The following is a 72,089-nucleotide window of genomic DNA, read 5'->3' as shown; positions in this document are numbered from 1 at the left end:
TTAATCCTCCGCCGTGGCGGAGGGATTATAAGAATGGTCTGCGTCCGTCCTTCCTTCCGTCCGTCCGACCTTCCATCCGTAACAAAATCGTGTGGGGGTTATAGGAATAGTCTCCGTCCGACCGTCCTTCCGCCCTTCAGTCCGTCCTTCCACCTGTCTGTAACACTTTCGTGTCCGCTCCATATTTCCTAAACCCCTTAAAGGATTTTCATCAAACTTGGGTCAAACGATCACCTCATCAAGGCGATGTGCAGAACTTATGAGTCAGCCATGTCGGCTCAAGGTCAAGGTCACAACTGAAGGTCAAAGGTTTCAGCCTTCCATTTCGTGTCCGCTCTATATCTCCTAAACCCCTTGAAGGAATTTCATAAAACTTGGGTCAGACGATTACCCCATCAGAACAATGTGCAGAAAATATGAGTCAACCATGTCAGCTCAAGGTCAAGGTCACAACTAAGGGTCGAAGGTTTGAGCCTTCCATTTGGTGTCCACTCTGTATCTCCTAAACCCCTTAAAGGATTTTCATCAAATTTGGGTATGTCAACTCAAGGTCAAGGTCACAACTGAAGGTCAGAGGTTTCAGCTCTGTATCTCCTAATACCCTTGAAGGATTTTCATGAAACTTGGGTCAAATGATCACCTCATCAAGACGTTGTGCAGAATTAATGAGTCAGCCATGTCAGTTCAAGGTCAAGGTCACAGCTAAAATCAGAGGTTTACCCTTTCACTATCCATAGCAGTGGCGGGGGATTTAGCTGTCTTTCAGACTGCCTTGTCTAAAAATAAACCAGAAGGCCTAGATCTTAGATATTTGACATGTAGCATTGCCTAGTAGACTTTTACAAAATTTATTCAAATCATGACCCCTGGGGTCAAATTGACCCCGCCCCATGGGGTTACTTGATTATACATAGAAAAATCTTCAAATGTTTCTAAAAATAAACCAGAAGGCCTAGAGTTTAGATATTTGACATGTAGCATTGCCTAGTGGACCTCTGCAAAAGTTGTTCAAATCTTGACCCTCCAGGGTCAGATTGACCCAGCCCCAGGGGTTACTTGATTGTACATAAGGAAATCTTCATAAATTTGCTAAAAATAAACCAGAAGGCCGAGATCTTAGATATTTGATATGAAACATTGCCTAGTAGACTTCTACAAAGTTTGTTCAAATCATTAACCCCGGGGTAAAATTGGTCCTGCCCAGGGGATTACTTGATTATACATCGGAAAATCTTCCAAACAATTTCTAAAAATCATCAGTTTCACATTTGAAACATGTAGCTCATATTACTCAGGTGAGCGATCCAGGGTCATCATGACTCTTGTTTAGAGTTATGGCCACTGAAATAGTCAAATGTACATTTTCACCTTGTGACGTACCTAGCTCAAAAAGTATTTTATATGAATTGATTAAACATTGTATTAGTCTTTGTCATGATATGAACCTGCGCACCTTTTTTTTTGTCTGCCTCCACCCCCTATTTTCAGAGTTATGGCCCTGAAATAATCAAAAATGCACATTTTTACCTTTTGGCGCACCTAGCTCAAAAAGTATTTAATATAAATGGTTGAAAACTTGCATAAGTCTTTATCATGATATAAACTTGCACACCTTCTATTTTTTTTGGCCGAGTCCACCCCTGTTTTTAACGTTATGATCCTTGAAATTGTAAATATATGGCTTGCACATTTTCACCTAATTATGTGCCTAGCTCAAAAAGTATTTAATGTAAATTCATGAAACCTTGCTAGAGTCTTTATCATGATGTGACCATACACATTTGGCATTCTTCTTGAGAATCTTTATGCTTATTACATAGTTATGGCCCTTGAAATAGCCAAAATAGTTGACTTTTCGTTTGTGATGCTCATAGCTCAAAACCATATGGCCTAGAATAATGAATCCTTTTCATAAAATGTTTGTTTAGGCTAAACTCCATTAACACCGCAAACATTTGAATTATTGTCCCTTATTTGTGACAGATGTACCAATGGGGGCACACCCTGTGTCCTACAGACACATTCTTGTTGTATATAAACACTCAAAAGGGTTACCATGGAAATGTACGCCTACATCTAAGTAGTGGTATCAATGGATGACACATGTCCAGATGTACAGTTATACAGCAGATGCTGGGGCATATAGGGTGTGTATATTTACTTTTCTGTTCTTTAGGCTACACTGTGATATGTTTGTTTATGTTTATACACGTACATTTCTGTATCTATACACTCAGTAGGGCTACCATGAAAACGAACCTCTACATCTAGGCAGTGGTGCAAATGGAAAACAGACATTCAGATCTACAAAGTTGTACGGCAGATTCTGGAGTACAAAACGTGAGTATATTTACTTTTTAGCTGGACTATACGAAGTATAAGGAGAGCTATCCTACTCGCCCCGGCGTCGGCGTCGGCGTCGGTGTCTTTCCGCGTCCCCACCTTGGTTAAAGTTTTGGTGCACTTTCTCTTTTTTCAACTTATCTCTGTAATTACTTGATGGATTTGATTCAAACTTGAAATACTTATTCCTCATCATCATCCACATCATCTGACATAAGGGCCATAACTTTGGCACCAATATTTCATGAATTATCCTCCCTTTTCACTTAGATTTTCAGGTTAATGTTTTGATGCACTTTCACTCTATCTCTGTAATTACTGAATGGATTTGATTCAAACTTAAAATAGTTGTTCAGCATCATCACCCACATCATATGACACAAGGTGCATAACTCTGGCACCATTTTTTTCATGAATTATTCCACCTTTTTACTTAGAATTTCAGGTTAAAGTTTTGGTGCGCTTTCATTCTACCTCTGTTATTACTGAATGGATTTGATTCAAACTTAAAATAGTTGTTCATCATCATCACCCACATCATAGGACACAAGATGCAGAACTCTGGCACAATTCTTTCATGATTTATTCCCCTTTTTACTTAGAATTTCAGGTTAAAGTTTTATGCACTTTCACTCTATCTCTGTTATTACTGAATGGATCTGCTTCAAACTTAAACAATTGTTCAACATCATTACCCTTATCAGATGACACAAGGTGCATAACTCTGGGACCAATTTTTCATGAATTATTTTCCCCTTTTTACTTAGAATTTTAGGTTAAAGTTTTGATGCACTTTCACTCTGTTATTACTGAATGGATTTGTTTCAAACTTAAACTAGTTGTTCAGCATCATCATCCACACCATATGACGCAAGGTGCATAACTCTGACACCAATTTTCATTAATTATTCCCCCTTTTTACTTAGAATTTTAGGTTAAAGTTTTGATGCACTTTCACTCCTCTGTATCTGTTTTTACTGAATGGATTTGATTCAAACTTAAAATAGTTGTTCAACATCATCACCCACACTATATGACTTAAGCTGCATAACTCTGGCACCAGTATTTAATGAAGTATGCCCCTTTTTGCTTAGGATATGCTTATATAATGTTTTGATACATTTTATCTTTACCTCTCTCATTACTTTAAAATGATATTTTTACATAGACTCGGGCTATTGTGCAATATCTTCATCCACAATTGGAGTCATTAAACACTCCAGTGACAGCTCTAGTTTCCTCAGATGTGCCCAGTTTCACTATCCAGCATCGAAATAGTCGAGCGCGCTGTCTCCTGTGACAGCTCTTGTTCTTTCTTGTTGCCACACTATAGATATATTTATTTCTATTCCTACACATGCATTTTTGCATTATACACTCAACATGGTTACCATGGAAACATACATCTAGGCAGTGGTATAGATGGATGACCGACGTCTAGATCTGCAAAGTTATGAGAATACATGGTATGAAGTTTACTTTTAATTTCTTGTAACACTATAATACATTTGTTTCTGTCTTTACACATGCCTTTCTGTATCTTATGCATTCAACAGGGTTACCACGGAAACGTATATATACCTAAAGGCAATGATATAAACTGAATGCAGACGTTCAGATACACAAAGTTTTACAGCAGATGAAGCATGTAAGGTGTGTATGCTTACTTTTTCTTCGTTTTGGCAACATTGTTATGTTTGTTTTTGTTTTTACACATGCCTGTCTGTATCTTATACACACAACAGGTTTAGCATGGAAACGCATGTCCACATCAATGCAATGGTATAAATGGATAACCAACGTTCAGATGTACTAAGTTATACAGCAAACTTTGGAACATAAAGGGTTTGTATATTTACTTTTCTTTTGATGCGTAATTTGTATAAAGGTAATACTAAGATTATATATGTTTGTTTCTGTTCTTACACATGCATTTCTCTATCTATACACTAAACAGGGTTACCATGGAAACGTACATCTTCATCTGGGCAATGGTATAAACTGATGACCGGCGTTCAAGTCCCTGGCAAAGAGAGAAATCCAGCTGTCGATCAAGCGCTACAGGTTTAGCTTTAAATAATCTAAGCCTTGCTAAGACCTGAAAATAAATGTCAGGCAAAACTGAAACAAAAGCAAAAAAACTGGATGCACTTTAAGAGCACCTAATCTATCTTGTATAGTTTCGCTTCGTAATACTGTATGTTTAGTGTATGCTGTTTTGTCAGGGATCTGTTTACAATTGCTACTTGGTTGTTTTTGTGGTGGTGTTTGTTGTGGTGTTTGTTGTGGTGTTTTTGTGTATATGGAAGTGTCTGTGGTGGTTTCAATGTGGTTCTCGGTTTTATTCTTGATGGTTGTATTGTTTTGTTGAAAACGGGCATTTGGTGCGTTTTGTTTGTTGTATTGGGCAGTTCGTCATGGTGTTTTTTTTCTTTCTGCCATTACCAATGTATTATTACTCGCTTTGTATACTGTAGAAAATTATTAGAATAAGTTCAATATTACATTGTGTTATATTTTACTTGTCCAGCAAATTTTAGATACCCGGAAACACATATGAAGATATATGCGGACGAATAGGCATCATGTGCAGACGAAGGCTTGGACTGGGAAGCGTGCGCCGTTGTTTTATTTCTGCTTTTTATTCCTTTTGTTTTGCATTGCTTTTCCACTAGACTATTGGTGAAGAACCAAGACGCAGACGGATATTGAAGATGCATACCAGACAAAATTTGGATTACTGTTTCACACGAACAGGTGAGTATGTTGCTTTTTATATTATTCTATTTTGTATGCATCTCTTCACAGAATTTCCAAGTTGAATACAAGCAGGTGTAAAGATGTCGCATTGTAGATGACACAATGGTCTAGTGGATGGTGAAGATAGCGCGGCTGATGTTGACTGTACAGACACGCGTTAAGATGTCATGCTGTAGATGTGATAATGGTTTTGTGGACGACACAGCTTGGTTCTTCTTTTTGGACGCACTGAGGTATATAATTTGTCTGTACAAGTAGTGTTTTTCTTTTGCTAGCTTTATATTAGTTGTGTAGTTTTCAGCCAAATTACACACATTCATTTTCATTTCAATATATCTTCTATAAATTGGATATTTTCTGGTTATTATATAGGTCTACATTGTTTTAATTTACATAGTTTTAATTCATCTTTTATGCCCCTGGCATCTACTGATGCCGGATGCATATAGTGATCGTCCTGTCCGTCCGTCCGTCCATTCGTTCGTCCGCCCGCCCGCCCGTCCGTCCGTACGAGGTTAACCGAATGGGACCCTTTCGTCTAGCATCAATACCACTTACAAAAATGAATTGATACTAATACAGATGTAACCTGTGACCATTCCTCATCTTCAGACATCATCTGACCACAGTTTGACCTTGACCTTGTTTTGGACTTAGGTTGCTTTGTATCGACAAGGATGCCACCGGGGGCATCAAGCGTTTATTGAATGCAGCTTCTTGTTTTTATTTTAAACCCGATTATTGTTAATTGTATGATGATTGCCTACCAGTATTCAGTCAGCAGAGTATAACTTTTCAACATTTAGGAAGCAGAGGTCAAGTTTCCACTTGGAGTAATTCAGTAGCATGGCAATGTGGACACAGATCCTGGTTTTGGTAAAAGAAGTACTCGAAATATCCGACGAAAAGCAATTTCTTGGATTATACACGTAAGGACTTACTATATCTGTTACGCATTTTGGAAACAAGTCTGTTTAGGGAATGACAGAATTCAATGTGGTTACACTACATTAACTGGTAGATGTATAAATTCGAAGATTTTCATGATTATTGTAATTTTATGTCCACACAACTTTATTTGACTCACTGAAGTGATGTGGTTTACATCAGGCAAAGGTTTGCGACAATATTAGCTTGAGACGGGGTTCGAATTCGTGATCATCGCTATGTGAATTTCAGACGCGGTTTTACAAATTGTAACATATTTATACGAACTTTAAATTTATTCAGTAAAGAGTAAACAGGATAAAAGTGTCTTTTCGTTTTTAAGAAAGTTGAAATAGTGCCCCAGCTTCCCATACGTGGCTTTGATATGATTAAGTATTGGTGAGAAACCCAAGAAAAAAAAACAATGTGGCTATTTACTTTATTGTATCAATAGGAAGAAAATGTTAGTTAATAGGACAATAGCAGCAGTAGAACTACCTTGCTGGTACCCAAACGAAGCCGGTCATCAGATGTGCATTGAAACCCTATCAAACCCTTGCGTTACCATGGTAATCAGCCGTTATCAACAAGGTAAGCTACTGAATTACTCAAGAATTATCATTTATGCGATGCGAGTTGTAGTCGCAGTGTGTATAAATGGGTGACAAATACACATTTTAGCTCGACTTTTCGAAGAAAAAGTAGAGCTATTGTACTCGCCCCGGCGTCGGCGTCGGCGTCGCCGTTGGTTAAAGTTTTTGATAAAGTCAAATATCTCTGTTACTATCAAAGCTATTGACTTGAAACTCTGGTTTGAATTTTGACAGAATTATGCCCCTTTTTAACTTAGAATTTTTGGTTAAAGTTTTTGATTAAGTCAAATATCTCTGTTACTATCAAAGCTTTTTACTTGAAACTTAAAATAGTTATTTTACTATCAAAGTCTACACCAGGAGAAACAATCCCCATAACTCTGGTTGAATTTTGACAGAATTATGCCCCTTTTTAACTTAGAATTTTTGGACACATGCTCTTTATATTAGAAGACTCAAGTAGCGAAAGACTTAAGACTAGAGTAACCTTTAATACTTTTTTTCTTTTTTGGATTTAACAACGCACCGACACATGATAGGTCATATGGCAACTTTCCAGCTTTAATGGTGGAGGAAGACCCCAGGTGCCCCTCCGTGCATTATTTCATCACGAGCGGGCACCTGGGTAGAACCACCGACCTTCCGTAAGCCAGCTGGATGGCTTCCTTACATGAAGAATTCAACGCCCCGAGTGAGGCTCGAACCCACATCGATGAGGGGCAAGTGATTTAAAGTCAGCGACCTTAACCACTCGGCCACGGAGGCCCCTGTAACCTTTAATAAGATTTATATTGAAACTTAGTTGTCAACTTATATACAGTGATATTGGATTGTTTAACGTACAATCAAAGGCGATTTAAATTTATAAGCCGTTTGTAGCGGAAATAACAAAAACAACTGAAGAGCGTGTTCTGTGTGTGCAACTTTTTGGCAATTTATGAACTGCTTCGTTCAGGTAAAGAGAAATATTAGATCATGTTTATGCTCTGTTAGAACTGCGCTGTCTGCAGCTGTTTAAAAATAGTTTCAAAAACATTGTATTGTGGCAAATAATTCTTCTCGCAAATACATATTGTATATGTTTGCCACATATATTCGTCAACTACATGTCCTTACACAAATGGCAAACGTGGTTATCATGGTTGAACATTTGACCTGTTGTCTGGAGTCGCCGATTCGAATCTTGATGAGAGAGAAAATTTACTTCGGTCTCATATGCTGATGAGATGCGAGTACTGGTTGGGATCAGTTTCATCTACGGCGTCAAAGACCCGCGAGACATACATAGTGTTTAAACTTTCCGTCCGTCATTCCGTATGTCTGTTCGTCTGTCAGTCATATTTCTTCTGTGCTCAACTCCTACAGTTTCTCTTTAATAAAAATAAAACTTTGTGTACATCATCAACGTGACGTGGACTTTTACATTTTGTCGGGAGTTTTATGTCCGATTCTTTGGAAGAAATTGCCATTTTCGGACTTTGAAACATTACAACTATATAAGAACATAGTATAATCATTTTTAGCTCGACTATTCGAAGAATAGTCTAGCTATTCTACTCACCCTGGCGTCGGCGTCACATCTTGGTTAACTTTTTGCATGTAAGTAAATACAGCTATCATTTAAAGGCACATAGCTTTGAAACTTATTTTTTTCTTTATCTAGGTCAATTACCAACCTCTCTTGGTCAAGTTCCATAACTCTGACATGTATTTTGAGCAAATTATGCCCCCATTTGGACTTAGAAAATTCTGGTTAATGTTTAAAATGCAAGTTACTTTCGCCAAAACTGATGCAGATATTGAATTGAAACTTCACATGTGTCTTCGGGGTTATAGAACTAGTTGATAGCAGCAAGTCCCATAACTCTGACCTTCATTTTGGCCAAATTATGCCCCCTTTTGGACTTAGAAAATTCTGGTTGAAGTTTTGCGTGCAAGTACATACAGCTATTGCTAAGTCATATAGATTTGAAACTTATTTTTACTTTTTCTAGATCAATTACCAACCTCACTGGGTCAAGTCCCATAACTCTGACATGCGTATTGAGGAAATTTTGCCCCCCCCCCCCCCCACCTCCCTTTGGACTTAGAAAATTCTGTTAAAGTTTACATGCAAGTTACTATCTCCAAAATTGATGCAGATACTGATTTGAAACTTCACATGTGTCTTCGGGGTTATAAAACTAGTTGATAGCAGCATGTCCCATAACTCTGACATTCATTTAAGCCAAATTATGCCTCCTTTTTGACTTAGTAAATTTTGGTTAAAGTTTTGCGTGCAAGTACATACAGCTATTACTAAAAGGCATATAGGTTTGAAACTTATTTTTTTGTTTTTCTATATCAATTACCAACCTCACTGGGTCAAGTCCCATAACTCTGATGTGTATTTGAGCAAATTATGCACTCTTTTGGACTTGGCCAATTCTGGTTAAAGTTTTACATGCAAGTTACTATCTCCAAAACGAATACAGATATTGAATTGAAACTTCGCGTGTACCTTCGGGGTTATAAAACTAGTTGATAGCACCAAGTCCCATAACTCTGATATGCATTTTGGTCAAATTATGTCCCCTTTTGAACTTTAATCTCTTTTGATATTCAACATTTTGTGTAATATTTTCCTGTTTCTGGGACAATATTTCGAATAGTCGAGCTTGGCTGTCTATTACGGACAGCTCTTGTTTTTTTTTTCTGGAGTTAGGCTTTTTTTACGGACTTCGAAAATATCATAACTACAGCATAATATTCTGTAGTCAACTCCTCAAATTCAAGTGGAAATTTTAGTAAACATCGTCAACTTCAAAAACACAGGCGCATTTTTTTTCTGGAGTTGCCTAACTCGAATGTTACTGTAGATTTGTCCCTTCTTTAATTCAGTATTATTCCATCAAACATTTTAGACGGCACGTGTTATAGCGATGATGTTGACATCGTTCGATAAATACAGACAACAATGATTTAACCTTTTAAAATTTACACAAATACATTGTTCATTTTGTTTGCATGATTTTAAAGGCGCTTGAGAAATCCTGCATTTGTAATACATAGTTTTCCACTCTCTAGAGATAACTAGCATGATTATGCTCGAGGCATGCTTGTTTTCCAAATTTTTGCTAATGATTTAAACGGTAATATATCTTTATGCTCATTTAGATATCCAGAAACAGTCATTTTCAACAATCAATTTCAAATTGAAATTATACATGTAGATGTTTTAGTGTCCAAAATGGCTGAAATTTACAAGGGAAAACATCCCATTAAAATCGTTTTTTTACGATAAATTCAAAACAAATCAAGATATTTTGAAACTTTAAAATGTTAATAGTATCGCCCTCAATGACATACAGTCGTATAACATGCATATAATATATAATATATAAAGAGAAAATAAGGAAAGCGTTGTTACAGAAAGGCTAAAACATTAAAGATAAAACGAACAAAGTTAGACATCAAGACTAATAAAACTAGGAGGCCTTTCCAAAAGAAAGCATTTCAATTTGTATAAACAAGTTATATAACCATAAGTTCCTCGATAATTGTCCAAGTCATTATGTCTAAATCTTGACCACAAACCTACAGCAAACCGTGAGGAGAAAGAATTCAATGACCTCGAGCTACTCTGCATATTTTCATTGATTTTGATAACATTGCTGGCTCTTGTAGCACCAGGACAATAAAGTATGATTTATTTCAGATCTAAAAGGCAAGAAGACAGTTTTTGCCATTATTGAAAGACATAGGGAAAAAAGCAATGACAGAAAACAAATATCACCATACCGTCTTGTCTTGAATGTTTCCAACAGCTGACAGTCCAATGTAAGCCAGGTAATACCTTTCAGAATTATTGGTTGATATTTGACACTGTCTGTAAGCAGTTATGCCTCCAATATGTAGTGGAGTGACATACTGTTTTGTGCTGTCCGTCCGTCCGTCCGTATATATGTCCGTCGGTCTGTCACAGTTTATCCACGCAACTCTTTCGACACCACTGAATGGATTTACACCAAATTTCGCAAGAGCGATCATTGCGTGGCCTAATTGTGCATATCATCGGCAGTTTTTGGTTCGATGATTTCTTGTGGAATCATGACCCTTGATTCGCCAACTGTTTTGATGTTTTAGCCACTTCTCTTTTTTGATTTGGCGGATTTCCACCAAACCGTACAAGAGAATTAAGTACCAATTATGCATATTTTGGACATGTTCTGGTTTAGTGATTTTCAGAGGAGTTATGGCCCTTTCTTTGTCACATTTTATGATATTTCGGCAATTTTTCTCTCACCTTTAGGCAGATTTCCACCATATCTAAAATGAGTTATCAGTGCCAAGCCTATTTATACGTATCGTCGACATGTTCTGATTCAGTGATTTTCAGCAGAGTTATGATCCTTGAATTGTCATATTTTACAATGTTTACACTTCTTGCTGTATATAATTAGGCTGAATTTCACCAAACATTACGAGTGATCAGTGTGAAGCGTAGTTGTGCATATTATCGTCATGTTGTGGTTAAATGATTTTCAGTGGAGTCATGACCCTTGATTTGTTAAATCCTATGATCAGCGCTACTTTTTCTATACCACTGGTTGGAATTCCACCAAACTTCACATGATTTATTACTGCCAAGCTAAGTTGTGTTCATCGTTGGAATGTTATGGTCCGCCATTTTCCCTGGAATTATGGCCTTAAGTTGTGGCATTTTGCAATTTCTGCGTGGCAAATGGTGGGAGACATACGTTTTCGTGAAAAACAATGTCTAATTTATTATTAATTTTATGCCATTTAACTGTAACACTAACAGTTTTTATTTAGCACGACATTGCGAATTATATGGAGAGCTATCCTACTCACCCTTGCGTCGGCGTCAGCTATTTAATGTACTTTCGCTTTATCTCTGTTATTACTAAATGGGTTTTCTTCAAACCTAAAAGACTGGTTCTTCATCATCCACAGCATATGACACAAGGTCCAAAACTCTAGTGTCAATCTCTCATGAATTATGTCCACTTTAGTTTAAAGTTTTAAGGAAAGAGTTTCTAAATAAGCTTAGCTTCCTCTTCAATCCTTGATTTGTGTAAATATATGTTTGCTGTATACCTGCTTGAAAATAAATATTGTTTAAACCAACTCTCATACAATATCGATTCCCGAACATTATTCTATTTAAAAAAGTTATTCTTTCCGTGTAAAACACCGGCTCCTAGTAGACTTTCGATGATAATATCTATTAAAAAGTGATCCCCACCAAACCTAACAGACAAGTTTACTAGATCTACAACTCTAATACCCTCCATTGCCAATAGTTAACATTTTGATTGTACTACTACTACTACTGGTGCCGCTACTTCTATTGCTATTACTACATGTACTTCTACTACTACTACTACTACTACTACTACAGCTGCTACTACTGATATTACTATACCTGCTTCCACTAATACGTCTTGTACATCTACCTCTTCTTCTCCTGCTGCTGTTGTTGCTGTCACTTATTCCTCTACTGCTGCTGCTGCTGCCACTACCACTGCCACTACTACTACTACTACTACTACTACTACTTTCTATTGTTGCCGCTACCGTATTTTACTGCCACTGCTAAGTATTGCAACTTCTATTAATACTAAGTTCTATGCTAGCAGTTTCTTGTGCAGTTTTCTTCTGAAAAATTACTTCATACCGAAGTTTGCAGGGATTATTGACACTGGTGTGTTTTGTGAACGTATTGTGAATTGTTATTTTCCTGAAAAAAAAATGTATACAGCAAAATACAACGTCTACAAATAGAATCCCTTTTCCCGTTGCGGAATGCTCTGATTCCTATGTCAAGTGATGGTATCTGAGGCTAATGGTCAAACGGAAGGACGGACGGACGGACAAGGGCAAATCTATATGCCCCCCTCCCCCGAGTGGGGGCATAAAATGCAGCAATTAGGCCTTAAATACATGAGTTATCACTAAATTTGACCAAATGACCGGGGGTCGTTTTTTATGGGAGTCAATATTCTTCGTGAGGTTCCTTCTTGGTTAATATCTTTGTTACTATTGCTGATATCTTACTGTTACTTCACATAAACATTGTCCAGTATGCAAACAAAGTATGTTGGGGCTGAGCCCATTATACCCAAGGTCAAGGTCACCAAGGTCTTATACTTAGGTTATTTTTAAGGTTAAAGTTTTTCGGCAACCTTTGTTTTTCTGTCATATCTTTGTTACTATTGCTTATATCTTACTGTAACTTTACATAAACATTGTCCAGCATACAAACAAAGTATATTTAGGGACTGGGCCCATTATACCCAAGGTCAAGGTCACCAAGGTCTTATACTTAGGTTATTTTTAAGGTTAAAGTTTTTCGGCAACCTTTGTTTTTCTGTCATATCTTTGTTACTATTGCTTATATTTTACTGTAACTTTACATAAACATTGTCCAGCATACAAACAAGGTATTTGTAGGGGCTGAGCCCATTATACACAAGGTCAAGGCCACTAAGGTCTTATACTTAGGTTATTTTTAAGGTTAAAGTTTTTTGGCAACCTTTGTTTTTCTGTCATATCTTTTCTGTCTATTTTGCTTATATCATACTGTAAGTTCACATAAACATTGTCCAGCACACAAACAAAACATGTGCAGGGGCTTGGCCCATTATACCCAAGGTCAAGGTCACCAAGAAGTTATACTTTGAATTATTTTCTTGTTAATGTTTTTCGACAGCTTCATTTATAGACATATTTTTGATACTTTAAAATATAATGACTTAAAAATAAAAATATTGTTTATAATTATCTGCCTGTGTGGCTACATACCCCATAACTCTAATTGTGTTTTTGACAGAATTATGCCCCTTTTGTACTTAAACTTTTTTGCAACCTTCGCTTTCTGGATATTACTTTAATGCAATATAAGATAAAGACTTGAAACTTAAAATGTATCTTTATCATCATTATCTGCATTTGTGGTAACAATCCCCATAACTGTGATGTGTATTTTTGACTGAATTATGCCCCTTTTACACTTCAACTTTTTACAAACTTCGTTTGTTGGACATAACTTTGGTACTCTATAAGATAATGACTGGAAACTCAAAATATGTCTTTATCATCATCATCTACATGTGTTGTAAAAATCCTAATAACTCAGATTTATGTATTTGATGGAATTATGCCCCTTGGTGTATCTTCCGTTTGAAGTAGAGGTCTCTTATTCAGAGATATATTCATTTTACTGTCAAATCCCCGAATAGTGGAGCGCGCTGTCTTATGGACAGTTCTTGTTTCTTTGGATTTCGCAATAAATGTGTTACAACTACAACCTACCTTGTGTACCAATTCAAATGGAACTTAGAATATATCATCAGCCTGAAGTGTTTTAGTGCATATTATCGGAATTCTAATTGCAATCTGGGTTTCGTGAGTTATGTCCCGTTTTCGGACATTCTAATTTCACTCCGTCAAACATTTTGAAGGGACATGTGCATCATTCCTATAAATCATTGGACTTGATTTAAACTTTAAAAAGTTATTTCACATTATCAACAGCATGTACGATAACTCGCATAACTCTAGCACCAATCTTTCATGATTTATTTCCCCTTCTAAAACCGCTGTTACGTTAGGTCGGGGAGATTGTCCTATACATCAGACACATTATCAATATTTCTTAACAAGCTAATATCTTTTATTACCTATTGAACCAACTGAATGAAATTTTTAGCTCGAATATACGAAGTATGGGGAGCTTACAGAGACAAAAAAAATCAGATTATATCGTCTGCATCCGCTAGGCGGTGCTCTTGTTAATCCTACGTTAGTATTAAAGTAGGCCTGGAAACTCTTACTTGCGTTTTATTAGAATTATGACCGTTTTTGTACATCGAAAATTGAAAGTTTTTGGTTAAGGTTCACATTTTTTTAAGAGCTATAGCTTTGCAACTTTGTACAATTTTTAGCTCATCTGATTTTTTGAAAAAAAATGATGAGTTATTGTCATCACTTGAGCGGTTGTCGGCGTCTGCGTCGGCATTGCCTGGTTAAGTTTTATGTTTAGGTCAGCTTTTCTCCTAAACTATCAAAGCTATTGCTTTGAAACTTGGAATACTTGTTCACCATCATACGCTGACCCTGTATAGCAAGAAACATAACTCCATCCTGCTTTTTGCAAGATTTATGGCCCCTTTTGTACTTAGAAAATATCAGATTTCTTGGTTAAGTTTTATGTTTAGGTCAACTTTTCTCCTAAACTATCAAAGCTTTTGCTTTGAAACTTGGAATACTTGTTCACCATCATAAGCAGACCCTGTACATCAAGAAACATAACTCCATCTTGCTTTTTGCAAGAATTATTGCCCTTTTGGACTTAGAAAATCAGTTTTCTTGGTTAAGTTTATGTTTAGGTCAGCTTTTATCCTAAACTATCAAAGCTATTCCTTTAAAACTTGCAACACTTGTTCACCATCATAAGCTGACCCTGTACAGCAAGAAACATAACTCCATCCTGCTTTTTGCAAGATTTATGGCCCCTTTTGGACTTAGAAAATATCAGATTTCTTGGTTAAGTTTTTATGTTTAGGTCAACTTTTTCTCTTAAACTATCAAAGCTATTGCTTTAAAACTTGCAACTCTTGTTCACCATCATAAGCTGACCCTGTACAGCAAGCAACTAACTCCATCCTGCTTTTTGCAATAATTATTGCCCCTTTTGGACTTAAGAAAAATCATTTTCTTGGTTGAAATATGTTTTAAGTCACTTTTCTCAAAAACTATCAAAGCTATTGCTTTAAAACTTGCAACAGTTTTTCACCATCATAAGTGGACACTGTACATCAAGAACAAAACTCTATCCTGCTTTTTGCAAGAGTGATGGCCCCTTTTTAGACTTAGAAAATCATGGGTAGGACAATATTTCTATTATACAAAAAAAATCAGATGAGCGTCAGCACCCGCAAGGCGGTGCTCTTGTTTAGTCTCACTTTTCTTTTGTCAGAATTATAGTCCTTATTGTACTAAAAAGACTGGGATTTCTTGGTTAAAGGTTTTGTTAAATCCCCTTTCTTGAATTCTGAAAAAGCTATAGCTTGAAAATTTGTTCAGTTTTTAATTTGACATTAAAATTTTGAAGTATTCGTATATTAATTATTTGTTTTCATTTTCAGATTCACAAGAAAAGAAGTATCTGCAGAAGAAAGAACCAATTATGGTAGATCCACGACAGTCCTGGCACAAGCAAACATGGCATCACCACAGCCCCGACACAAGCCTTGTTGAGATTAGATATAAACTAACATGTATATAATTATACCTTCATGTACAAAGTACACGGGATTATATTGGAGTCACACATGTCAGCGAGTCCGTTCGTCCGTTCGCCTATCTGTCCATCATGTCCGTTGGGAAGATTTAAAAAAATGGCTTCATTTATTAGCCTCAACAAGAATGTTCGTTGTGCACAACCCAAGTTACTAGGCCCAAGGTCAGTATTACTCTTGGAGGACAAAGATCAAATAACTTTAATTTAGTGTCCGCTCCATATTGTCTTAACTGCAACGAATATTTAGGTCAAGCATTCGTTATTGTACTCGCCCTGCCTTCAGGGTCACTGTCACCGTTGCATTCAGGTTAAACTTTTATATGAATCTCAAAATCACTATATTTTCTTAACTACTGCCCATATTAGCATCAAACTTCACATTTGTTGATTGTGGTAAAACGCAGACATTTATTTGTTAGGGGCCAAGCATCCAAAAGGTCAAAGGTACTTGGGTCATATTTTGTAATTGTGCTGGTTAAATCTTAGATTGTTTCTTATATCTTCTCATTCACCCGCCCCTACCCCCTACTCTACCCCCAAAAGGAAAAGAGTCTTACTTATCACTCACGCTTACTTATATCCTACAGCAATAAATATTGGTCAGCATTTCCGAATAGTCACGCGGGCATTCCTTACAACAGTTCTTGATATAAAATTAGTATTAGTAAATAGATGTAAGCACGCACAACCTAGTTCATTCGGTCAAAGGTCAAGTTCTGACTTAAAAGACCGCGCCATATTGTCTAATCTAATAAAGTAAGCACTAACTGTCAATTCCATCCAGCCACTAAGTTATAGGTCAGTGTGACACATATGAGGTCAAAGGTCAAATAGCTTTGTGTCTGCTACATATCTTGTAACCCCATTTTCCATACACTCATAAAACTAGCAATAAATATCAAGAAGACCTGTATAGAACCCAGATTATTAGATCTAAGGTCAAGGTTACGCTTGAATGTCAAAATGTCAAAAACAAACATTGACTTACCCTGCATCAAAGCGTCTGGGGGTAACATAGCTCTAGTTTATCATTTTTAGCGGACAAAATTTGTAATTGTATCAACCATTTGAAAAATATTCCTAACTTTAGGATAATTTTTTAAAAAAAAAATCAGGAAATTGTTTTTTTTTTAACACTGATACAGTCGGACTATTTTTAGACACAGCGAATATTTTAGCTTGATTTGTTGTCAGTCATGATTTTATGCAAGGTATTTTTCTAAATGATATTTTTATTACAAATGCAAAATGTAGCACATTTGACATTAATGTAAAAAAGCAGGGACAGCGAATTTTGTAAGGAAAAAAATGTAGTTGTTTAATATTTCAAAAAGTGTCTCAGATTTTTGCCTTTTTGAACAGTTTCGTTTTAACTGGTCAGGGATTGTTTCAAAAATAAATATGCATAGTTTAGTTGATGTATAAACATCTACTTTTTGCAACTTGTACATTTTGGAGTGGGGGCTAAATTCCAAACCCTCATATATTTTAAAACATATAGAGGACATTCCTTTGTTTCAGTGTAAGCCGAACAGAAACATTCTAGTGTTCACACGTGAAAATTTTTAAAAAAGTAATCACACGGATTTTATTCTAATGCATTTTATTATTATTTTTATTTTATATTTTCTGCAACGAAAACGCCATACGCTATGTGCAACGTTACTCTACATTTTGGCAATACTTATTTTGGAAAAAATTGACATAGTGACATTTCAATCTACATGTAGTTATGTTTTATTTAAAAAAAGATACAGATTCTACGTTATTCATATTCTTGCGTTAAACTGTGGTTACATACAGTGAAAATTGTATTTGGATTTCTCACCTTTTAAGGCGGCTTTAATCAGGGTATAAGGCATCGTCTTTTTTCTTGAAATCTTCTCAAAATATGGTATATAATTCCATATGCTAGTAACTGCAGAATGTACCATAAGACCTTAATTCTTTTATTCAAATCCGCTTTCTAGTCCTTTGTCTGGGTCATTTTAATGTTGCTTTTAAAAGTCATTTTTGGCCTCATTTTTGTACACTGAAATTTACCACTGTTTGGCATAACTTTTAACCAACACCTACCTCTGAGCACTACCTTAACCATTCGGGCTGAAGTGACTGTTAAAGCAACTTTGTCTTTTATGGGAACAAGACTAGCTATCTTTATAAAAGATGGGTAAAAATTGTTGGCAAACTTTCAGGTTTTAAGTCTACGCTTTTAATGAAGTACTGTAATATAACGTTGGATTATAACATGATAAATTCATTGTTTTAAACAGAGAGAAATATGATGTTCACTAGAACGGAACTACATTTGAACGCGAAAGGATATGAATTGTAAGGACGTGAAATATGCTTAAAAGCAACAAAGCTGTATAGTAATGCTTTCAGAAAACAAAAAATCAACCCGAAAATACACGAGAAAATCATTGAAATATAAAAGATTCTTATACATCACTTAGACCTATTGAACTCATTTTCCAGCATAAGCATTGTGACGTCTTAAAATATAGCGTTACGTTACACCTGACGCATGTCTTACCTGACTGAATAAGTAAAGATAATATGAAAAATAATTAGTTTAACTCAACAAGACATAAAGCAATTCAACATTTATGTGTACAATTTGGTTAAAATTGTTAGAAGTTAAGAATTAGATATGAACGTTTCATAATGAATTATTTTCACTTGGGAACACCAGATTTATGTTCACTCGGTGCTGGGAAAAAAACGAATGTCTTCTATACCTTTACAATAGCAAATGGGGAAAAATTAAGGTGACAGAAATAAGTAAAACGATCCCTTACCATTTTTTAAGTGACAAATTTCATTTTTGGTGCATTATTGTCTGTTATACTGATTTATAATGATATACATTTTGTACCTTGTATTATACGTAGATACTTTAAAATATAATTCCAAGCTTGCCATATTTTCTAAATGAGTTGAATTTAATGAATGTCTGTACATATCGTTTAAAATTGTAAAATAATAGTATTTTTAGCAGTATTTTTATTGTTTTAACACTGTAGTTATACTTTTTTAAAATGTATGTTATGCTTGAAAAATGAATAAAATGCCATACAGTTGTGTTGATTATTTTTATTTTAAGAAATAAAAGTCATTCAAATTTCTCGGTTATTGCTGTTTCGGAAATCAAAAATGACTTTCCTATAATATCTTTTAAGTACTAATTAAACCCTCACACCGTACGCAAAATGCAGGTGTGTTTCAATTGGTCATGATTTATCCAGAGATTATCCTTATTGATATGCATTTCGTCAACCACCAATGATATTTCACATTGACGCCATTTGCAAAATAAACTTGAGGTTATTCCAACACGTACTTTGTCCTTCGGTTTATCTCCGCTGAACTCCATCTGCAAAATAAGTGGTCACTTGTCGACATTTTCCCCATCCAAAGGTATTGTCCCTTACCCCCTTTGGCGCCATTTGAAATACGGAAAGGAGGTCACTCTTACACACCTTTTATCACATCCAGTTATAGCCCCTTCCTCCTCTGACGCAATTTGCAATATGAAGGGGAGGTCACTCTTACACACTTCTTTCTCAATCAAGTTATTGCCCCTTTCCCCTTTGACGCCTTTTGAAATACAGAGGGGAGGTCACTTTTACAGACTTTTCCCACATAGTTACTCACCTTCCGTTTTGACGTCATTTGAAAAACGAAGGTAAGGTCACTCTTGCACACCTTTTCATACATCCAGTTGTTGCCCCTTCCCACTTTGACGCCACTTGCAATACGAAGAGGTCACTCTTACACACCTTTTTCCTATCCAGTTATTGCCCCTCCCTATGACGCAATTTGCAATACGAAGGGGAGGTCACTCAAACGCACATTTTCCCTATCAAGTTACTGCCCCTTCTCCCTTTGACGACATTTGCAATACGAAGGGGAGGTCACTCAAACAAACCTTTTCCCTATCCAGTTATTGCCCCTTCTCCCTTTGACGCCATTTGCAGTACGAAGGGGAGGTCACTAACACACCTTTTCCCTATCCTGTTATTGCCCCTTCTCCTTTTGATGCCATTTGCAATACGAAGGGGAGGTCACTCAAACGCATCTTTTCCCTATCCAGTTATTGCCCCTTCTCCTTTGACGCCCTTTGCAATACGAAGGGGGGGTCACTCAACGCATCTTTTTAAACTTTTTCCCCGTTAGCCCTTCCCTTTGACGCCATTGCATGCGAAGGGAGGTCACTCTAACGAACCATTTTCCCCATCGGTTTATTGCCCCTTCCCCTTTGACGCTATTTCAATAACAAGGGGAGGTCATTTTAAAAAACCAACCTTCTCCCTACCCGGGTTTATTCCCCCTTCTCCCTTGACCCCCCCCAAAATTTTTGCAATAAAAACGGAGGTCCCCTCTACCAACCCCCCTATCCAGTTATTCCCCCTTCCCCCCCTTTAAACCCCATTTGCAAGACAAGGGGAGGCCCTCTAACAAACCCTTTTTCCCTATCCGGTTTTTGGGCCCCTTTCCCCCCCTTTACCCCTTTTGCAATACAAAGGGGGAGGTCACTTTAACCAACCTTCTCCCTATCCGGTATTGCCCCTTCTCCCTTTAAACCCTTTTGCAATAAAAAGGGGGGGTCACTCAAAGGGAACCCTTTTCCCCAAAAACCTTTTTGGGGGCCCTTTCTCCCCGTTGAAACCCCAATTTGCAAACAAGGGGCGAGTCACCTAACCAACCACTCCCTACCCGGGTTATGCACCTTTCCCTTTTGGGAGGGCCATTTGCAATACGAAGGGGGGCACTCTAACGAATTTTTTCCCCTTCCGGTTTTTGCCCCTTCCCCTTTGACCCCCTTTTCCCCTACGAAGGGGAGGTCACCTTACACTCCTTTTCCTACCTCCCGTCAATTGAAAATGGCGTCGAGGGGGAAAGGGGGAGGAAAACCCGGGAAAGGACAAAAAAAAGGAGGGTTAAGGCCCTTTCCCCAAAAAATTTGCAAAGGGCGTCGGGGCGGAAAGGGGGGGGGGAAAACCCTGGAGGAAACAAAAAAAAAAAGGCGGTTAAGTGACCCCCCCCAAAAAATTTGAAAAAGGCTTTCGGGGCGGAAAGGGGGAGGTAACCCTGGAGGGAAAAAAAAAAAGGGAAGGGTTGAGGACCTCCCCTAAAAAATTGAAAATTTGGGGGCGAGGGGGCAAGGGGAGGTTACCCGGGAAAAAACCCAAAAAAAAAAAAAAAAAAAAAAAGGGTTGGATTTGACCTCCCCAAAAAAATTGGGCAAAGGGCGTCAAGGGGGGCAAGGGGAGGAAACCCTTTGGAAAAGGAAAAAAATTTAAAAGGTCGGTTAGAGTGACCCCCCCCCTAAAAAATTGCAAATGGCGCCCCGAGGGGGAAAGGGGGAAGGTAACCCGGGATGGAAAAAAAAAAAGGAGGGTTTAGAGTGACCTCCCCTAAAAAATTGCAATGGCGTCGAGGGGGGCCAAGGGAGGTAAAACTGGATGGACAAAAAAAAAGGAGGGTTAAAGTGACCTCCCCCCAAAAAATTTGGGAAAATGGGTCGGGGGGCCCAAGGGGGTAACCCTGGAGGGAAAACAAAATTAAAGAATGTTGGAGTGACCCCCCCTGAAAATTGAAAATGGCGTGGGGGCGGCAAGGGGAGGAAACCCGGAAAGGACAAAAATAAAAAATTTTTAGAGTAAACCCTCCCCTAAAAATTTGGAAAATGGGTCGAGGCGGCAAGGGGAGGTAACCCGGGAGGGAAAAGAAAAAAATAAAGGCGGTTAGAGTGCCCTCCCCTAAAAAAGCAAATGGCGTCGGGGCGGAAAGGGGGAGGTAACCCGGTTTGAAAAAAAAAACAAAAAAAAAAACAGTAAGAGTGCCCTTTCCCCGGAAATTCAAATGGCCCGAGGCACGGGGGAGGAAACCCGGATGGACAAAAAAAAAAAGAGGGTTTTGGAGTGCCCCTCCCCTAAAAATTTAAAAATGGGCCGTCAAAGGGCGGCAAGGGGGGGTTACCCGGATGGACAAAAAAAATAAAACGGTTAGATTAAACCCCCCCTAAAAAATTGCAAATGGCGTCAAGGGGGCAAGGGGGGAAACCCTTTGGGAAGGGAAACAAAAATATCGAGGTCGGTTAAGTAACCTCCCCGAAAAATTGCAAAGGCGTTAAAGGCGGCAAGGGGAGGAAACCCGGGATGGACAAAAAAAAAAAAGGGGGGTTAGGTGACCTCCCCTTTGAAAATTCCCCAAATTTGGCGCCCCGGGGCGGGAAGGGGAGGAAACCCCCCGGGTTGGACAAAAAAAAGAGGGTTTAAGTGACCTCCCCTGAATTTGAAAATGGGTCGAGGCGGAAAGGGTGAGGAAACCCTGGTTTGGAAAACAAAAAAAAAAAAAAAAAAAAGACAGTAAGATGACCTCCCCCGGGGAAATTGCAAATGGCCTCGGGGCCGAAAGGGGAGGTAACCCCTGGATGGACAAAAAAAAGGAGGGTTGGAGTAAACCCCCCTGAAAAAATTAAAAAAAGGGCCGTCCGGGGGCGGAAAGGGGGAGGTTTCCCCTGGAGGGCCAAAAAACAAAAGACGGTTAAATTGCCCCCCCTAAAAATTGCAAATGGCGTAAAGGGGCCGGCAAGGGGAGGAAACCCTTTGGGAAAGGGACAAAAATATAAAGGTCTTTTAAAAGTGACCTCCCCTTGAAAATTGCAAATGGCTTCGGGGGGCGGAAAGGGGAAAGGAAACCTGGATACAAAAAAAAAAAAAGGGGGTTAGAGTGACCCCCCCTGAAAATTGCAAATGGCGTGGGGCGGCAAGGGAGGTAACCCTGGATGGACAAAAAAAGATTTTTAAGAGGGGACCTCCCCTAAAATATCCCAAATGGGGTCGAGGGGCAAGGTGAGGTAAACCCTGGAGGGAAACCAAAAAAAAAACAAAAAAAAAAACAAAAAGGGGACCCCCCCCGGGAAAAATTGCAAAGGCCCCTCGAGCACCAAGGGGGAGGAAACCCTGGTTTGGAAAAAAAAAAAAAGACGGTTGGAGTGACCTCCCCTAAAAATTGGGCAAATGGCGTCGAGGGGGAAAGGGGGGTTTTTACCCTGGTTTAAAAAAAAAACATAAAGACGGTTTTTTGCCCTCCCCTAAAAAATTGAAAAAGGGGGAAAAGGCGGAAAGGGGAGGAAACCTTTGGGAAAGGGACAAAAATATCAAGGTGGGTTAGAGTGACCTCCCCTGAAAATTGCAAAGGGCGTCGGGGCGGAAAGGGGAGGAAACCCTTTTGGAAGGACAAATAAACAAGGTCAGTCGGTTGTAGGGGGCCCCCCCTGGAAATTGCAAATGGGGGTCGAGGGGCCCAAAGGGGGTTTAACCTTGGGGGACAAATAAACAAGGTAAATCGGTTGAAAGGCCCTCCCCGGGAAAATTGAAAAAAGACGTCGGGGCCCGGAAAGGGGAAAAAACCCTTTGGGAAGGAGAAAATGGGGTTTAAAAAGGGCCTCCCCTTTTAAATTTGCAAATGGCGTCGGGGCGGCAATGGGGGGTTTTTACCCTGGATGGAAAAAAAATAAAAGGGTCGGTTAGAGTGCCCCTCCCCTGAAAATTGCAAATGCGTCGACGGGCAAGGGGAGGAAACCCTTTGGGAAAGGGAGAAAAAGTTCGGTCTTTTTTGGAGTGACCCCCCCGGGAAAAATTGAAAAAGACTTTCGAGGGGGCCCAAGGGGGGGAAACCCCTTGGGAAGGGGAGAAAAGGGTCAAAAAAGTGGCCCCCCCCTGTAAATTGAAAAGGGCCGTCGTTTTTTTTGTAAAAAGGGTCGGGGGGGTTTAAACCTTTGAGGGAAAAAAAAGGGACTGTAAACCCAACCGTGCACTGTGCAAATGGCGTTAAGATGGCAAGAGGGGGAAACCCAAAAAGGGGGAAAATTTTGGGGACAGGAAAAAGGGTTTGGGTTTTAGGTGACCCCCCCTTTGGGGGGAAATGGCGTCTAGGTAAGAGGATTTTTTGGTGGAAAAAAAAACCGAGTTGGAAAAGGTGACATGCCCTGCATTTTAAAATGACGCCCGGGGGTTTTGCTGAGAAAGAAAAAAATTTTGTTTTGGGCTAAATTTCCCCTTTCCTTCTGCAAATGGCGTAAAGGGGGAAGGAGGAAAACTTTGAAAGGAAAAAAATCGGTCGGTTAGGCTGACCTTCACGCATAGTGAAAATGGCCCCAAGGAGGGGAAGGGGGGAACTTGGGGGGAAATAATAGATTAAATTTTTTTTATTTTCAAATAAAAAAAATCACAAAACTGTAATGCCTTTTTTTTAAATTTTTCAACCCGAAATAAATAGCAAAAATTTTTTTGGCCCTTTTAAAAAAGCAAATAAAAGGGTTAAGGGTTCTGGAAAAAAAAAGATGACTATTTTTCGAATTGAAAAAATTTCTATAAAAATCTCAAAGTCCGTCAATCCAAAAATTTCCCCGGGCCCTTAAAATTTGAAACGTAAATGTGAAATGACTTTCTTTTAAAGGTAAATGTTTTTTTTGAAGAATCTGAATGAGCCCAGCTGGGGGTCTTTTAAACGTTTTGAGATGGCTCCAACTTTGCCGCCAAATCAATAAAATATATCATTTTGGCAAAAAAATAAGTTAAAAATTTCTTAGAGACAAGGCAAAATTTGCAGTTTTTCAAGTAATTAAAGGGGCCCAAAACTCAAGATTTGCAGGGGGAAATTTTGCTGGTTCTCGAATTTGGGAAAGTTTTAACGCCCAAAAAACATTGTCAAAAAATTTTGGGTGAAGATCAGATAAAACGATTGACTTAGAGGGCGGACAAGGCAACATTGCAGTTTTCTAGAAAATTAAAGGGGCCAAACCCCAAAATTTGCCTAGGGCGATTTTGCTGGTTATAAAATTTGGGCCCGAGATTTTTATGCCTACAAAAATTGTTACCAAGGGGGGGGAAAAATCAAAAAACTTTTTGACTTAGAGAGGCCATTTTTTTTGGACCCGCCCCGCCCCCCAATGGGTGTTCACATATACCAGCCCTTAAAAAATTTCAAACTTTGCATTTTTAAAAAGGCAAACTGTTTTAAAAAAAGCTTTTCCCAGTCTAAAAGGCTTAATGCAGTGCTCGAATTGTGTCATTTAAAGTTTAAATCCCAAAGCAGGGTAAAATGCAGGGGACAAAAAAGGGGCCAAAAATGACTTTTAAAGGCGGGTTTTAGACATTTTCCGAAAAAGGGCCCGTAAAATAAAATGTTTAATCAAATGTTTTTGGGTTTTTACCCTGTACAGTTTTAGTTAGAAAGAAAATTTGAATTATATTCAAAAAATTTTCAGAGGATTATCAAAATATAACAAAACATTATATCCCGATAATCTTATTGTTTCAAACAACGAGAAATCAAAATGGGGCATTCATTGGCATAAAACTACACCCTAATACTCAAAAATATGAATTCATAAAGGGGCCTCCCGGGGCCGAGGGGTTTAATGTCGTGACTTAAATCACTTGCCCCTCATCGAGGGTGCTTTCGAGCCCACTCGGGGCTTTTTGAATTTTTCATGTGGGGAAGCAACCCAAAGCTGGTTTAAACGGAAGGCCCTGTGGTTCAAACCCGGGTTTCCCGCTCGTGATGAAATAATGAAAGGGAAAGGGGCCCCCTGGGGTTTTTCCTCCACCATTAAACGGAAAGGGTCGCCAAAATGACCTTTTTAATTTTTTTGGGTTTGCACTTTTAAAACCAAAAAAAATTTACATAAACCGAAAATATGTTTTCAATAAATAAACCCGCTTTAATTATAGGAGACCCTTTAAGGCCATTAAAAAATACATCTCCCTTTTATTAAAATTTTACAGAAAAAACTAACTTTTTTAAACATTTTCCTTTTTGACGCCATGACTTTAAGCGTGACTTTGGGCTCATAACATCCCAAGTTGCGGGGCGACTTTTACGTGGGAAAAAAGAAATTTAACATTTTGGAAAAAATTTATAAAATGCAGGGAAATTTTAAATTTTAAATATGTTACGAATTATTTTCAGGCGTTTTTAACGGGCCAATACAGAACGTCTTTTGAAATTCGATCTTGCACTAAAAACTAATGTCCTCTTTGCCCATATTTGAGTTATAAGGAAATGGGCTTACTTGTATGTCATATTTAAATTTTATCTAAACCGAGTAATAAAATTCACTATTATTTATTTTGGCAAAAAAAACCCGATCTAAAAATATTTGCTTTGTCTAAACAAAAGATATGGGTGTTCTAAAAAAAAATTACCTCATTTTTACTCCATTTTTAATTTTTCCTAGAAATTTAGCAAAAAAACATTTTTGGTTAAATTTAAAAATTCTCATTATATATTTGTGAGCTATCCATATGGGGGGGGGGGGGGTTTTCCAGCGTTGCCCTTTTTTTTGTGTTTATGCCATGCTGTTGAAAATGCCATGCCTGTGCTGGTTCCCCGGGGTGCCCTGGGGTTTCAATGCCCTTTATTCTTCCTTTTTCATTCTGCGACCCGTCTCACTAAAGGTTTGTTTATCCTGAAAATGGAGACAAATGTTTTTATTAACCAAAAAATTTCCCAAAAAAAGATCAAGTCAAAACAAAATACAATTCCGTTTTCCCCCCAATTTTCAGTAAAAGAAAAAAACAGCTAAAGCTGGGGAAAGGAAAATTTTACAAACCGGGAAAGGGATTAAAAACAAAATTAAAACAAGAGCTTCCGTGGAAAAGCTCGCTCGACTTTTTCGAAGAACTGATAGAAGTATAGGTCCAAAAAATTACCAAAAAAGATTTTAAGACAAAAAAAAAAAATAGGAAAAAAAAAAAACTAAGTACCAGCATTTGTGGATTTGGGTAAGTCCCTTTCACAAAAATGGCAAAAGGGGACCATAAGGTAAGTAAGTGCCCCAAAGTTTCAAACCATAAAACAAACATTTAGACAAAATATGGAATGGTAAGCAAAAATAACTAATTTTTTAAAGTTTAAAAAAAAGGGCCCTAACTGAGCTAAAGTCCCCTTTTCCTATTTCCCAGTCCCCTTCCTACAAAATTTAACCCAGGATGGGAAAAATGTTTGGTTTGAAGTTTCAAAGCGATATGGGAAACAATTTAACCAAAATATGGCCCCGTTTGAAAAACTTTAAATGTTTCTAAGTGCAAAAGGGCCAATTTTAGACAAAATATATAAAATAGCTATGTACTCTTTCTTTCAAATTGGGTATCATATGATAAGCAAGTGGCATAGTTTTAAAGCCAATGGGGGAAAAAATGTTTGAAAAAAAAAGAAATTTTTACAAAGGGTGAACCAATTTCCGAGTCTAAAATTGGGGCAAAATTCAGCCAAATTAAAATTTACAGAGTTAGGTAATTCCCTTTCCTACAGATGGGAAACAAAGGTTTTATTTGCAATGATTCCAAAATTTCAAATCCCCCATGTTTTAATAGTTTTTTCAAACATGAAATTTTTTAAAAAAATTTACAAATTTCCAAGGCCCAAAAAAAGGGGCCCTAATTCTGGGCCAAAAAAATTGACAGATTATGCCGAATCCTTGGAAAAATTTTTTACTCTTGCCCAAAACGGACCCTGGGGAGTGTCCCCACTTGTTTAAAGTTTTAAAAACTTTATCTCAAAAGACTTTTTCAAAACTAAAAAAAATGGTACAAAAAATTTCTGAAGGTGCACGGGGCCCACGCCAACCCGAGGGGAAATAAAAAGCGCTACTTATTCTTCAAAAGTCGAGCTAAAATGTAGCAAAAAACTCTGACAACAGGTGGTTGTTTTCAATAGTTGAAAAATACATACGTAATAACACTGAAGCCTTTGGGCCCCTTGTTTTAAAAATGTAGAAGGAAAAAAATTAAAAAAAATTTTAAAAAATTTTTCCAAAAAAATACAAAACGCTTGTTGGAAACAAGGAATAACAATAAATAAATTATTATTATGTAAAACGACCCTCTAAAGTGGATTTTAAAATTTTTCAATTCAATTTCAATGTGGGAACCAAAATGGAAAAAAAACCAATTTAAAAGAGGCCCCCTCGTTTCCCTGTGTGCTTTTATCATTTGTGCAAAAACCCCCTTTAAATTTTTCCCTTTTTTAAACTAAAGTTTCATTTTGAATTAATTAAAGGAAAATGGCTAAGCAGTTGTGTAAAACAAGGTACCAAAATTTTAAATTTAAAATGGGTAAGAGCAAAAAGGCCCAAAATCTATTAACGAAAAAAAAAATAATATGCTCATGCCCTCTTTTATGTTGATAATTTTATACCATTTTTCATTTGATTGAAGGAAAATATAAGAAGATTTTAATACAAGGAAAGTGTGACAAAAGCACGGAAAGGGGCGGCCAAAGGTCAAACACTGGGGCCTCGGTTTATAAATTTTCATAAATCCTTTGGGGGTGAACTTTTTTTATATACCCTCTCAGGGGAAAAAACATTTAAAAAACTTGACTATCATTAAAGGTTTATGAATGTAAACCCCCCCCCCCCCCCCCCCCCTCCCCACCCCCAAAACCCCCAGCACTGACAAAAGTACTTTGCAAATTTTACCCCATACAAGATTGCATAATTATGTGGACTGTATGTAAAAAGACGTAGGGAAACAGCATAGTAACAAAAAACAAAGCCCCTAACTATGCAGAATATTTATCTTTAAAAAAAACGTAAAAAACGCACCAGGGACAGCTAGGGGTTGGAAATGATCATCTGTGTGAAGTTTCTTAAATTGTGGTTAAGGGTTCCCGAAATTAGGGGCGCACAAGATTGCATCGCAGACCGTACGTACTTTTATGTTTAAAAAGAAACAAAGGGCCCCTAACCTGGGAAGTTTTGTTGTTGAAAGAACCTAACATGCCCCTGCACAAATACTGTTTTTGGGTGATCATCCGGTGGAATTTTTATTAAAAATTGGGGTCAAGGGATCAGGGGAGAGGTTGCACAAACTGGGGCTATGTAAAAAGTTTTTAAAAAAATGAATTTTTAAAAAAAAAATGAAAAATTTTCTAAGTTAAAAACCCATATTCTGAAAAAAATGCAACTTCGGGAAAATATAATTTTAAGTTCTTTAAACCCTTTCCAATAACTCATGACAATAAAAAAAGTACACAGAGAGTCCCAAAGGGCCCAACTCTAATAGAATTCAAGAAAAATGGATCTAAACAAAAAGAAATTCAAATTTATTTTTCAATTTAGGGGCCCTAAATTAAAATAAAATGTATATCATCTTTGGGAACTAAGATGATTAAAAAAGAAAGTTTAAGTTTTAAAGACATTCTCATGCAAATTTAAGAAGGTCGACCTAAACCAAAAAAATTTTTCCATGGCAAAAATTTAAAATTTTTTAAAAATTTCAAAAAGGGGCCCCAAAATTTTGACAAAATCAGGTTTTGAGAAAGTCCCCCGGGTCACTTACTCATCTAATGCTGATAAACAAATTGCAAAATTTAAAGCAGTTTTTTCTTATAGCTTTTTGGGGAAAAAATGGCCTAAACAAAAATTTTTAAACCCAAAAAAATCAGTTTTCTAAGTTTGAAATGGGCCCTAATTCTGACAAAAGCAAAAACAGAGTTAGGTTCTTGTCCTACATAGTAAACCCAATAACGACAAACAAGTGTGGGGAAATTTTTTATAGGGAGGGAGCTCTTTTTAGCTTTTGGATAAGGTGGGCCCTTTAAAAAAGAAATTTTAACCAATGCGACGCCGGGCAAAACCCACGCCGACAACAAGTGACGCCAAAAACTTCATAGATTTTTTTCAAGAATCAACTAGTTTTAAAAATTTCCCTTTTTTAAATTACGGGATTTGTTTTGGGGTTGGGTGTTTGGGGGGGATTCCAATTTAAACGTATTAAAATTTTAAAATCATGTTTTTTAAAAAATAAAAAAAATAACCGGGAAAATGGGGGGTACAGGGGATGCGTGTTTGCGTGCAAAGCAAGTCTTATAAGTTAAATAGTGGAGCAAAAAAGGGGGAAAAGTTTTTAGTACTTATTAGTGCTAGATCAACACCCGTCATGTAAAAAAAGGTGGGGAACAACTAATTCAAGTTTTGACCAAAATTTTTTCCCGTAACATGGGTTTTCGGATAACAAACAATGCCGACTAAAAATAGTGGTGGGACGAAGGAAAAATTGAAGGGAAATTTGAAAAGGGACATGCAAAGAAAGTTTTTGGAAACCCCCATTGAAAGTCCCGATCATTACATTAAATAAATTGTTACCTAGTGGGTGCGATATACAACTTTCAGGGAAGAAACCACCAAAAATTGCTAATCAAAAAAAGGAAAAATTTTTAACAAAGCGTCCCGGGGGACACAACGCTCGGGGAAAGCAACAGCCTGCAAGTAATGAATATTAAAATCCAAAAAGGGCATAATTTTTTTAAAATTCCAAAACCGGGTTTAAAGGAAAAACCCGTTTCAATCCAAATCCCGATTTGACAAGGACCCAAATTTAAATTCCCTTCCCAAATTTAAAGGGGAAAAAGAGATACCAGCTTACATACAAAACTTAAACGAAAAAAAATTTGAAAATTTTGGGGATTCCAAACCCCCTTTTACAAATAAGAAAATTTGGTTTTTTTGAAAAAATTTAAAATTTTTTTGCTATCCAATTTTTAATAAAAAGTTTTTCGTGGGGTCAAAAAAAGTAAATAAAAGGCCCTAAACTCTTGGACTATAAGGAAAGAAAATAAATCAAATTGAAAAAATAAAGTGAAAGTGCTCATAACGTTTTTCAAAAAATGGTGCCCTTTCAGATGAAAACCCAGTAAGCTAAAAAATAACAGTTTTAGAACTTATACACACACAAATCATCATAAATTGTTTTTTAATGTCAAATAAAGATTTTAAAGATTTTTACCTTGGCTACATCAGTAAAAACCCGCTGTTGAACCCAAAAAACCAAAAATGCAAAGAAAAGATAATTTTTCCTTTTACAATCGGCTTCCCTTTTAATAAAGCCCCAAAACGTCTTTTTGCCTTTTTTTTAAAACCTGAATACAACATACGTTTTAGGGGATTGTTAAAAAAACATTCAGGATACCATTTTTTTAAATCCATAAAAGTTACAATTTTTTCCCTGTAAGACAACTGTAAAGTTTTAAAAAAAAAATAAAAGTTCAAAAAAATTCCCGAAAACCAGAAATTTTAAAACTTGGAAAAATTTCATTTTTTTTGCCATAAAATGAATATTTTAAAAACACCTTTTTAAAAATTTAAAAAAAAAAAAACCTTCTATCAACCAATTTTTGATAAAAAAATATAATTTTTTAATAACAAACGAATCTTTTTTAAAAAAAAATAAAAAACTGCGAATAGATTTTTGGACAAGAACACCAAACCCAAACAACAAAAACCCAAAATCGGGTTTTTTGATCTGTTTGTAAGGGGACACCACTCATTCCCCCTTTCGGGATTAAACGAAAAACCGGGAAAACCGCAATCCGCGAAAAAAAACAAATACCTTTTAACCCTATTTTTTAATCCCAAAAAGTAAAGCATTATGAAAACAATTTTACATTTTTGTAATTACAAATGCAGGATTTCACCAAATCCCAAAACGAAAAATAGTCAAAAGAAATAAACCACAATAGGGTCTGTGCCAAAAGGGATTTGTCTATACTCGGCGAAAAAAAGAATAATATAGGGTGAGAACTGACAGCGCTCCCGACAAATTTTAAAGAACTGAGTAAAAGGGTTTTAAAAAATTAATCATTTCTATGTAAAAACGGGGGGGGCCCCTAACTGAACCCCAAAAAACCCTGTCCCAGTTTTTGTAGCCTTTCATACACAATTGGGAATTATGAGGTAAACAAGTGGGCAAGGTTTTTAAAAAAACCCTAAAACCCCCAAAAAGTTTAGATTAAAAAATTTGGACTAGTACGAAAAACCCCCAACTACTTCCAAGTCCCCAAAAAAGACAAAAAAGCTTGAAAGGCAGACGAAACAAAGACCAGGCAAGTGGGTTTAATTTTCCCAAAGCTAAAAGTCAAACAGTTTTTTACAAAATAAAGAACTGGTTTCAAAAAAAAAACTTAAACCCGAATTTTTAAAAATAAAATCCTTGATGGAGTTAAGTACTCTTTCTAAAAAAGGGCAAAGGGGATGGTAAAACAAGTGTTTGAAAGGGTTTTAAAGTTATATATCAAAAGGGTTTCGCAAAATGGGGGGGCCCTTTTAAAAAAAACTGAAACCCCCTTTTCCCAATCCACCCACGATCCCGTCCGTAAGAACACGCGCTTTTTTTTTTTCTCATTTCCTTGGGAAACTTTAAAGTATTAAAAAATTTGGGCCATTTAAAAACTTTTTTAAAAAACTTAACAAAGAAAATTTTAAATTAAAAAAAGGGAAAATAAAACCCGGGCAAAAGTTCAAAACAGAATTAAAAGAATATTTTCTCCAGTGTAGACTTTGTAGTGATTTAAAAAAGTTTCAAAACAAATGCTTTTTAATTTTAACCCAAAATATTTGACTTTATAAATAAATTTTAAACCAAAAAACAAAAAATTTTAAAAAAAGATAACTCTGAAAAATTTAGATCAGAGTTATGGGATTGTTTTTTTCTGGTGTTTTTGGGTAGAAATAATATTTTTAAAAATTTTTAGGCAATAGCTAAGAAAGTAACAAGATATTTGACTTTTTCAAAAAAATTTTAAAAAAAAGGGCCCACGCCCCACGCTGGGGCAGTTACATACTCTACTTTTTCTTTGGGAAAAATTTTAGCTAAAAGGGCCCTTTAATTTATCCAAAATAAATTGACAGAGTTATGTTTCTCTTGTCAAAATACAAAACTGTTAAAAAAAAAAAAGTGATAAAAGTACAGTATCAGTTTTAATTTACAATACTGAATGTACAGAAAATATGAAGTGGTAAGAAAAACTCAACCAAGATATGTAAGTTAAAAGTGGCCATACTTGAGACAAATCTTTGATACTCTTGCCTTAAACTGGACATGGTGATGGTACACAAGTTTTGTAAGTTTAAAAGGTTTTGTAAAATGTGTACTCACACCCTGGTACCGGCGCTCCCAAGTACAGGTGGCACTCACACATACAGCGCTCGATAAGCGATTTTGGAGGAGCGGTGGTTTAAGTATTTCTTATTGTATCTTCGGTAATTCAAAACTTTTCTTAAAATGAAAGATATCTGCGTCCTGATGAATAATTGGTGACTATGTTTTGTGAGTGTCACAAAATTCCATCTTGAAATGAACAAAATACGGCGAGTTAAACGTGAACGTTTGACTCAAAAATGTCAAATGTCAAAAAAACACGTAAAATACTCAGTAAATACACCAAATGTATTCATTTTTGATACAGTATTGTATAGTCATGTCTTCCTACAATAACCAGTTCAAATTTCAAGACTTAATTTGTTATATTTAAAGAATGACTCGTGTTTAAAGATGGTATGGGGTTTCAAAACGGCACTCACATGGCACAGGTGTTAATTTTTTTGGTGCTCAACAAGTACAGCTAGTGAAAAGTCTTCAGAAATGTAGACCTTGTTGTTGTTTACTCTCAGTGTTGTGTCTGTATATATGATCATAAATCTTTATACCGTTAAAAAACTGACTCTAGAAGTCGACCTTTTTATGTTAAAACTTACGGCGACAATATTTTAACATTATTTTTTATGAAAAAGCTTGTTGAAAACTGATAAATGCTGAAATTTGATATGTACATCCTAGGATTTCGTTGAAAAATGAAAAACGTGCTTCAAAACATTCTCAGTGGGATCAGTGGACGGTAAGGTTTGCATTAAGATATGTATGTGCTTGCGTGCGTTTGTGCGTGCGTATGCGTTTGGTTAAACGCCGTTACTAAACAATATTTCAGGTCAATCTCAACGTTTTTGAGTACCAGTATAATGCTATGAGCATCCGTATGAAATATATATATATATATATATAGAGCCAGATCGATACTTTTTGTTGGGGTGTGGAATAAATGTTTGATTACAGAGTTAGTAAAACTCATTTATAACGGACTGACAAGTTTTCTATTCTTTTCTTTATTTTAACAACTTACCATACGCCTACATTGAATGTATAATAAATGTTGAACTTCTTACGAACAATATTTTACTTGTATTATTAGATTTAAGATTCAGTAAACACACATAACAGAGAAATGGAAGATTTTTACGGTGGCTGAATTATACCATTTCATCAATTCGCCACGCGACCCCGTCGAGCGAAAACACGAGAATTAAAAAAAGTTAAACGCGGAGTGTTTAGCGAGCAAAAATTCGATAACATGTGCGGAGCGAAAACACGATTATGGGGATGGGGGGTGGGGGGGGGGGGGGGGGGGTGCTGGCGTTGAGTGAGATTCAAGATGTAAAGCGGCTGGGTGCCCGGGTGCCCACCAGTGTTATGCCTTTCAAACCTCAACTCCTTGCTCGGAGCCCGCTGATCAGCCAGTTTTCGCTCGACTTCCCCCCCCCCCCCTTCCCCCACCCCCCAACGATTTACATATTAAATCTAAACTTTTGGTCTGCGATTCTCCATAGAGAAAATAGGAATAAGAAAGGGCGGGAGCGTGGATTGAAAACATGATAATTAGTGGGGGCGCTGAGCGAAAAGTCGATATTTACGTTATAAATCGGCGCCCAAAATTAGCGGAAAGACGGAATGGCATATATCAGCCATTAAAGAATTTTGATAAAATGTCTGTTAGGTTCAAAAGACGCTCATATTTTAATATCTTATTAATTCAAGGAATTTATCAATTAATGAGTTCTTGTTTGGCTCTCTCATGAATTGATGTGAGTCATTCCGATTTAATAGCAGACATGGGACGTGATGACTAGTTCCATTAACTACTGTTTAATCCAACATCAGACTGTTCTTGGTGGTGTTATCTCTACCACACATAACTAACCAGTCCGATTCATCTCTTTTCCGTTGTAGTTGCCTTAGAGCTGACGATTTCTCCACATTTCTGAAGACCTTTCTCTAGCTGTACTTGGTGAGCGTCAAAAAAATACACACCTGTGCCATGTGAGTGCCGTTTTGAAACCCCTTACCATCTTTAAACACGAGTAATTCTTTAAATGTAACAAATTAAGTCTTGGAATTGGAACTGGTTATTGTAGGAAGATATGACTATACGATACTGTATCAAAAATGAATACATTTGGTGTATTTACTGAGTATTTTACGTGTTTTTTTTTTGACATTTGACATTTTTGAGTCAAACGTTCACGTTTAACTCGCCGTAGTTTGTTTATTTCAAGATGAAATGTTGTGACACTCACAGAACGTAGTCATCAATTATTCACCAGGGCGCAGATATCTTTCATTTTACAAAAAAAATTGAATTACCGGAGATACAATAAGAAATACTTACACCACCGCTCCTCCAAAATCGCTTATCGAGCGCTGTATGTGTGAGTGCCACCTGTACTTGGGAGCGCCGGTACCAGGGTGTGGTACTGATACGAAAAACTTAAAGGTCCGCTACTAAAACCCGAACGAGTATTAAATGAAAATCAGAGTTTGTAGCTGAGACTTCATATTTACTGAAAATATGACCCACAGCATCGGATCTGACCAAATAGTTGTGAATATGTTAAAGAATAACCAACAAATAAACAAAAACCTTTTGCCTATTTCAAACCGAAAATATGGTTTCCGACTGCTTACGACACCCTTCGCACATCTTCGGATTTTTTCGGAAGAATGCTCCGAAACGAGGCTATAATTTATAAATAGATCCAACGATAACGTGATGTATAGGGAATTCAGCATTTCTGTAACTCACAAAAACTACATGAAATTCATTCTTATAATACAGGTAATATACAGCTATACTGCAAGTTTTCGGGTGGACAATTTAGGCTCTTCCTGAATAGATGTGTTTTCACAACTTGATCTGCAAATTTATTTAGTCAATTTCTTTTTAGGATAGTTTTAAGAATATAGATGAATAGCTATCTTACACTGTAGAAACAAAATGTGATTGAAATTTACTTACATACACTGATTTATGTACACATTGCTTCATTAATTAAAAAAAAAATACATTAAAAACATTGTCTTGACCTAACATATGTCCTTGTCACTAAACTAGGCTATTAACGTCCCAATCAATAGTTAAAACATTAACACCTGCGCTCACTATCTCAGTATTGTAAATTAAAACTGATACTGTAATTCTCTTATCTTATTATGGAACGTCCAACCAATTCAGTACTCTAAATAAATTTGGTATACGTCTTATCTATTCTAATATTTAATTTAATAGAAATTGTGTGCAGAATAACACTTCATTTTGACATTAGTTATACGCTGAAATCAGAACAATAACTAGTCATCATACTTGAAATGTGAAAACAATATGAATAAAACGGTCCATTATTTGCTTTTATATAAAAAACTTTTAACGACTTAGGTGTGCTTAGTAAATGACGTCAGTATGACGTTAACGTTATTACCGATTAGGGACGTCAACGTCATGTTAAACCTGTCAGAAACCTGTCAAAATTTTTGAAAGAAATAAGTTTTCAGAGAAGTTTCAAAAAGTTTTCATCTATATGTAAAATGAATTACAGAATACGTAAAAATATATATGTATTTTTTTTTTTTTTTTGGATTTAAAGTCGCACCGACACATGATAGGTCATATGGCGACTTTCCACCTTTAATGGTGGAGGAAGACCCCTTGTGCCCCTCCGTGTATTATTTAATCACGAGCGGGTACCTGGGTAGAACCATCGACCTTCCGTAAGCCAGCTGGATGGCTTTCTCACATGAAGAATTCAACGCCCCGAGTAAGACTCGAACCCACATCGATGAGGGACAATTGCAAGTGATTTGAAGTCAGCGACCTTAACCACTCGGCCGCGAAGACCCCAATATACATGTATCAAAAGCGTAGTCAATGTATTGAAATTTGATATAATATAAAAGTAATTAACTGTACTATATATGGCACACGTAAACGCATTTTTCTATGCAGTATTAATTTACTATTTTCGTTATATAGTATATAGAACAGGTTGCTAACATGACGCTTATCTGGAAGCATGCCCTTTTAAGTTGTCGTTGAGATACTGTATCAACGTCCGATAGAAATTATGTCACGATCCTTCATTTCATTTGTCTTAGATATGATAAAACACGAGAATAACCGAAATTCATATGACGTCACAACACGACTTCACTGGCATCTAGTTTCCGCCAGGCGTGGACAAGTTTCCTTTAGGTGTTAAATAAATAGTTCTGCATTTTTTTTCATATTGTGAAAAAAAAATCTATGTCAATCTAAACGAAAGATTTGGATAAAACGGATAAAAAGTTTTATTTAAGACTACATTTTAAGTTAATACATTATTGCAAAAATACTCAGCGTTTCGGCTTTCTAGAGTATAAAAGCTATATAAAATAATTCTTGGTAAGCGAAGGATATTTTTAAGAAATTGGAAAAACATGACGAAGTTAATGTTACTAAACATAGTGGCTGTTGTGTTAGCGCAAATTGCAGGTGAGTATTTAGATATAGCGTATCGTAATATTAAACCGATAAAAATACTTCTTCTAAATTTATCAAATGTAAGCATTTATGAGTAATTCCTGACCTCGGGCAAATAGTGTTGACCATTGACCGGCGAACCTTTCAATAACGGTTTCGTATGCATGATATTAGAAATAAATGTCAATGTTTGTTTTTCTTCTTTTTTCTCAAGGTTGGCTTTAGGCCAGAAAGCCTGTATTGGACTATACACTGGTCAATAGCACAGACTATTGCACACTATATTCCGTTTTATACTGATCAGTTGTTCCCTATAGTATTACTGATTTGATGGTACAAATCGGTGGAACCTGTTCTCTATTGGTTTTTCGATAATTGACTATAATTCATCTGGTCTCTTATATGGTCTTAAAGGTGTTAAGACAGAGGCTCGACGTCAGCTAAATGGTACCGCTTCCTGTGACAGATTCCCTGATTTTTGTCCTATCCAGTGCACGGCTATAGATGCTATGGGTTGCCTAGTCTGTAACTGTAATGGTACGTCAGCTTTGGTTCTTTAGGCTGTAATTGTAATAGCCCGCCAACTTCGCTAACTTATTCTACAGTTTTAATTGAACGCCTGCTTTGCTTGCCTATTATGTAAGTGTAATGCTACATCTGTTTAGCAAGCATATTGTGCAATTGTAATGAAATGCCTGCTTTGCTTGCTTACTCTGTAATTGTAATGTTATATCTATTCTGCCTGCTTATACTGTATTTGTAAAGATACGCCTTGTTTGCTTGATTATTTTGTGATATAAATGATACACTCGATTTTAGTTTTAAAATTACATATTCTTTAATCGTATTGACACACTTTCTTTGATTGCTTATTCTTTAAATGTTATGATATGCCTTCTTATTCTGTAACTGCGATGGTACGGCTCCGTTGCTTGCTTTTTCTGAATTTGTAATGTTACGCCTGCTTTTTTGCTTATTTTGTAATTGTAATGAAACGCCTGTTTTACTTCATTAATTTGTAATTGTAATAATACGCATGCGTTGCTTTCTTATTCTGTAATTGTAAATATACGCCTGCTTTGCTTATTCTGTAACTGTAATGATACGCCTGTTTTGTTGTTTGCTTACTCTGTAATTGCAATGATACGCCTGTTTTGCTTGCTTATTATGTATTTGTAGTGATACGCCTGCTTTGCTTGCTTATTTTGTAATTGTAAAGATACGCCCGCTTTTCCCCATTATTCTGTAATGATTTTAATGAAACACCTGTTTTGTTTCCTTGTTCTGTTATTATATTTAATTTGAAATTCGCTCTAAACTTTATCCTATATGTCTATTTATATGAATGTTTTCTTGAAGATAGTTTCTATATTTACAAAGCGGTTTCAACATGTTAAAGCAGTAAAGAAGCTTTACAGAATGCGCAAAAAAGCAAACTTAACGTTCATTAATTTATTTGTTTTGTCTCCGTGTGTTTGCTTTGTAAAGTCAATAAAGTAAACAAACGTGTTTGTAAACATAGCAGGATCCAAAAGAAAGGGGAAGAAGCATTTTACAGAAACATTTCGATGGCAAAATACCATACATATCGTAGCCCTGGCCAACCTATAAATCAGGCCAGTCTATTTTATAAGTACAACAACACGGTTGACCCATTTAAACGAGTTGTATGTGTGTGTTTGTGTGTTGGCGTGCTGTGAGTTTCGTTTTGGGAGGCTGCCTTTTCGGAACGCAGCATTCCCTGTTTGATATATATATCCTTGTTTTTTTTTATTCCGATCTCTTGAAGGTTCTTTGGGCTGTTAGTTGCTGATTTTGAAAAGCTTCGCCACTTCCAGGAATTTGTCCGGGAAGAAAGTACTAGACTGTCCGCAATAACAAAATTTGGTTGTTAATTAGAAACTGTTGCTGAATCTATGTAATTATACGTCGGAGCTAAACAGCAATGTGTGATCGACTGAAAGCCTACAACAGCTATTAAATAATCCATTTGCTGTAAACTTCTCCATGCATATTTGATAATCTTATACTTTATACCTTTTTTCATGCTTTGATGCTGGTATAGACCATGTAAAGCTCTACATTATAGTTTATTTGAAACATCCCTTTTCAAAATATTATTTTATGATACATGATTCATAGATACCGCGATACGACATTTCCTATAATACCTATTCCCATAAGATATTTATGTTCATATCGATTATAAATAATAAACTAGCTTATATTTACCTTGAAAAAAAGTCACGTTTTCAAAAATGATTTGTTTCGTATATATAGACCCTCTCAGCAGAAAATCATAAGCAAACAAAAATAGAATATATTGTCTATTCATTCAAAAGAATATCCATTTAAAATAAAACTGTCATCATATAAATATTCTATCGTTGAAATAACGTTTGTATCCCATTCAAAAGCATGATAGCATTCATCCCTGTATAAACTATTCAGTTCATCGTTCAAACAAAAACCACACTGGCCATATCTATATCAAATGTGGTTGTTCCAACGCAGCTTAAGTGGTGGACTGTACGCAGAATGAATGGATAAAATGAATATTTCCGGTCTTTTGTGTATGAATTTAGGCAATTTGTAGCCGTTACGTACCGAGCTAGATGTAAACGATGGGTGCACCTGAAGCGCAAATGAGTCTGACGTGCACGTGTTAATTTAGCTGAGATCCGTGCCATTTCCTTTAATACTAACACGTACAGTCCGAAGGAGAAGAAGATTTTTGTCTGTTTTTTGAGAATATCTTTTTACATACAGAGCTTATCGGGATCAAGAAACTATTGAAACACTTCATATTCTGATCAAAGAACAAGAAACAGAATCATTTGCACACCAGGTACTCCCATCGTTCCCATTTGACTCGGTATGTACAAGATAGACAAATCTTTAAATCATACATGATCAGCAATTAGGAAAAAATTGCTGTCTTATTGGTAAAATTATCCCCCTTGAAAACACCTGGCTTGGCGATACCGGTATCAATTTTTCATTTGGTTGATATTTCCCAACAGAAACAAAGAAGATTTTTTTTTTAACAAATATTGTTTTCCTTAGAATAAACGCACAATATTTTTATCCTACTGAAGTGTTCGTCATTCTTTTCTCTTTACAAAGATATAAAAAATATTTATCTAAAATGAAGAATTAATGCTTCCCCATGCTATCTTCAGTAACCGGAAATGTGTCATTTTGTTCTGCGTAACATTCACCATTCGAACAACGATCGATATGGAACCACCTGAACTGATAAAGCTATGACCAGCGTGATAATACATAATCGTTCATAACAGCAAGAAACATTTCTTAAGTTAACACATAAAATTATTGTGTTTAAACCACGGACGCAGTGCTATGCAAATACGATCAGATACCGTACATTGCAATTAATCACACGCAGATCTATTATATCATTACTTGCATTAAAATAAATTGTATGCCATAGTCACAGATCATTGCTTATCTTACAGAAGGCAAAAACACGATCACCGTACATTTTATTCCATATCCGGTCCTCGGCAATTTCCGTTCATTAAGTGTTCAATGTAAGTGGTTTCGGCATTTTCCGGGAGTCTTCGAAAGCATTGCTGGCATGAGCTATTTTCATGAACTAATAGGGGATGAAAATCCCCGAGACGGTAACATCCGTATGTAGTTATTCGTTTTTGTTGTTTGCATATACTAAGGCAATTTTTTCGATGTTTTCGGTTCCGGTTTATGTACATGTCGCAGACTGGTTGTCTGCATGAACATCCGAGCACCCCGAATCAGTCATAGAAATTCGTAAGCCGCGCCAACGTGATTCTTTTATTTCTTTTTCGTAATGAAAACTGTACATGCAACTGAAAAACTCTTTTAAAACAGTAAGGAAGTGTAAAGGCCGTCAAGTTTCTGTGTGGAGTGCAAACAAATAAGAAAAAATCCTAAAGTCAGTGCGAGAACGCGGTGAATGTCATCGTCACGGCTTCCCGTAAATTTTGCAAAGTATGATATTCGCTGTAAGAGATATGATGACACTAGATGTAAACTACTGTTAGAGCGAAGTTTCTCTTTCTTTTGAGTGTTGAATATTTCGTTGTAAGTGTATATATAAAAGATAAATCCCCATGCTAGGCGGTGCCTTAATTCATATTATACTAGGATAGGAAGTTGCACTGAAATTGAATTGATCAAAATCATTTCAGTACGTGTTTTTTTTTTCAAAAAGAAACATTGTGTCGACGTCACTTTAGAAAAATGCACTCCTTTTTTAGGCCTAAGGTTTAAGCAAGAGAAGATTTTTACTTTCAGGTTATCATTTATTGTTCTATTAGTCTAAGATCAGTCACTGGCTTAACTCACATGCATGATGTCACGTTATAGAGATAGGAATGCTTCTAACGGATAAGAATATATCTTTATTACCTATAAATATCACTTTGATCTAATGCAAAAATACAACATTTGAACTAATTTTTCAGTAGGTGCAAATAACACAGATTCATCTTCCGCAAGAAGTTCATCTGCCAACAGCAGCGGAAGTCAAACTTCCTCAAACGATGATACAACAGGCATTGAACAAAATGGCCGAAGCCAAACTTCCGCTTCATCTTCAAACAATATGGCGGGTTGTCCGAAACTTCCAGACAACTGTAATTTTGACTGTTTAACAATTGGGAGCAATGGGTGTATAGTGTGCACGTGTACAAATGGAGGTAATTCAGATTTGTTTTCCGTGCTAAATGAAAACCACGGCATATAATACTTTCAAAATTGGTGCATTTTGTGTTTTTAGAGCTTAGGATAAAAATCCGTAAAATTTATAAATGAAAATAGTCTCATATTTGTCCTCTGAGAGAAGATAAGTCGACAGAAAAGTTACTTCAACTATAATCCTAAGATCTGAATAAAGATGCTGTCTTTCTGAAGTTTATCCAGTCCGTCTCCGAAAATGCACAGACTGGATAAACTTTCCTATAAATTGCCAGTCTTGCAACCAATAAAACCTGTTAAAAATGCCGTTTTTCTTGGTACAAATATAATTCATTCACATTTTACTGAGTTGTAAAAGTTTTACTGATTTGAAAAAAAAAAATCCTTCAAATTATTTATGAAATATCAATAAAGGGAGGTAATATTTTTGTGTAATATTATATAACTTCAATTTCAAAGATAGATATATTATACATTTGATTTATCCATTTTTTAAAATTTAATATATATTTGTAGACTAGTGTTAACTATGAACTTTCTCTTTAGTTTAAAGAAACCCTCTGCTTATTGTTAGTTTGAGGTTTATAAATTATATCTTTCGAGCTATAAATGACGACACCGCAAAAGGACACAAAATCCTCTTCGGAAGAGGAATGAAACTTTGACCCCTAACAGGGTGAAGTAAAATGGAGCAGAGTTTATTAAGAAAACTAGTTTAGCAATCTTAACGAGGAATATCATCCATGCTGTCCCTGGGGGTATGCAAACAAATGCTGTCCTTCATAGGCAGACGACTGTGTAAGATCACTTCTTACCTACAATCAGTAGGAGAAATCTCCCGTTCGAGAAATCATATAAATGTTAAGTAGGGTTTTTCTCTACTTCCCAAACGGAAAACTTGTTACTAATTAAAATGTAGTAACTGGTTTCTCGTTCGAGAAGCAGCCATTTTTTTTTTACTTGTTTTCATCAAAAGGCAAGGTGCCCAGTTTTAAATTAGATACTTTATCTTAATTTCTTAACTTCTACAGATATGACCATTTTGTGTCGATTCGCCGTAAAACCCGACTTACTACCGTTCAGATTTTTAAAACTTTTTATTATCTTTTTTTTTTTAACTCTTGTTTTCTGTTCGGAAAGGCTCAATTTCTAACTCTTCAATGCACAAACTTTAGCAAAGTCAAGGTCGACAGTCTCAGGCTTAAAGACAGTCGTACCGTTCCGTACTGCTGTGAAATAGAATATATCTGATTTTTTTTTTTTTTTTTTTTTTTTTTTGCGGCAGTAGACACAATTAGAGTGGGGGTCTGATTAAAAGACCATCACATCAGCTGAGTTGTTGACTGAGTTTATAATGAGATGGGATAAACTTATTTACTGAGACTTTTATATCTTTTGCTTTACTCTTACCAAATCAACTTAAAACAACCAGAAAAGGCGAACAAATAGTCAGACAGAGATATAACTTGAGTTATGTACTGTGTTCTAACTTGTAAAATCCTGCCGCTTCTTGTCTTTCATATCGCAGAGTACGTCATCTCTTAGAAAAATCAATTGTCAATAAAAACAACTAAGACTTATTTCATTCTAGGGCCTTCAGTGCCACTGGCAGGTGGCGCCACGTTGACGTCAAGTGGAAAGACCAGCCAATCAGGACACGGGTCAGAACGGCCAATCACGAGTGCTGCAAATAACTCGACAACAATGACAAGTATATTTTCTAAAGTTCAATTATTATATCAAAACAAATCCTTTTTTAAGTTTAAGTTCGACTTTTACTTTCATCTGAACGTTTTGACTACAATACGTTTTTTTATACTTTCGAATCGGTCCGAACCAGGTGATCACCACATACCTAAATTCTGTGAAATCATAGGATGACTCCCTGGTTCCCGAGGACAATTTCAAACATCAAATGATCGAAAATTGCACCAGTGCTAGCTCTTCAGTATAAATACATTCTTGTACAATGTTTAAGAAAATGCAATTGTCATTTTAAAGAAAAGAAATTTGTTTGATAGCATTCATTGGTAAACAGTTTGTTTTTTTCGAAATGAAAAGATAAACAATACTAAGACCCGCAGGATGAATATAATTACCTCATTTTTAAGACCCTTTTTCTTCCATTTTTACGAAGCTTATACACCTTTGCACTGCATACAGAATTCAACATATTTGTAGTTCTTAAGTGGTCGGTTAATACATAAATGTTAGTATAAAACATTAAAAAACACATGAAAGATATTTACAAAAAGACGCTAAAAGACAGAAAGTTATAGAAGATTTCCTTTTTATTTACTAGTATTTGACAGAAACCAAATCAAGGTTTACTTTGCTATGTGGTGAAATGATGTAAATTCCATTCGCGAAATGCTATCGTTATCATAATGTTCCATTCACAGATGTTCAGTCGCCATTTTCAATAACAGCAAACGGTGCGGGCACCGGAAGCAGTGGCACGTCTGGAACAAGTGCGCAAGCGTCACAGAATAATAATGGCTGTCCTGTGTTTTCAAACAACTGCGATGCCTCATGTGTATCCCTAGACACTAACGGATGTCCAGTCTGTGTATGCGCTTCCGGTAAATAAAGTCTTTTCACGTATAATGCTTTTGTAAACTTGATGTGGAAATTTTTCTTTTTCAAGTTAAGAGATCAAACGGTTTTTGTTTTTTTCTTTCAGATATTATAAAAATTCACAAAGAAAAAAATGTAAAAATCTGAAAACGCAAGAAAATGTCTTCCATTTCGTGTCGTCCTTTACGTTTTACTAGACCTAAATTTGCAAGAACGAGATTTAAAATTGGAGAGTATTTCTTAACTGGGAAACTGGGCAATCAGTGCTGCCATTTAGAAGATCCCCGTCTGATTTCATTAAAATGAATTTACTCCTATAAATGTGGCATTTTATACTTATCATTTTACGCAGGTGGTACCAGCAGTTCCTCATCTATGACGTCATCGAGTGCTGGTTCGAATCTCAACGGCTGTCCGCCGTTTACCACTGGCTGCACAGCAAATTGTGTAGACCTGGACACGAACGGTTGTCCTGTATGCAGATGTCACCATACGGGTAATGTTCTTTGAATGCCAGTTGGAATGCTAACGGTGTAAAAGTTAAATCAGCTACAATATTCATTTTAAAGTTTACTGAAAATATTACCAACTGAATATTTTGTGTCTCTAGAAACTAAGGTTGTGGACCTGTATTGACAATCGGAATTTTCCGTTTGATTACGTATTTTTCGTATACGATTTCGGCATTCCTCGGTGGTTATGCAAAAGCAATTTTCTGACATGTCCGAAGGATGCCGAAGTAGCAGTCGGGAATTACGTAATCGCATGGAAATTGCCCTCATTAGATAACTTTTCCTTCAGTTCATTTTTTTTGTCCGCTGGTCTCAAGATCGTACGATAACAACAACAAAAAAATAGGTATCAGGGAATTAATGTTATATTGGAAAAAAATTTATTGTCGCGGCGGCCCGGGTTAGATTCCCGAAGCGGACATCTTTTTATTCTTGATCTGGCATTTTTAAGATAGTGAAGAAACAAAAACTCATATTTACTAATATTATGCTCATAATATGAATCAAACTTCAAAAATCTGCAGGTCAGTGCCTTTAACATTTTATTTGAAGCCATTTTACTTTAAGCTTTTGACTCTTTGTTAAAATACTTTAAAGATTCAACAGCTGTAGTTGTGGGTAATAACAATGGATGTCCTTCATTTCCGGTCAACTGTCGTTCTGATTGCGTTTCGCTTGACAATCACGGGTGTCCACTTTGCAGCTGTACTTCCGGTAAGTTTTACCTCGTGTTCGAGTTTATTTCATATTTTTTGTTGAAAGTACCAAGAGTACAGTTATATATCTGTATTTTTCCGAATAATATTACTACACATTATACACATGTTAATAACATAGTTACATTTTGACAGTCCCGAAATTACGGTTTTTAAAGCTAGATCCCGTCTACCCGTTTTGCTTAGTTTCATATTCACTAGTTAACCAAGAATGTATTTTTTTTCAGCTTTTACATGTTAGAATTTACAATATAAGCTGATCTCTCCTTTTTTTCTAAGTTTCCACTTAACAAAAGAGAAAACACTGTAGAGTTATATTTCATGTTCTAGGCCCCGGTTCACCAAGTGCATCAAGAAACAATACATCTCCTGCAACATCAGGGAAACAAACTGCTGTGCATGCATCATCCAACAACAATGGCTGCCCGGCGTTTCCTACTAACTGTAGAACGGACTGTGTAGACCTCACCTCCCTGGGATGTCCTGTTTGTACATGTACAACTTCCGGTTCCGGTTTGTAGACCGCTGTACTAACAAATTTTAAGTCACTGTGGATCTTACATATTTCAAGATGTTTTCATCTAACTCCGGCAAGTTACAATCTTACAGAGAACAACAAAAAATGCATATGATCACAAACAATTTATAGTTGCAATGTGTTAATTTAAACAAAAATATTTTGACATCAGTTAGTCTGTTTAGTTCTATTTCTTACAGAGATGGACCTGCATTAGTGGCCACATGTGTTAAACAGACACTTGCCTTAAACAGACTGTATAATAACTCACAAACTTAAGCAGCCAAATTGCTACGCTCGCTTGGTTGGTTGCTTAGCACAGGTTTGACTGTTACTTCTGCTACAACAAAAAATACTGACAATCAATTTTGCAGGTTCCACAGCGACGGGGTCTACCTCATCATTCCAGGGGCAAATGAACAATAACAATGGCTGCCCTGCATTTCAGCCAAATTGTCCTGCTGAGTGCACGACGACAAGCGACAACGGATGTCCCGTGTGCGCATGCTCAAGCATTCGTAAGTCAGTTAAAATTGATTGTGCGTTTATTTGCTTAATATTAACGCAAAGAGATATTATCAATTTCAACTACTTTTCAAATACTTTTGATAGATCATTTAAAAAACAAAGTGATTTAATCTTCGATTCCGCCTAAAACGTACTGTTTATCCTATTTTGTATCGGATTTTTAAAAAAAATAAATCACTGTCACTAAGTTGTCTTTCTCTTCACTTACTTTGTCTGTGGAGGGAGTAGCCGATCATCAATTCAATATCGTTTCTCTGTACTTCAGCTTCCTACCCGCAATATGTCACTTCCGGAAACTCAGCAACCACTACACAATCTTCAACATCTGGAGGTACGTTTCGTTTTGTTATTATTTTCATAACATCAGATCGTCAACATTAAATTGCCCCTATTGGATGTACGCACGTATTGAGCGCACTATATACTGACTAAAGGTTAGGGTTAGGTTTAACATAGGTTTAATAGTGTACGTTCAATGCGGGCGTACACTCAATGCGGGCAATTTAATGCCAACCAACATCAGATACATGAAATGTCTCTCTTATCAACCTATTAAATTAAATGTGATACGTTTTGTTATTGGAAGATATGTTTTTTACTTTTCTTTCAATAGTATAAAATTTTGTTTATCAATTAAGCTTTGTCTAACATCTTTTTTAAAACTTCCAATGTCCAAATCATTTTGATTTGTTGTGGTCTGCTGGTTGACCAGGGATAACGGCTTTACCTCTGAAGTATTTTCTCACACGCATATGCATATTCCCAACTTTCGCGTTGCGAACCTAACTGTTGTAAACAATTGATAAACAGGAATCAAAACTGAATAATTTTTCGTAATTTTGTTTCATATATCTAGCGTGTCTATAAACATTTGTGATTTCTTGATATCAAATATTTATAGCATTTGATTTTTCGCGTCCACCACGGCTTGTGAGGAGAGAGTGGAGCAGTTAGGTGGGGTGGGGGAGCAAATATACCCGTAAATGGTAATGATGTCGGTTTTTGCTAATTTAATATTATAGTTTTGATATTTTTCATCCGGATCAAATACATTGCTTACTTTTGATCATCAGAAAGCCATGTTGAATGTCCACCATTGATTGCCAATTGTAACACAGCCTGTTTACAGTCAGACAGTTACGGATGTATCTTGTGCAATGGCGATTGTAACGGTGAGTGAAAACATATGTTACTATTTATAGTATGCCCGAAATGTTTTGAAGATGACAAGTTTCCTTAAAGGTATCACATTAGCTTTAGCGCGGACTAGAATTTAATTTAGGATTCACGGATTAAAACCATGAATGAAATCGCCCGAAAACAACTTTACCATTAGCGCAAGTTAAATCTAGTAAAAGACACTTTCATTTATTGACAAAACTGGCGAATAGTGCAGATCACGAGCATCATGCATAGATGTGCAGGCTGATCATGATCTGCACTGGTCACAAAGGCGGAATCAATCGTGCCCAGCATGGTAAGATTTAATAGTTATCATTGATAACATGTAAGGATAAAGATAATAAATATCAAACAGTTATTTTGTCTTAGATAGGCCAGTGTTTATTGTTCTGAACATCAAAATATTAAAGCACCCTCCTATAAAACTCTAGTTTAACCACAATTAGAGTTTGTCTCTGTGGTATGGTTACCACACACAGAGAGAAACATAAACAATATAGAAACGGTAAAAATGATAGCAGCCAGGTGGGTAAAGGGTCAATATTCAAACTTTGATAGTGTAACAAACATGTTAAATGATCTAAGTTGGCAGAAACTCGAGGACAGACGGACAATAGCTAGACTTTTCATGTTCTACAAAAATCGTTCATGGTTATGTAACTATTCTAATCCCTCCGTATGTCGTACAGGCGTTGAGACGAACTCGTCATATGCACGATCATTCCATCAGGCAGATCCATACAAACATTAATGAGTTCAAGTTCTTCTTTCAATACACCGTTACCATATGAAATCAATTTCCACCCTTGATCCTGAATATCTTAGACAGGATGTTAACGCATCGTACTACTACTAAATGACCGTATCCTGTTTTTTTTTTATCCTGATTTTATTCTTTTTAACACAGTTTTATCTTGCACTATCTTCCTTGAACGTTTTTCTGTCATTTTTTAAACTTGAATTCTGGCACAGATACTGCTAGTTATACCCGAAATGGGCGTCAGTCAGTACAGATATATCATTACTATTGCTTTGTTTGCGTCCTCGAAATATCGTGATAATATTCCTTTTCAATATATTAATTCTTGAAATAAATAGAATCAATTTAAAACGCCGATACTGTGTAACTACTTAATCTTTTTACCCATTTTATATTTAAGTTATTTGTTACAGAAAATTATAAGAAACAACAAACCGGACACAGCGTTGTAACCACCACAACTAATATTCCGGTGACAACGTCAACATCTTCTTCTAGTGGATCGGGCGGAAGCGGTAAGCATGCAAGAAAATAATGTCCATTGGAACACATTGCATATCTTGTTATTTTGTGAATTCTCGTAAATCAAATTCCTGAAATATTTCAGATCATTCTGTTGATAAACAACAGTTACTTAACCAATTATATAACAATATATTTTTTTGAAATATCTATTTTAGCAAATTATTTTGGTTCTAAATGCTCGTAAAACATTGTGATACTGGTTGCTTTCGTTTGCAATGATATTCCACTTTACAAAATATATTTTTTTCATTGTTTAAAAGCAACATTTCCAATACACAGTAAACATTTAAATGTTCTTTTTATATTAGGCAGCCCTGAAATAAGAGAAGTAAACATGCATCTGAATGCAATTGGGTGCTAAACAGAGATTTTAAAGGACATATTCAACAATACAGATAATACAACTTTATTTAATTTTTTGGCAGGCACAGGGATTAACTGCCCTGCATTTAACCGCTCGTGCAACGCCGATTGTGTGAGGTTTGATCTGCAGGGATGTTTAGTGTGTACCTGCACGGGTGAGGCAGTTTTATCACTTAGAACCCAGTTAGAACCATCAGCCTATTTGATATGTCCAATAGATATTTTTGAAAATCACTTCATTTTTGATTTTGAATAATTATGTGCGCGAATATTACCATTTAGATGCGAATAATGCAATTAAAGAAAAACTATCACATGTATGACGTCGCGGGAGTGAAATAAAGACATTACATTTTAGATTTAGATTTGTTTAAAATCCATGGCATATAATATGCATGTGGATAAAACAAAGTGAAATAATGAACCAGTCACAAATCAATAGTGTACAAAATATTGTGCGAAACGTTGTACAAAATGCGGTACAAAAAAAATGAAATTGGACCAACCACACTAAAATAACCAAAGATGGAAGGGAGACAACTCAAAAACTACTTCTGCAGAAATAATGACAGGGTATATTCCCACCAAATAATGCATATTAGAAGGTCAAATTATTCATGTCGCATATTTTTCGGTATAACACCTATAACTTAATTCTGATGTTTTGTGACTTGACAATTGTCTAAATTAGTGAGTAGAGTGTTTCATTCATTTTATTACTTGAAAACATATCTAAATAAATGAATTCATGATAACACTGGGCAATATCCGAACGATAACGTACCTTTATTAGGCCAGTCGGCACTCTCGGACGTAAACATAGCTGCGGATTATCAAATGTTCAAATTAATTTGTGAATACGAAGTCTTCGCATTTCAGATAATACGGGAGGTAATCAAGGCGGAAATTCCAATGGGAACGCTAACGGTTGTCTCCCCTTCGACACAAACTGTCCTGAAGGTTGTGCAGCTGTTGACAAAAACGGATGTCTAACATGCACTTGCTCAAGTCGGTTTTTTTAATACATATTCAAAGTAAAGTCTTAATTTCTTAGGCAATGCATGGTGTTTAGATTATTTTGTCAAATTTTATTATTTTTGTTATCTTTTTTATATGAAACGAGAAACTTTGAAACAAATGTGAGAACAAATTTTTGCTAAAAACTATTATTTTAGTTTAGTTTAATCATATTTTATTAAACATCATTGAGCATATATGATTAAACACATTAAAATGAAACGGAGAGAGAACATTTCTATGATTCTTTTTTCTTATTATTACTGTTTTTTTTTGTACTTAAATTGATCGGCACAGGATTAGTTATCAGTTAGTTTTCAAAAGTGTTTTTCTAATCTATCATAGCAAGCGGAGGTAGTAATACAAATGGAACTGGAAGTTCGTCTGGAACATCAAGCGGAAGCGGAAATGGCGGCGCAATCACTTGTCCAGCGTTCGACGGTGCTCACTGTAATCCGACATGTATTGGTTTGGATGGAAACGGTTGTCTTTCGTGTGACTGCGGTACTGAGGGTAGGCAGAATTAATTCTTTGCCTTGAGATATAGATCTATATTCTAATGCATGACAGAGTATAAGAAGAAATGCATTTCTTAATAATGATTACCTTTAGAGACTTTTCGAAAGCTAATGTGTGGTCTGAACTACACAAAAGCCATTTTACAAGTGGTATCAAAACACATAAGGTCAAATATTAATTCGTCAATTTCGTCAATAGATAAGCAAATAACGCCTGATTAAGATGGATCAGATCCATGCATAACTCTTGCTCTTGAGAAAGGTTGATTCTTACGCTTGAGAACAGAAACCTGCATTCATCCACCCTCCATCCCCAGCTAAGCATTTTTCTTTTTAGAACATACTTCTTCATGCGCTAGAGAAAACATGGACTTCATTTTTTTATAACACTTATCTAGAAAGTCTTATACAACAACATTTAATGCTTTTTCTAGTAACAACCCCGTCCAATAGTGCTTCTACAACAAAAGCATCAATTATTCCTGGTGGTGGTGACGGAACCACATTTGCCCCTGGTAGCGCTACAGGAAGTGGAACAAAGGGAGGACAGACTAGTACCGGAAGTAGCGGCGGAGATTTTACAACATTTGCACCAAGTATTGCGGTTACTGGTACAAGTTCCGGGACACAAGGTCAAACAGGCACCGGAAATACAAACTCTTGCTCCCCATATGACGTAAACTGTCCACCAGGGTGTACCGAACTAGATGCACAAGGATGTTTGTCATGCACGTGCTGTAAATATTTTTGTTTACCTTTTCTTAGGAATATATCATTATCACTTAATTTATCTTTAGAAATTTCATCGCAATATGTACTGTTTTAAGGTTGCAGATCCGTAAAATTATTCGGCAAATTTCGTATTTTCCGTTTTTAATTTCGGCATACTCCGTTTTTATGAGAAATCAAGTGTAATAATAGGATGCTTTTACGTGTGTTTCTATTATTTTCCATGCATGTCACATTTCGTACATTTTCTACTTATTATAAATGCTAGCTGTCAATCTTTGGAACTGATATATACACTGATTGGTATTCATACGTGCAGTTAAACTAGACGAATATCTTGACATCTGAAAATTGTAAGTTTAAAGCAAAGGTCTTGTTATGATGCTCGGCAATTTACGCTTAATTTCGTATTCTCCATACACAATACGGCTTTCATCACACGTTGATATAGCCCCAACGCTAACGTAACTTTCCGTAAAAAACGGAGAATGCCGAAGTTGCTTCGGAGATTACGAAATGCTGAATGTCAAAGCGGGACCACTACCTTAGGATCGAGAGCCCAACTGGACTATTGATGATATTCCATAAGTCATGTGCACGTTCAGCTTTATTAAGGTACCTTTGAAAAGCGACACAAGTACGGTACCATATTTACTGACAGTATTTTCCGATTACCTCCCTTTTAACGGTTAAAAATTAACAATCAATCATACTTCAAGTTCGATATTAATGCTGCTAAATTTGGCTTTGTTGTTATGCGCAATATTTGTAAGAAATTATATAACACTGAACAGTTTATTTCATGTATGTATATAACTCACTTCTATGCTTGCAAAGGCTATTTCAATTAAATAATTTGAACTGGTATCTGGCGTCAAATCATACAGCATATTTAATGATATCACTCAGATAATGTTATAGTATCAGTTATGAAAGGCAGGTTATAAGGAAAACAGGTGGAAAAAAATGGAAGTTTGCATAACATTTTAGACGCCACATATGGAATCAAAAACAGCCAAGGAACATAAATTATTGCAATATTAATATAAGTGTGCATAAATTATGCAAATATGGTTGCACTGAGGTATGAGAATCTATTTACAACCAACAGCTTTACCGATTGACATTGATAAAAATACCATTCTGTAGTATACATCAAGATAATGAAAAATAAAGCGTACGTGCACGCGTTTTATATTCTTTATATACCAGTCCTTTATAGATACTGTCAAAAATACGGCTTGTATTTCACAAGTAAATACGAATATGCAGAAAAAAATCCGTATTGTACTTTTTATATCATTTTTATATGCATGACCTGACACAGTTCTATAAACATTACACACAGAAAGTACACCTAATTTGTATTTTAAAAGCGATAAACATTGACGATTTCGATCGATAACAAATCAATGAATGAAAAAATGGGATGTGTGTAATTACAAGGGTCAATATAACAGTTGCTTATTCTGGGACTTTGAATTCAGCTCTCGTGGATTATTCTTAGTCGCATCACACTCGGCGTTTGCGCACCTCGTGTGAACAGAGCTTGCAAAATCTATTCGAGCCGAATGTACACATGTACAATTCTAGCTCAAGCTATTGTTATAATAATCCAGTTGTATGTAAAAAAAAAAAAATAGCACCGTATTATCTTTGAGGAAGAGTGGACCCGTGAGATTACGTCATAGCCCGAAGAATGCCGGAATTTCACATAAAAATACGTAAGATAACGGAAAATGCCGATTTTCACTACGGGTCTTCCTAGTTCAGGTTAGTCAGAGTATAGCTTCATCAAAAATAACACTAAAAGACCGAATTCCGGAAATACCCGAGTCTATTTAGACAGTTAAACAGCTTTAGATGGATTTAAAACAACAAATTTTTATAGATAATTCTTTAATTACTTTTTCGGGTCACATATATGTACATAGAATATATAAATTGAAGAGCATTTTAAATTACAGCCGCCCAAAACAGTACAAATGGAATGACTTCCGGTTCAACCGGAAACGGAAATAGATGTCCATCATTTGACACAAAATGCGCTGCTGACTGTACACATATCGACGCCATGGGATGTTTAACATGCATATGTTCAGGTACAATATACTGTATACATTGAGTGGCCTTAATATGCCTAAATTAACATAACACAGTGCTTGCACAAGAGCGGAGTTATTTGCCCTGTGTTGACCACATTTAATTAAATGGTTACGTGAGAAATAGTTCGTCTATTTGATGGTGAGTATCAATGTAGACTTAGATGAAATACCAGCAACAAATAAGCAATAAATAAATAGTAAGAAGAGGTATCAAATAGTTACATGTATAATTTGACAGAATGGGTTTTTGATAGGGCCAGTTTTGCTCGTTTGTAGCCAATTAGAGATTATTCTTCGAACGCATATGATTTGGTTCAAACCGGTGGAGAAAGGGTGATTAAATAAATTTAAGTTAAATCTCAATCTACGGTCCAACAGGTAACAGTATCGCCCATTTTGTCTGATACCAGACCGCCTGGTACTAACTGCTCCAGTTGTACTGAGCAATGGAATATGAGAACAGGAAATACCAGAGATTTTCTTCAGTCAGTGGAAACGGAAGTGGATTTTTGTCGTTTGGTCGTGACATTATGCCCGATTCAATGGGCTGTTTATTTTGTAAATGCCCAAGAAAATGGGATACCAACTTACAGTTTAAAACATTCGCCCATTAAAAAGGCATCGTGTATTTAATGTACATATCTAACAATAAGGGTGACCACTCTAACTGTCTTACTCATAATGCTATCCGAAGAAATTCTGCAAGTAATTTGAATTCATTGTAGTGTGTATATCAAGGGCTTAGAGCAAAACTGGTCTATCTTTATATAGAAAAAGAAGCAGACAGACCAGTTCGCTATAAGCCCTCGATAACATCTATAAACAATGAACCAGCTCATTAAATCCATGTTTTATTGTAGGGCAATCAAGTAATGATACAAAAGGTAGCGGATCTGCAGGTACTTCCGGCAACGGTAATGGCTGCCCTGCTTACGACACGACCTGTCCGGCAACCTGTACATCTCTAGACGTCAGGGGGTGTCCGCAGTGCTCGTGCCCTGGAGGTAATTTGCATATTGAGGTGCTTGCTAAAATTGACTTTGTGGGAAAAGTATATTATGTAAGCAATCGTACATTTGTATGTTGTATTCTGTTAACAAGTACCCAGATTGTAGAGACAACGCATGCTTTTTCGTTATATAACATCTGTTGAATCCGGAAGGATTCTGGGTGTTATATCACGAAATGAACATTCGTTAACGCTATAAGTCTAACATAAAACATGTAAAAACTAATAGAAGAATATATTATCCCTCAATGTCATTTTTCCATGACATGTGCGGGAATGTCTGCGTTGTTTTATCAGTTGATGTCATTTCTTTTTGATTTAATCGCTTTGGGGGCGTAATATGTTTAGGCTTTGCCACGGAACGCGCATATACAAAATGTGTTTAAACAGCACTTGAGCGCGAGATTCTCTCTGTTTATTTTACTCTCCTTTGAAAATACCCCGGAAAGTGACCAGAGAATTGAGAAGGCTAAAATATATGATCGGAATGTTTTCCATATATTTTTCTGCATCTGATTTTTTCAAGCAACGATACAGATTATTTACACCACTGACAACAATTCTAACATGGTAAAACCGGTGATAATTTTACGGAATGTCTTCAATCAAAGCGCTGAAAGCACAGAGAGGTTGAAATCCGCATTTGATGCGCAATAAACCACTCCGCTGTAACACAGCTCAAATCTCTTCCATGAAACAGTATAACATAAGGTGTAAGATGTATGGATGATATTGCCTAGAGTCCATACATACAACGGTATGTGTATATATGTATATTGTTAAATGGTTTATTGATGACTGCTTATAAATGATGATGTTATAAATGGATGTATATAGTAAGTTATATTAAGGTAAAGATTGTAAAACCGTACTTTTTATAGGCATTCCTTGATGTATGTACGCACAAAAGAAACAAGAGGCCAGCTTTATTATCATTGAGATATATATATATATAGTGTCTGTTGTGGCTTTTGGAAGAATGTAAACATTTGTGAATTTCTATTTATGTATGTTTAAGTATAAACGTATGTGCTATGTTTTTTATAATCCTCATTATTAGAGGATAATAAATAAATAATTATTAATAATTATTATAAGGCTTAATTAAAATTTCCTATAATGATACCAATGAGAAATCCAGTGTCTGTTTCATTTAAAACACAAATATTCACAAAGAGAATATAGATAATAAAAATATTAGATCCCTGTCTTTTTTATTCAAATTAAAAGGGGCATACCCTACAGCTAGTAGATTCAAATTTTGCAACCGTATTTTATGGACTGGACATACGTAAAATAAGAACTTGTTACATTTTTTAAGAAGAACATATATCAAACTATTCCGCTTTGGGCGAATAATCACCTATATTCGTCTGTCTATAGTAAATCGCTATCTATCCAAAATTGTACAACAACAAGAATTGATAAATAGCAAAACGTGAATTTCATTTATTATTGCTGGAATGTTTAGCTGAAATTTTGAGAGTTGATGTTGTCTTATTAATAAATACAGGTGCGTGTAAAATAATCAAGAAAATAGTTAAAATAGCAAATTTGCTTGCTGCTGCGGCGCCGTATGTTTTGTGTTCTTTAAGAACACTGTTTGATGATGTTTAATGTTTCTTTGATTCAATGATTCATTTACACATGATTTCTGAAGATATGTAATTGCACTCAGTTATAGCTAGGTATGCTCCTTTAACATTCGTTACTTTACGCTAAAGATGTGTAGAAAATGCTATTTTTAAACTGCCAGTTTGTCACAGTTTCTCTTTTGATTTTCTAATATCTTTAAATATATTTTCATTTATCATGTGCATTGAAACGAGTGTTAAACCTGACTAGGAACTTTTTACATAGAAATTATGTAGAGGTAAGCGGTCGGTATACTCGTAAAAAATCAATAAAAGTAGTACGGAAATAGAACTATGGAAGCCCTGGAAATACAATTGATTTCCGTACTTCCCACTTCTAACTTTTGCACTTCTCACTTCCAACTTCTTGACTTCCTACTTCCTACTTCTAACTTCCGCACTTCTGACTTCTAACTTCCACACTTCTTACTTCCAACTTCCTGACTTTCGACTTCTGATTTCCAACTTCCACACTTCTTACTTCCGACTTCTTGACTTCTTACTTCCTTCTTCTAACTTCCGGACTTCTGACTTCTAACTTCAGCACTTCTAACTTTTAACTTCCTGACTTTCGACATCTGATTTCCAACTTCCACACTTCTTACTTCCGACTTTTTGACTTCTTACTTCCCCCTTCTAACTTCCGCACTTCTGACTTCTAACTTCCTGACATTCGACTTCTGATTTCCAACTTGCACACTTATTACTTCCGACTTCTTGACTTCTTACTTCCCTCTTCTAACTTCCGCACTTCTGACTTCTAACTTCCACACTTCTGACTTCTAACTTCCGACTTCCAACTTCCGCACTTCTGACTTCCAACTTTCCCTCTTTGGAAGTCGGAAGTAAGAAGTGTGGAAGTTGGAAGTAAGAAGTCAGGAAGTTAAAAGTTAGAAGTGCGGAAGTTAGAAGTCAAAAGTGCGAAAGTTAGAAGAAGGAAGTAAGAAGTCAAGAAGTCGGAAGTAAGAAGTGTGGAAGTTGGAAATCAGAAGTCGTAAGTCGGGAAGTTGGAAGTCGGAAGTCAGAAGTGCGGAAGTTAGAAGTCAGAAGTGTGGAAGTTAGAAGTAGGAAGTCAAGAAGTTGGAAGTGAGAAGTGCAAAAGTTAGAAGTCAGAAGTGGGAAGTACGGAAATCAATTGTCCCTCCAGGGCTTCCATATAGAACGGCGGATTTATCTGCTTCAGTTAAAACTGTCATTATTGATTTCTTGCAGTCTCCAGAATACGATTATAATAGGTTTCGTCGCTTCGTGGTTTCAACATAAAGCTGTCATAAATGTTCAGATTTTTTATTTCTCATTTCATTTTCAAGTTAATTGAAATCCAGGCGATTGAAAACATTTTCGGAAGTATTAAACCATGTAACTTTGGTAAAGGATGTATTGTTCAATATTTTTGTTCATGCATTTCTGTATTTACATGGCAAATACTATTTCATTTTATGATTGCGCATGACAGGGAGTACGCCTGCACCACGAACTGACAACGGGAACCAGGGCAGTACCGGAAATGCCAATAACTGCCCCGTAGTGAATATCCTGTCATGTGAGCCATCCTGTATAAAACTTGACAGTCACGGTTGCGTTCTTTGCACGTGTCAAGGTAAAAAATACAAAATTTTTACAGGTTTATGTGGGGAAGTTGCGCGTTCTTTGTAACGAATGATAGAATCATTGCTGGTACCAAACAAGAATTACACTGATTTGGTTAATTGACTGTCTTAACATGTGTGAAGATCCATTGAAAATACAGCATTATTTCGTGGTAGAGAAACACACAAATGTAATCGTACAGACGATATACCGGATAGTCTTTAAGGTGTATAGATATTGATTATAATTAAGATTAAGAATTTATTGTTCATGTATTTCAAGTAACAACACCAAAGGCAGACACGTCTCCAGACACGTCTTCACGAGTCACAACAACACCATTGCCCTCAACAACGAAGACTCTGACGACACGGGTAATGCTTTATTTTCAAAGAAAATACTAATTTTTAATACTTTTTTATCTTTTAACAACAACAAAAAAAAAATCAAAACAGAAGCGCTTTGGTCATTTGCTCACAAATCAATCAAAGCTGTCCAATCTTACCTCTCAGGGCTGGCATTTTCAAATTATCAGTTTATCACAGAAAAAATAACGTGTTTAAATACATGTCGAATCCAAACAACACAGACATTTGAACAAGCCTTCTAACATTGTCCCTGGTGTACGTAAATAATGCATGACATAAGCCTGTTGGTTTGAATATGATATGTACAAAAATTAACAGCTGATAAAAGAATGAATTAGGATGGGACGCTAGTTTTGCAATACGTATTCAACAATTCAGTCAACAATGGCTTTGATAAATGGACAAGTAACTGTAGATCAATTTTCAGAACATTTGTTTATTCACTGTAAGTTAATTACATTGATCGTTGACTTGTAAAGATATGAATTATAGAAAAAAATATAACTGCGTTTGAATTCTAAGTTCTTCTGGCACTTTACAGATAACAAATAATCCTGGTAATATTATTAAAGGCATTGACCCCCAGATCGTACGACAATAAATACAAAAAAAACGAGAAAATATTTAAATATAAGAAAATTATTTCTATATTTCTTAAAAAGGCTTTAAAATTTAGTTAATACTGACAGATTATATGTAATGGAAACACATGGGATTTAGTCGTTTTTAGCTTTGTGATCTCGCAGCGTCGTCCGTCGTCCGTCTTTGCGTCCGTTCGTCCGTAAACTTTTGCTTGTGACACTCTAGAGGTCACATTTTTCATGGGATCTTTATGAAAGTTGGTTAGAATGTTTACCTTGATGATATCTAGTTCAATTTTGAAAATGGGTCACGTGCGGTCCAAAACTAGGTCAGTAGGTCTAAAAATAGAAAAACCTTGTGACCTCTCTAGAGGCGATACTTTTCAATGGATCTTCATGAAAAATGGTCAGAATGTTCACCTTAATGATATCTAGGTTGATTTTGAAACTGAGTTATGTGCCGTCAAAAACTAGGTCAGTAGGTCAGATAATATAAAAACCTTGTGACCTCTGTAGACGCCATATTTTTCATGGGATCTGTATGAATATTAGTCTGAATGTTCTCATGATGATATACAGATCAAGTTCAAAACTGGATCAACTGCGGTCAAAAACTAGGTCAGTAGGTCTAAAAATAATTTTGAATGAATCTTCATGAAAATTGGTCAGAATAACCACATTGATGATATCTAGGTCAAGTTTTAAACTGGATTACGTGCCATCAAAAACTAGGTCAGTAGGTCAAATAATAAAAAAAACCTTGTAACCTCTCTAGAGGCCATAATTTTCATGGGATCTATATGAAAGTTGGTCTGAATGTTCATCTTAATGATATCTAGGTCAAGTTCGAAACTGGGTCAACTGCGGTCAAAAACTAGGTCAGTAGGTCTAAAAATAGAAAAACATTTTGACTTCTCTAGAGGCCATATTTTTCAATGGATCTTTATTAAAATTGGTCTGAATGTTCACCTTGATGATATCTGGACAAAGTTTGAAAGTCGGTCACGTGCGGTCAAAAAATAGGTCAGAAGGTATAAAAATAGAAAAACCTTGTGACCTCTCTAGAGGCCATATTTTTCATGAGAACTTCATGAAAATGGTGAGAATGTTCACCTTGATGACATCTAGGTCAACTGCAGTCAAAAACTAGGTCATTAGGTCAAATAATAGAAAAACCTTGTGACCTCTCTAGAGGCCATATTTTTCAATGGATCTTCATGAAAATTGGTCAGAATCTTTATCTTGATAATATTTAGGTCAAGTTCAAAACTGGATCACATTAGCTCAAAAACTCGGTCACTATGTCAAATAATAGAAATAACGACGTCATACTCAGCTCAAAACTGGGTCACGTGGGGACAGGTGAGCGCTTCAGGACCATCATGGTCCTCTTGTTACTATTTTTTCCATTCAAAATTGAAAAGCGTTTGTTACAGGGTACCGTAGGTAAACTGCCTTAATTATAAAGCTTTTATATTTTTATTATATTCTCCGCGTTGTACTAGCCAAAAAGGCAGTAAATTTTCTATTGCCGCGTCGGCCCTTGTTCGATTTCCGACAAGGGCATGATTTTTTTTTCTTGACTTGACATTTTTATATAGTTTAGAAACAAAAAAATCATGTTCTAATGTTCATAATATAAACAAACTTAAATTTTAAAGAAAGATCATTTTTAGCCACAATCTTGAGGTCAGTTGCTTTAACTGAATATAGAATAGTTTTGACAATGTGATATCAGATGTCTCACTTTCAATGCTTTATCATTGTATTATTGAAATATCAGTAAATTATATAAGGTTATTCACAGTGTAAATATCTTTTTGTTTCACTGAAACTGCAGCTGAATAAAAATAGTATAAACTATTGAAATGATAAAAAAATAAAAAGAATATGATTGTACTACATGTTAGATTAAAATAATTCTATTTACCGAGTAGTTTACACATTGTGACAAATCAAATCCGAAACCACGGCGAACAATTAAAGAGGCACCACAAAATATAGTGCATTTTAATCGGCATGGCGGGGCGTGGTTTTGCGACGGTCCACTGCATCATTGTGCAGTAGATGTAGTATATTCGGCAACCTGATTTCTTATTCACTGACCATCTATCTCACACTGTAACATCAGTAGCTCTACATATTTTGCTCATTTTTTAAGATTACCATTATTTGCATAAGCCAGAGATTAACTCCGCCCTGCCAGGTCGAATAAAATGCACTATAACAGCATTATTTTGTGTTTCTATTAGGGTAATTATATGATTTGCATGAAAAAGTGAGAAATACAAGTATCTACTAACAAATTTGCTTAGAAATATTTAAGGCCAAGACAATGTGTCTAATGTCTAAATGGATGAATGTAGCATTAAGAACAGTATTTGATATAATATCAATCTTTGTTTCTACATGGCAAGATTATTATTTATCAATGTTTTAAAACTTATACTGAAAAGCTATTGACTGAATAAGTTTGTAGATGAGGTTGTGAAAACATACTAATTCAGGGCCTAAAGTATCCACCGGTCATAATGTAATGTAGCTGTATTATTAGAATAATTTTCATGAAGTTCTTGTGGGAGATAAAAGTAGGTCACTAAGTCGTGGTGAGTCTTTAAAGTGGAATATTATGCGCATATTAAATATGACTTCTTATTTTGACTGGGGCAGTCATTTTAAGAAAACTCAAGCTGCACGCAAGAGTTGCTTCTCACCAACTTAAGAAATCTCTACCTATAGGTAAGGGAGATTACTGCGTAGAAGACTGAAGAAAAAAAATCTATTATTTTATTACTCCGATTTCTTTATTTCTAAAGCATCAGCTTCAAATATTTATGCGACATTTTCGTTAATTTAATACATTTAAATGCAGAACAACCCGAAATTGCTTTTATGAAACATTCACCGAAACACATTTTGTGCTGTAAGATGCGCATAATTCCACTTAAGTAAGAATTATAAATTCATAATGACTACATGTATATATTTACTAGGGTCAAAACCACTGTTACTAAAAATGAAAATGTTTGGAAAACCTTGATTTAGTTAAAGTCTTTTACTCTATATCAGGCTACATCAGTTCCGACACAGAACTGTCCAAAGTTCGATGAACGCTGCCCACACAGCTGCATCACTATCGATACACGCGGTTGTCTAGGCTGCACGTGCAAAGGTGTGTAGTCAATATATCAAATTATATGTAATATATATATATATGTAAACCGTTTTTGAATGGTCTTTGTTTATATACCACGAGTTGTGACTCATTGCTTGCCAGGAGAAAGGAAAAAAGTTTGATAGCTAGTAAATAGGTGAAAATGTAAACGTAGCGATTTTATTGAATGCAATAATGGTCCTAAAAGATTTGTTGCGACAATTGCATTTGTTCAATATGTATGCGTCCAATGAACAGAAAAGTTTTGCTTGAATAAGTCGATTGATTTGACATTGGTGAACAATAAATCATGTTGTTCATAATAAATATTTAATTTATTTTAACTGATACTTTACTTGCTTAATTATCTTGGAAACTGTGAAGATAAATGTTATATATCCAGCAACAACTCAAGCCCCACTTACACAACATGGAACTTCAACGAGTGCTCCATTGGCAACACAACCTTCTACAACCCAACCATCTATCACACAAGCACCTCCAACTCAACCACGTAAGACCCAGGCACCTACGATTCCGCCATCAACCGCAGTTTCAACGACCAGTCAAACCTCCAAGGTATAATTTATTTCAAATGTATCTCAGAATAATAGGGTACGTGGTCACCACGGCACATACGTTTTGTCGACTTTTTCGACAAATATATTTCTATCAACACTACATGTATATAGTTGGCTCAGTCAAATTAGCACTGGGGTCTTGGCATGTGCAACACAACACGGCAAAAGTATTTTTTACACCACGGAATAATGACCTTGGTCGACATGGCACTTGAGTCTGAGTGGACAAAACAAAAGGAGTTTGAAAAGAGTTCCACGATTTCATTAATGCCTAGTGAATAGCACATATGTTTAGGGGTGGGAGATGGGGGTGGGGAGGGGGCAGGTAATGTGGATGTCCAATTAAGTACCTTGCCATTCGAGAATAGAAGATCTTAACGCCATTTCATGTGCTATACATTGTGAAATTACTTTAGAAACAGAAAAACAATCATGCTACATGTATATGTTTTAATCATTTGTTTCCCCTTACAAAACAGTTCTTTGTTCGCTGACTTATTGTTCCCTTTGATTACAATAATTTTGTCTGCCCAGTAGGTCATGCAAAACTTCATGCCTAACAAACAATATTCAGTTTCATTTTGAAAATAATTGTTATTCCTCATCGAAATTCATAAATATTTCAAGAGCCATTTTAATCATAATATAGCGCGATAGAGTGCGTCTCATTTTATATAACTTGTTTAAATATATTAAACAGGCTCTTGAATGTGGATTATTTACAGTTGATAAAGCTGAAATAAACTGCTAAGCAGAAACCGACGGCCTTCCAATCAATCCTGACAATTCATATGTAATATTTCTGAAATGTATTATTGTTAATTGATTGCAAACAATTAATAATTGATAATTTATTGTATTCATTAAATTTCTCAGATGTTTTATGTATAACATAGCTGATGTCTATTGCAGGGCTCAACAGTCAGCCCTGGTGTTTGCCCGCCGATACGTTGTGTATATCCCTGTGACGCAGGAGTTACCCTTGGTGCCGACAACTGCCCCGTGTGCACCTGTAGAGCGGATATGATGACATCAAAACCAACTGTATAATACCGCTGTTAATCAAATATTTTTTGTTTTTTTTTGTAACCAAATGTCTTGATATGTGAATTGTTTTCATATTAATAGATATCTGAAAATATTTGCAAATGTTTGTATATTACAAATACCTTTGCGATCCTATCTTTATACGAAATTGTATTGTTTCAAGGTTTAGCTCTAGTATTTCTTTTTTTTTTTTTTTTTTTTTTGTGTTTGTTTTTCAAACAGTCAATGCGTTTGTTGTCACCCTTCATCCGCGTCAGCGTTGGCGTCCACGTCATAAAAGTTTTGCAATGTAAGCAGATTTCTATGAAACCGCTTGGTCAAATGCTTTCAAACATCCAACGTGTAATCTCACTTGACAAGTTACATAGCTCAAAAATTTATTTTGCTAAACTTGTCCTCCTTTTTAACTCAGAAATTGTGGTTAAAGACTTGCATGTAAGCAGGTTTCTCCAAAACTGCTTGGCGGAATGCTTTCACACTACACACTTTTTCTCGGTATTGTAATGTGACTTCATTTGGAAAGATGCATAAATCTAGCTTATATTTTGTCAAAATTATGACCCATTTTTACTTAGAAATGTTTGTTAAAGCTTGCAATTAAACTTTTCTAAGAAGTCACTTGCTTTCATACAACACGCATCTGACATCATGAGTTGACCTCACAGGACAAGTTACATAACTAAAGCTCTCATTTTGTAAAACATCCCCCCTTTCAAGTATGAACTGTTGGATCAAGTTTGGCATGTCAACAGTTATACTAGGCCAAATGCATATAATAATTGCAAAATTATGACCCATTTTCAAATAAGAAAAGTTAGATTACGGAAAGTATTAAGTGTGTGAATTTAGCGAGAAGTTCGACATTCTGCATTGGCCATTGGAATAGAGAACGACATTGGACATTCAAAGCGTGAAGTTGTCGAGAAGATACATATTCGACATTGGACATTCGAAACAAGATCGACATTGGACGTTCAAACCCAGAACGATATTGGACATTGGAAACACGATCAACATTGGACATTTAAACCTAAAACGACATTGGACATTTAAATCCATACCTACATTGGACATTCAAACCAAGAACAAAACCGCAGAATCAAACAAAGAACGACAATGGACATTCGAGACAAGAACGACATTGGACATTCGAAACAATAACGACAATGAACATTCAAACCAAGAACGACATTAAACACATTTGAATCCAGAACGACATTGGACATTCAAACCCAGAAAGAGTATAAAAAATAAACTTCAAGCCAGACATATTTTAGTGACACTTTATAGTTCAATTAAAAGGTAGACATAATCCTTATGACCCTTTCAACCAGACATATTCAAATGGCCTTTTAAAGAGATAATTTCAAATCAGACATATCTTATTAGTCTGTGTTTACTTCAAACCAGACATAGTTAAATGGTCATTTTCAAATGGCCATTTAAAGTGTTCATTTCAATTCAGACATGTTTTAATGAATCTTTCTAACCAGATATTTCAATGACATTTTAATGTATAAATTTTAAATCAGACAAGTTTTAATGGTCTTTTGAAGAGTTCATTTCAAGACTAGATTTATTTATTAGAAGTTAAACAAGTTAATTTTAAACCAGATATATTTTAATGGCCCATTACGGTCTTCTTTCAAGGCAGTCTGTTTGTTTGTGGACTGAGAAATAAATTGGGAGGTAGCTGGTACTTTCAGGTAAATGATCACGTAATACCTTTCATTTTCATTCAAAACCAGTCTGTTGTTATTTTACTTGGTTGCAGTCTATGGTTCCAGAGATTTTTCTAAAGGCATATTTTATTTGTTTCCATATCTAGTTTGTGACCTTTTTTGTAAAGCAGATACTACATGCTATTGTTCTCCGGCTCTCATTGTGGAATTGTGTCTCTTGTTTACCATACACGATTTGAATCTTTCGCCTGTGATAATGAAAATGACGTGGAAGGAGATTAAATCCATTACAACCGTTTCAAATGAAACAAACATCTGGGAAACATAAAATAAAATGTTTTAACCAGGGTTGCAATATCTGTTCAAATCGCGCGTGCAGATCCTCAAAAGGTTTTCGCTCATTAACTGAAGAATGCTGTGGTCAACAATCGTCAAACTTCTAAGGATGATTGCCTGAGGTCTATAGGTGATCGCTGTTGTTCTGGGGATCGGTACGTCAAAGGTCAAGGTCATTGTTACATCTACACTGGAAAAGATTTCTGCACATTTACTTAAGAACGCTTTGGTATACAGTATTAAACCTCACAGGATGATTGCCTGTGGTCAGTAAATGACCCTTTTTGATTTGGTTCGTCAAGGCTACAGTGACATCTACACTAAAACAGTTTTCGATCAATAACGAAAGACCTATTTGGCCAACAATCATCAAACCTCATAGGGTAATTACCTGTGGTCAGTAGATGACCCCTATTTTTAGGGATGTAAGCTCAAAGGTCAAGATCAAAGGCATAGTTACCTCTAAACTGAAAACGGTTTCCACTCAATAATCAGGGAATGCTTTGGCCTACAACCATTAAACTTCATAGGGGGATTGCCTTTGGTCAGTACATTACCATTTTTTTTTTGAGGGGGGCGGGGGGGGAAGGTGATAGGTAGTAAAAAGTCAAGGTCACAGTGACCTTCAAACTGAAGATAATAGAAGAACCCTTTGGCCATTAATCTTCATAAAATGATTGTCTGTTGACTGTAGATGACCAGTGTTGTTTTTTCTTAATTATTTATTCAAAGGTCAAGGTCACAACATACAAAATTACACTTTCCTTAAATAGGACATCGAGGGGACATTTTACAAAGATATTTTGTTATTATATAGCATTATTTGCAAGCAAGAAGAAGCCTCATAAGAATGATTATACTGATGTGTAAATAATTTCTAAATATTTTTTTGGTATTTTGATATGTTACCCGAGTTAATATGTGTCCGCAATAAAATACCATTTCAATTCAGAAGCTACTCATAAATTGTCTCTGGTAAACGCACAGTGATGTTTACTCTAAAATGCAAATCAAATTCATGGTGTTGCAGAACTTGATCGTATTCGTGACGTCATAACTACCGCTCTTAAAACGCTGGCACAGTGTTTGTGCTTAGCCATCTGAATCCCGGTGTTTATAAAATTTAAAAATGCGATCGTTTGTTAAAATTGCAAAAGATTTCACGTGGCATTAAAGAGATTATGCAAGTGCAGATGCTTGAAATTCTTTGTGAGTTCGAAATGAGTCTAATGAATTTATCGAATGGACATGTTCAGGCGTAAACATGGCACTCCATTATGCCATGAGGTTAATTTAAGGTTTGCCTTCGCATTCTTCCCATAACTCCACACCCAGTGTATAATAGCCCAAGGCCTTTAGCCCGAATGCCATCCAGAAACTAGTGTGTCATTATTACTAGAAGGCACACATCCACCAACTGTTTATTTATCTTTTCATTAAATACCTTCTCTTCATACTTATATGAAAGTTGGGTACTGTAAGCCTCTTTAAAAACCTAATATGCTCTAATCTTTCAATATGAACCTATTATCTGACAGTCTGGTACCTTAAGCCTCTATTAAGGACCCAATACCTGACAGTTAGCCGCTCTAACCCTCAATTAGGTAAAGCCTTTATCAGCAACCTAATATCTGACAGCTTGGTACGTAAAGCCTTTATCAGGAACCAAATATATGACAGTTCGGCCATAATTAAGAACTTATTACCTGGCAGTTGCCAGCTGTAAGCTGCTATCAAGAACATAACATCTAACAATTGGGCGCTGTAAACCTTTTTCAAGCAACTGGTATCTGACATTTGGGCGCGATAAGCCTTAATTAGGGACCCAATATCTAACAGTTCGGCCATAATTAAGAACTTATTACCTGGCAGTTGCCAGCTGTAAGCTGCTATCAAGAACCTAACATCTAACAATTGGGCGCTGTAAACCTTTTTCAAGCAACTGGTATCTGACATTTGGGCGCGATAAGCCTTAATTAGGGACCCAATATCTAACAGTTCGGCCATAATTAAGAACTTATTACCTGGCAGTTGCCAGCTGTAAGCTGCTATCAAGAACCTAATATCTAACAATTGGGCGCTGTAAACCTTTTTCAAGCATCTGGTATCTGACATTTGGGCGCGATAAGCCTTAATTAGGGACCAAATATCTGACAGTTGGGTTTTTTAGCCTTCCTGAGGGACTAATATCTGACAATTTGTCACTCTAAATCTTCCGTTGGGACTTATATCAGATAGTTGGGCGCTCTAGACCTTTATCAGAAGGCACTTTAAACGTTTATTAGAAATGTAATATGTGACAGTTGGGTGCATTTAGCCTTTATAAAGGACCTAATATCTGACAATTGGATGCTTTAAGACGATATCTGACAAATGTGCGCGTTACGCTGTTATTAGGGACCTAAAATTAGACAGTTTGCGCTTTATGCTTTTATTGGGAACCTAATATCTGGCATTTGGACGCTCTAAGCCTATATTAGGGACCTAATATTTTACAGTGTGGCGCTTTAAGCCTTTATGTGGAACCTAATATCCGAAAGTTTTACGCGACCTAATATCTGACCTTTGATCGCTTTAAGTCCTTTTTAAGGACCTAATGTCAGACAGTTGGGTGCTTAAAGCCTTTATTAGGGACTTACATCTGACAGTTAGGTGTGTAAAAACTTTTATAAGGGATCTATTATCTGATAGCTGGGTACGTAAAGCCTTTATCAGGAACCTGATATCTCACAGTTGGGTACGTAAAGCCTTTATTAGGAACCTAATATCTGACATCTGGGCGCGTAAAGCCTTTATCAGCAACCTAATATCTGACAGCTTGGTACGTAAAGCCTTTATCAGGAACCAAATATATGACAGTTGTGTGCATAAAGCCTTTATCAGGAACCTAATATTTCACAGTTGGATAGATAAAGCCTTTATCAGGAACCTAATATCTCGCAGCTGGGCGCGTAAAGCCTTTATTAGGAACCTAATATCTGACAGTTGGGTACGTAAAGCCTTTATCAGGAACCTAATATCTCACAGTTGGGTGCTCTTAGCCTTTATTAGGAACCTAATATCTGACAGCTGGGCACGTAAAGCCTTTATCAGGAACCTCACAGTTGGGTGCTCTTAGCCTTTTTAGGAACCTAATATCTGACAGCTGGGCGCGTAAAGCCTTTATCAGGAACCTGATATCTGACAGTTGGGTGCTCTTAGCCTTTCTTGGGGACCTAATATCTGACAAGTGGGCGCTCTTAGTCTTCAAAATGATTGGGGACTTTTACCTGACAGTTGGGCGCCTTATTAGAGGGCACTTGAAACGTTTATTAGAAACGTAATATCCAACAATTGGGTGCTTTAAACCGACATCTTACAGTTGTGCCCGTTACGCCATTATTTGGGACCTTATATCAGACAGTTGGATGCTTTTAGCCTTTACAATGGACCTTATATCTGACAGCAGGGTGCTTAAAGGCTTTAATAGGAACGTATATCCGACAGTTGGGCGCGTAAAGCCTTTTTTAGGAATTTAATACCTGACAGTGGTGTGAGTTCAGCCTTTATTAAAGATCTAATATCTGATAGCTGGGCACTCTGAGCCTTTATAAGATACCAATATCTGAGATGTGTGCCTGTTAAGTCTTTATTAGGGACCTGATGTCTGACAGTTTTTGCTCTTAGCCTTTATTAACGAGCTAATGTCTAACAACTTAGCGCTCTAAGTCGTCACTTATATCTGACAGTTGGGTGCTCTAGGCCTTTCTTAAATGGCGCTTGATACGTTTATTACATGTATATAGGAACGTAATATCTGACAGTTGGATGCATAAAGTCTTTATTAGCGACCTAATACAGTACAACCTCTTCAGAGCGGACCTTTCTTAAGCAAAAACCTCTCTATAACAACATCATCAAAAATTCACTAAGTTGAAATATACTATCATATTTACCTCTCCAGAACAACAATCGCTACATAACAGTCAATATTTATATCTCCCTAAGGGTGTTGCTCTACAGACGTTGCACTGTAATAGACAATTTGGCGCCCTAATATCTGACAGTATGGCACTCTAGGCCTTTATTAAAGGGCGCTTTATACGTTTATAAAGAACTAATATCTGACAGTTTGGTGCTTTAAACCTTTATAATGGACTTAATATATGACAATAAGGTGTCGTGCTTTAAGCCAATATCTGACAGTTATGCGCGTTACGCCGTTATTTGGGACCTAATATCGGACAGTTTGGCGCTTAAACGTTTCATAAGGAACCTAATATCTGACAGTTGGGCGCTCTAAGCCTTTTTAAGGGACCTAATATCTGACAGTTGGGCACTCTAAGCCTTTATAAGGAACCTAATATCTGACAGTGGTGCGCAATCGGCCGTTATTACTGGACCTAATTTTTGACTGTCGGGTTCTCTAAGCCTTTATGGGGACCTAATATCTGACAGTAGGGCGCTTAAAGCCTTTATTAGGGACTTACATCTGACAGTTGAGCGCGTAAAGCCTTTATCAGGAACCTAAAATCTGACAGTTGTGCGCGTTCAACCGTTTTAGGGACCTAATATCTGACAGTCGAGCGCTTTTAGCTTTTATTAGAACTTATTTGATAGTTTAACGTTTCTTGGGACTTTCTATCTGATAGTTGGGCGCTTTTTAAGCCTTTATGAAGAGCATCATATCTGACAGTTGATTCAAGAAGCCGTTCTTAGGAACCTTATATCTGACAGATAGAATCTTTTAGCCTTTCTGAAGGATCTAATATTCAGCAGTTAGAAGAGTTTAGCCTTTCTTAGCGATTTAATATCTGACAGTTGGAAATAGACATGCCCGTTTAAGGAAAAAAATGTTCCGAGCATCCCGCATCTTGTATGTCCATGAATCGTGGAAGTTTGTGATTTGGTGGTGTTACATTTAAACAGAGACCCAGCATTTAAACAGTCGACCAACAATTTTTCTATTTTCATTCGCCGCCGATAAGCCTAGTATCCCTGCAGGTAAACTTGTATTAGGTATCCAGCCAAGGGTGCGAACAATTTAGCTGCTTAAAGCAAAATTCATCCTCTGGAAAAAGTATTCTTTCCATGCAGAACTCTGGTTCAAATGAGATAAAACCTTTAAAACACAGTAATTGTTCTAAGGAGCTTTCAACCAAATTTTTCCAAAAGATGTTGTTTCCAGTACATGTATCATTAGAGTCTTGACTGACCTATTGGCAGGGCGGGAATGCGAAAACGAGGTTACTTATAGCACATGATTTTCGGTATCGTACACACGCAAAAAATAAGTAGATTCAAGCGACGATTTTGGTTATAACTGTTTTACTGCTTGACATATTTTTCCACGACAAAAAAGCCTGCCTCATATTCTCTATAGTTTCCTCAAACACTTGGCCCTAGTCCCAGTTTGCACGTTACCCATATATTTGTCCTTGAAAAAAACATTTGGGCGAAGTGTTTGAGAAAAGTACTGAAAATGTTTGGAAGACGTTTCGTGCCGAGAAAAGCATTCGTTTTCCTCTCTTTGAATCTGTTTACTTCACGCACGTCTATTGGTCATCCTGACATTACAAGAGCAAAATTACAACGTATTATAACCATATCTAGGAACAGTTATTAAATATAATATTATTTTGCATCAAAGAAATGCATTTGAATGGGAAAATTAGTGTTTATTCACGTCTTAAACACGTTTTGTATACGGCCTGATGGATACAAGAAGACAATGTACACTTTTTTTTCTTTTTTTTTTTCTTTTGGTAAATACAGCTAAAATCGATACCTCGAGCTCCTTTGAATCTCTAAAAGCACAGATGTTATTCTACAGAAAAAGTTTATATTGAAAAAAAAAATCAAGGTACACGTGCTGATTCATATTTGAAAGTAAGTTAACATTTACCCTGCTAGATTTCTAAAATGGACTGGTTCATCATTCAATTCGGGCAATACAACGGTGTTGACTGAAAATTTACTGACTGAACAGCGAACAGTACAGACCATGATCAGCCTGCATGGATGTGCA

The 72,089-nt window shown here is 36.2% G+C and overlaps 1 protein-coding gene across 1 annotated transcript; it reads left to right on the top strand.

Annotated features, from left to right (window-relative positions):
* The first annotated feature begins 37,307 nt into the window (after positions 1-37,307).
* LOC123542467 (mucin-5AC-like) lies at positions 37,308-64,238 on the top strand. The gene is made up of 16 exons (XM_053532114.1): positions 37,308-37,362; positions 37,765-37,887; positions 41,820-42,053; positions 43,643-43,762; positions 44,454-44,633; positions 44,981-45,124; positions 46,187-46,369; positions 46,748-46,891; positions 47,167-47,232; positions 49,257-49,358; positions 51,094-51,261; positions 51,701-51,877; positions 54,961-55,104; positions 58,616-58,707; positions 62,821-63,015; positions 63,930-64,238. Exons 1-16 carry the CDS (start codon positions 37,308-37,310, stop codon positions 64,065-64,067), a joined length of 2,265 nt encoding a protein of 754 aa, XP_053388089.1. The 3' UTR covers positions 64,068-64,238.
* Positions 64,239-72,089: the final 7,851 nt, after the last annotated feature.

Source organism: Mercenaria mercenaria, chromosome 19, assembly GCF_021730395.1.
Source record: "Mercenaria mercenaria strain notata chromosome 19, MADL_Memer_1, whole genome shotgun sequence".
NCBI lineage: Eukaryota > Metazoa > Mollusca > Bivalvia > Venerida > Veneridae > Mercenaria > Mercenaria mercenaria.
The sequence above is the reverse complement of the archived record's forward strand: the minus strand, read 5'-3'. Positions and strand labels throughout refer to the sequence as shown.

Excerpts from the sequence above, each read along its gene's own strand:
- LOC123542467 (XM_053532114.1), top strand. The coding sequence starts at position 37,308 with ATGACGAAGTTAATGTTACTAAACATAGTGGCTGTTGTGTTAGCGCAA. Across the intron at positions 46,892-47,166 it reads GTGCGCATGCTCAAGCATTC|CTTCCTACCCGCAATATGTC; the intron begins GTAAGTCAGTTA and ends TCTGTACTTCAG. Across the intron at positions 51,262-51,700 it reads GTGTGACTGCGGTACTGAGG|TAACAACCCCGTCCAATAGT; the intron begins GTAGGCAGAATT and ends TGCTTTTTCTAG.